This window comes from Maylandia zebra, linkage group LG1 (assembly GCF_041146795.1).
Source record: "Maylandia zebra isolate NMK-2024a linkage group LG1, Mzebra_GT3a, whole genome shotgun sequence".
Lineage (NCBI taxonomy): Eukaryota > Metazoa > Chordata > Actinopteri > Cichliformes > Cichlidae > Maylandia > Maylandia zebra.
In genome coordinates, this window is record NC_135167.1 from 29,844,016 (window position 1) to 29,916,104 (window position 72,089).

The following is a 72,089-nucleotide window of genomic DNA, read 5'->3' on the forward strand; positions in this document are numbered from 1 at the left end:
GGAAACTAGATGTGTGTATCTCCTTTTCACCTTAACACCTCAAATCTCCAAATGTATGCTATGATAAAAACCCACATTCAAAAGTCCTCTACTGAAAACTCAAGTTAAATCATTTCAAAAGCGTTTGTCAGGCCAAACAGAGCTGAATGAGTTTGTGAGAGACGGAGAATCCCTGCCCTGCTGTTTGTGTACCTCCTTCTTCTTCGACAGTCCCCTCCTACTTCCCCGAGATATAGGCAGCACTTTAACTCCGAGTCAATCAGAGTGGGATCTTTAACCGTGCGTGCCTCAGCCCACCACTTACACCCTCACAGCAGTCATCACTCGTACACCATCACATTGAGGCACGCTTGCACCGCAGACCATATGGAGTACTACAGCTTTCTCCTGCTTTGGATCTACAGCCAGCAGCTGGGTGAGTGAAAGTAGTTTATTGTTGTAACTATATATGTGTGCTTCTATCAGACTAATGTGTGGATCTAACCGCTTTTCCTCATGTAGCTTTAAAATAATAGAAATACGATGCTTATTTAATCGTACTGTGTCTCAATTGAGCAGCAGGAAACATTTCTAAAATAAAGAGGTTTTCTCTTTTTACTACATTAGATGACTTATTTTGTTAGTATTATGATATTGTATTTGCAAATCTGTGTGCTTTGTACTAAAGCAGCGAGATTTGAGTATCTTCAGTGGATGAAAGGCTATTTGTGCACATGAGTATCAAGAAACTGCAAGGCAAAGGTCATTTGCTTTACTGAAAGATACGCTGTCTCTTAAAGGTCCACAAAGAAGCTCTGTGTCACACTGGAAGCAGGCATGTTCTTAAAACTCGTGCCATCTTTTCAGTGTCAACTTTACAGAGACTGGAGAACTAGTGGTGCTCAGCCAGAAATGTGGTCAATTACCAGTGTAATCACTTTAGCAGCACCACATCCAGACAGGGTGAAAGAAACAGGATGACATGCATCAAATGCATGTACTTTTCAAAGCCAGACCTTTATTATGATTATCGTCTAAAGTAATATACAGTCCCAATGTTTAGTAAAGCTAATTAAATCAACCGCATCCTTTAAATGGCCTGTAGAAGCTTCAGTAACCGATGCAGGGCTGGAGATTTCTGTATGGTTACGTTTTGAGCTCAGTATAGTCACAATGCAGCCACATTTCCATAAAATTCTGGGCAACTTGTCACTGTGGCTGTACATTATGTTTTGCCTGTTTTTTCCTCAACAGAAAGGCATTATTCACTTCTTTTCAAACTATTTGGAAGAGGAAACAAACTGGTCTTTAATTTACAAGTTTGGTAAATAATGTGAAACTGAAGATTGGAGAAAAGGAAATGTCTATTGTAAATATTTGTATCAGTTTTGGAATTCACTGGAGCAAACCTCTGGATTGATGCCACAGTAATAGAGACACTGACCTTGTAGCTGGAGTCTGCGGCAGAAGATGTGATGTAGCGGGAGATGTTTTGGAAAGCAAGCAAGAGGCTGTGGATTACTGTGTGTGGCCTGACATGACTTTTGAAAGAAGATAACTTTAAATACGTCTATTTGGTTTGGATTTGATGAATATGAAACTTCTATATATGTATAAAGGGTGTAAACATGTCCCTTAGATTCACTCTGCCAGCAGAATATACAGTATGAACTGTTTATTTTTCTTTCTGTGTATTTGTGTGAAAAAATGACCTCATTTCAGTGTGTCCACATCCAAGAAACTGTAACAGGGTTTAATGGTTTGAAGACACATCTTGCCTATAATTAATGGCTAAATAATTTGTTTCAATTGCCCTCCACAGATTTTCATTTTACTTAAGTTCCTCCTTTGTTATCAGTGGACAAGACCTATAATTCCTGCAGGCTGATACCTACTTATCAATGAAAAGCCATTTCAATCCATTATATCTGTATTTAAAAGCTGCTCATGTTTTAGTTACAGTTAGTTAATGCTATACTGACCGATAGCAATTTATGCTCCACCTTCAGCTACAGAGATTTAGTCTGAATCCCTGTTGAGCCTTTTACCAACTCAGAAGGTTAACAGCCTAGCAGTGCCCAGTTGGCTCCTGTGTGCTTGGAGCATCTGGTTTTACACACCCCATGCCTCCCACAGTATTTGCTTTGGCATAGATAACAGTGAAATAAGGCGCCAAAATCTTTGAAAGTACATTGTCAACTGTGAAGTACCATGAAGTGTATCTTTCCAGAGAAACCATTGGATCACTGGAAATCCAGAATGGATCAATGGAAAGTCATTGCATCCTGTTTCTTCTGATATTTACTTTTATACAAAGACCCATGCCAAAGATATCGCTCCTGGTCATGTAACACCAGTCGGATGCTGTTTCCACATACACACACACATCAGAATTGATTGTCAGGATAGATTTTTTTAAAAATCAGCGAAGAAGAGGAGACGTCACAGTGCTGTATCATGCGTGTGTGTGTGTGTGATATGAGGATGTGTCCAAGCCAGCAGTTTGCACAAGTCATCCAAACTGCTGCTCTATATCAGCGGGTCTGCGGTGGAGCTCCAGCGGCTTGGTGTTGGGCCAAAAGCAGCAGCAGACTAATGTGAGTCACACCGGCAGCCACCGGCCTGAGGTTTATTTATCTGGGCAAAGAAACCGGTACACAGGAAACCCAGGAAGACTCTGACCTTACGTTAAAAGCTGCTAATATTACTGAGAATATTAAATTGCTTTGCTACTTTAGTGTCTTTAAATGGAAACTGGATGATCTCAGTTCTCATGCTTTTTACCCTGACACTTCTCTCTCTGTTCTGTGCTGCCCTGGGTTCCTTTGCTAGTTTTTCTTGTGACTATGTCAGTAACTTGGGTGTACTGCTGGATAGCTCGCTCAAACTCGATAAGCAAGTGTCTGCTGTAGTGAGATCTAGCTTCCACCAACTGCGCCTTATCTCTAAGGCTAGGCATTATATTCCGCATGAGGACCTGGAGAAGCTTATTCACGCTTTTGTGACCTCCAGGTTGGATTATTGTAACTCCTTGTACTATGGTCTTCCCTCTTCTCTTCTTCTTAGACTGCAAACAGTCCAAAATGCAGCAGCCCGCCTTTTAACTGGTACCAGGAAATTTTGCCATATTACCCCTGTCGTAGCTAGCCTGCATTGGCTGCCCATAAAGTACCGTATTCAATTTAAAATATTACTTCTTACTTTCAAAACTATTAATAAATTAGCGCCAAGTTATCTTAGTGAACTTCTCAAACCACATACTCCTGCTAGAACACTCAGATCTGCCACTCAACTACTTCTGACCCAACCCAGATCTCGACTGAAGTCCCGGGGTGACCGTGCGTTTGCTCTGGCTGCCCCGGTACTGTGGAACACCCTTCCTCTCGACCTCCGCGCATCTGATTCCATTGCACTGTTCAAATCACGATTAAAAACCCACTTATTCAATCTTGCCTTTCCCTCTAGTTAATATTTCTTTTATGATTTTATATCATGCACTTTTATGCTCATTTAAATTCTTGTTTGCTCTGTACCTGTTGCTTTCCTATGTATTAGTGACAGTTATCTGCTTGCATATTTAGTACTTGCTTTGGTCCTATTCCTATTATCCTCCTCCTATACTCTATTTTACTTGTTAAGCACCTTGGCATACCCTTGGTTTTTAAGTGTGCTTTATAAATAAAGTTTATTATTATTATTATTATTATTACAAGGACTGTGAGATTATTAGCTGTAATATTCCTTGCTTCATCTTCAGCCGAGATAAGGAGAATAATTGCTTGCATTGCTTATTCACCAGATATCAGATATCAGAACAGAAAATATTCTGTTCTATTTTATAATTAGCCCCCCCCCCCCCCCCCCCCCACCCCCAAACAAAAAGCAAAAATAACTATAAAATGATGCAGCACCTTCTGATTTATTTCCACACGGCTCCATCCCAGTGACTTATTTTCAACCTTGTTTGCTGAATATGTTTGTAGCTATATAGAAACTTTAAGGGGACGTTATGGGATAGGGTGAAAGAAGAGCTGGTCGTGTGCACCATTCGTGCCACAGGAAATGAGCAATGTGGCACATGTGTCAATATTTACTTGAAGAGTTTGCGTGGCAGAGACGGCCTTTCACTTTAAGAGAACTTTTCATGAAGCAGAACAAACAGTCTACGGTGATGCCAATCACATTATGAGATACTTGAGGTCACTTGACTGAAAAAAATATATGAATGACTTATTCATTGTGTAGCTGGGAATCCAAGCGTAGCTGTGGTAGAAGTGTGGTCTCAGTTTATTTATTTTTTTATGTTTATTTTTTTTAAACTGCCTGCAGTCCCCAAACTGTCAGTTTTGGCCACAGTTTACAGATGCTTGATAGGGAACCGGGAAAGCAAATATTTAGTTTCATGTGTGTTTAGACAACCTATTAACATGTCCAAATATTCACTATCTAAGAAATGCAGACAAATTCACATTTCTGTAGAGGGGCCATTTGTCTTCGGACTCAACATCCAGCCTCTCCTCTACATGTCAAAGCACCAGCAGAACTAAAATCTGTTCTGCTGTGTTAAGCAATGTTAAAGTGGTAATTCTGCAGTATTTATGATTTAAGAAAAATGCAATATTTTTATAATATAGAACATCTTTATAAATTACAAGCAATTCAGTTGTTATTTAACCATTCTGACAATACTTGTGATGCTATTCTTTATCCTTTTTAAATTTGGAGCAGTGGCAGAATATTGACCACTTAAATTGATGTCTTCAAAGTGGTTTCTAACGTAAAGTTTTCCCTAATTTGCTTTAATAAAAGAGTTCACTCATTAAAATGGTCCGTAAGCCAATAAAACAGCTTTATGAATCAGCAAACAGACTCCTGCCACACTTGCCACAGCTGCGCTGAGGCTCTGGGTGACCACAAAATTTTGTATTTTGCTTCCAAACCAACACCTTGATACTTTAAAAAAAAAGAAAAAAAAGAATTTGAACATGTGAATACCCAACAGGTCCATCTAACATCCCAAGAAGATCTCAGAGTTTACTTTTTGAAAGTGATGAACAGTGAACACTTGTTGAGAGGTGTATCAAAGAAATGTACACGATGTTAGACCATGTGATCAGCTGCTGGACATCCACATAAACAGATACATTGATGCAAGTGAAGAGAAAAGATTCCATGGACCTATTTTCTCAACCATTTATCCACTTCAGGATTGGCTGGGGTGCTGGAGCCTATCCCAGCTGGCACAGGGTGAAAGTACACCCAGGACAGGTCACCAGATCACTACAGGGCTAACACAAACAAGGCAGGCAACCATTCAAGCTCACATTTACACCTTTGGGCAATTTAGAATCACCAGTTAATGTAATTAGAGTGCAAACATTTGACAGTCAAATGTTGAAAGGTTTTCATTATGGCAACATCAGATTAAAAATAGTGTTAAGTTACAGCAGCAGCAAGTTTTCTCTCCCTCTCTTTCTCTGTGAGTCAGCTGTCTTGAATTTTGAACTGTAGTTTCTTATTGAGTAACTTTAATTGAACATGTGTCCAGCTTTGTTGCACATTCCTTCACTTGAATTTATCAAAGATTTCCCAGACAAAGAAAAAAACGTCTCACTTGACTCAATGTGACCCCAGAGTCTCATTCATGGGGAATGAACTGTGAGTGGTGGTTTTTTGCTTGAGTGTGAGAGACTTAATAAACCCTACAGTGTGAGGACAAGAGCCACAAAGTAAGAAGTACAGAGGTCTGCGGTGGTTAAAAGATGAGACTTCTGAGCTCTCAGCTCAGTGTTGCAGCTCCAGCTGTGAGAAAACACTTTAATTTTAAGGAAACCTCTGTGTCTCATTAAGCCCCAAGCGTGATTCAATTTCCCTCCTATGTCCTTCTCTTTAGGCGATGGTTTTTCCCTAAAACGTGACTCGGTGTAGTTTTGGATTGAGGATATCAGTAACATGTAGTGCAAAGGTAAATGTGAGTCCTGAACTTACAGTAGCTGAAATATTAATCGAGCGAAAAAAAACTGAGCAGGGTCTCTTCAGTATAAAGTATAGCAGTTAGCGGAAAAGAGCTCGGCAGCAAATTATGCAGAAGACGGATGAAGCGAGGGAGATGAATTGAGAGGAAAGCAGAGCTGCATTACAGTTACGTTTTTTCCCTTCTTTGTTGCCAAAAGTAACGTTTCGTCACCTCCACAAAGATCCTCCTCTTTCATGGAAATTTGAAGGCCAAATCTTACTGTCAGCATTAATAAAATATAATGGGTTAAGTTAGTGACATGCAAAATCTGCTTTTGCAGAAGACGTTTTTATAAGATGCCTAAAATGTGAGAAAAACTCGAGTGCACATGTATTCTTCCTGCCCTCAGATTGCATCCGAGTATATTTCACCGGCTATTAATTATAATATCAATTTCAATTGCTTCTCTTCATTTTGTCTTCTTCTACTTCACCTTAGACTGACATACTGGTATTAAGTAAACAATGTTTGTCAAGTATGCCCCATGGAAGTAAAAAAATGTGCTATGTTGGTGGCCATGTTGACACACGTTTAACCAAAACTCCTCCGGGTCTGCAGATGTCTAATGGAAAAGTGTCAGTCAAACATGAGAGACAGCTCAGTTTATCTGAATAATATTTGTTTCGTTAGGAGGGAAGTCTGTGTTTAGGCTGGAGCAGGAGACTTGGGATTATTTTGAGGATGAGTAAGGAGGACTTTGCCGCACTTTGTTGTATTCAGGCCAGATGCTGAGGTTCAGCACAAACATTTACCATACAATCTAGATGTTCTATTTGGATTCAACTAATTCCATTGGAGATGGTATTTAAAGTCCTGCTTATATCGCTGCTGACAAGACTTGTATTTTCTTTTCCAAAGGGTTCCACGACTGCTTTAACATCGACACAAAGAAATACAGGATCATTAAAGGCCCTAAACAAGCACAGTTTGGATACACTGTTCAGCAACATGTGGCTGCTGGAGGAGAAAAATGGTAAGGACTCATGTTATTTACGCACGGCGTCTTTGCAAAATATTACAGCTTTTTCATGTTAAATTCTCTTTACTGATGTTTTGTAGCTTGGCAAATATTATATCTTTCAAATCAAGCTGTTGGTGAGTGATAGCGAGTCAAGTTTAGTCCATGTGACAGGAGGCCTGGCTTTATTTGTGTGTGATATACATCTTCATCAAGTGGAAATCTCATATATTGACATTATGATGGTTTCTGCTGGTGCAATGGCTACTTTTATTGCATTGCAGAATTTTTACTGCCTTTATTTTATTTAAAATATCAGTATCTCCTACTGTAATGCATATTTTTAGCCTGGTATAAAACTGTCAAACTTCACCTTAGTGATCAGTTGCTAAGATTAAGAGTTCAAGGAAATAATGACTGTAAAATACTTGCTGACAAGATGTGGAGCTGAGAGACAGCTGACTTGGCAAAGATGTTGGGATGTCTCTATTTTTTCCCTGTGTAAGCTAGTGATCTACTGCACCTCTCTTGTGGTGGTTTCCTCCCAGTAATTTGTGCTTGCAAATCAAGCTGTAGCTCTGAACCGAATACCTCACATTCATCATATTACCTCATAGCACAAACTCCTGATGCGCACTAGGCCAACTGGCACCACGTGGTGGCCAGAATTAGTTTCTGGCATTTCCAAAATATCTTTTAGCCAGCACTGTGCTGGCACCGTGCCATGTTCAGGTTTTGCTTCTGTGTATGTGTGTGTGCAACAACCATTAGTTCTGTTTATGTAGATATATAATTATATGTCCTTTTTAAAAAGAAAACTTGACTTCAGTTGCTTCCAGAGTCCTTCACCAGAAAATAACGAGTGTGACGAATTTTATGAAATGCTTTCCATGACCTTGTGGGGATAGGTTAATTGGATAATCCTAATTGCCACTAGGTGTGAATGTGCGAGTGAATGTGAGTGTGAACGGTTGTCTGTCCCTGTGTGTTAGCCCTGCGACAGACTGGCGACCTGTCCAGGGTGTACCCCGCCTTTCGCCCTATGACAGCTGGGATAGGCTCCAGCGCCCCCCGCGACCCTGAAAAGGATAAGCGGAAGCGAATGGATGGATGGATGGATGGGCTTTCCATGACCTCCCTTTCAGTTTTCTGACAGTAACCTCCTGCAGTTGTTTAAATGATGACAGCAGAAACTGCAACATTGTAATAGTGAGACCGCATTTTTTATGTTGACCTATAGAGCTTTACATGTTTAACATTATACGTTATAATTCTTATAATTAATTCCCTTATTATGCTTTTGTGACCACACCAAATGGACGTATTCTCTCCCACAGAATACACTGATGTTTTGGAGTTCATGCTTTTCTTACATGACGTATCTTCACTGCAGCCTTTCTCTAAAGTGTTTCTGAAAATGTGCTCTCTAAATATACCCCATTATTGAATATACCCCAATTATTAAAGCATATAAACCCATTCTAAGTGCAGACATTTAGTTCATTTTCAGGTTTTGAGGTTCGTGTTTAGACTTTCAAATCCTGTTATTTATTTGAAAGATGATTATTTATAGTGTCATGGTCTTTTTTCCCTCCTGCTGGTTCTGTCTAGTCAAAAAATCTTTGCCCCACATATACTTTACATTGGAGCAGCATCACACACATGAAATGACTGCTTTGCGATCTTGACGCTGTTTTTCCTTTTTTCTGTGTGTGTGTGTGTGGGATGCTCAGCATTCACCTACTCGTTCAGTCATTCATTCATTTTGCCTTGTTGTAGTACAGCAGTCGGCCACAAGGCTTAAATGGCAAAACAGCAGACTAGTAGGTCATGTCCTGCTCTTCCAAAGTGTGGGCACCAGTAAGTTACTGGGTTAATCAAAACCTAATCTCACTACTGTTGCAGTACAACGCATTAGGAAATTGTTTCCAGTTAGCTCAATCAAAGAGCAGAACTGAATTTAAATACCTGTGTTTTTACTTAATGGTGATACAATGGTGTACTTTTTTTTTTGTACTTTTTTCATCCTCTACTGCACGTCTTCTATGGCAGTCCGGCATGTGAAGCCTTTAGTCTTGTGCATGCATGGTTCATATAAAGCTGTTTTACAATATTCCAGGTGGAAACAAAACTACCATCTTCTGCTTCTTGATAAAATCACGACTCAGCAACTCAGCAAAGCTAGAAGCTAACAGAGAGCTTTGGACTGTATGTGTCCAATCAATGGATCTGCTCATCATTATTATTATTATTAGCAGTAGTCGCAGTAGTAGTAGTAGACACTAAATACCACTCCTAATTTGGTGAAGTGTGCAGATTTCTATAGATGCCTTCTCAGGGATTTAGTGAAGTTACTGTAACAATACTGTGTCTGTGTATTGGCTACTGTCTGTCTAAAAAACGCTGTGACCTGCAACTTACTAAAGATATTACGGTGAAAAGCCAACTTGTTTAGCAACCATGCCAGTCGATCACGTCTACCAGAAATGAAAAGATCTGATGAGATTGACACATGTGGAATAAAGGTCAACAGACCTGTCTGTAAATGTCTGAGAACGAGGTGCAAACAGTGTGTAAACCACATACAGCAAAATAGAGTTGAGGGGATTGGTATTTTGTCACTGTTAGGTGTTTGTGCATCTAATATAACACATATGATGAATAGAAATTGGTGAAAAGTGTGCAGGTTTCGGTAGATGTCTTTTCAGTGATTTGGTTACTGTAACAATACTGTTTCTGTGTATTGGCTACTCAGTCTACTGTCTGGCTGAAAATGCTGTGGCCTGCAGCAGTAAGTGTTCCAGTGTTTTACTCAGTTATGACTCGTCTGTCTGTTCACCAGACATCTTACGCATCCTGTTGAATTTCGGTTTTAAAAGACTGTTTAGTTAGAGCAGCAAGAGTTGGTGTGTGATCAAACAGCTGTGCACTTATGCAAGACTGTCTGTGTATATTTGTATGTGCATGTGGGAGTGTGTGCACAGTACATAGTCTGACAGCTCTCAGCTGGATGCAGGAATGTCGCATGAGCTGTGGCCAATGTAAAAATACCACTTTAATGAGAGCTACAGATCATTAAAACAAGTTTAGATTACGTTATCATTTTATCCACACTGACTTGCATACATGAGTTCCTAGTTCCTCTATGCAGTTGCTGCACATCTGTAGGGTGATTTCTGGAGTTTACCTCCACTGAATAAATTTGACTAAATCCTTGTCATATCTACTACAGTATATTGTCACTGATGCCGTTTTCCTTATCTCTGGGTTCCATGTATGTATAATGTTCAGAATGAACTGCTGATTGCATGGACCTGAAATCATGTGAAACTGCTTTTATTTAGTATATTTACACATGTGGTTTAACATTTAACATTTAAATAAGTCAATTAAATAAACTACACACATTCTGTAAATTGCAATGGATTGTTCCAGATCATTTATGCTTTTTAGGCTTCCAGTTTCCCTTCAACTGATTTCATGTCAACTAGGCTTCCAGGAGAACTAGACTTTTTACACTTACTGACAGGGCCCGTGAGCTTGTGCGCCAATCTATAGCACAGTTAACTTTTCCAGACTTGACTGAATTCTCATTCCCTCAGCTGTGAATGTTTGGATAGGAACAGGATCACAGCTGGAAAGTGACTCTGTGGGGAAAAAAAGCCTTTTATGACCAAAACCTGAAGTTAGGCAAGAATGCAGCTGTATTTAAAAGGCTGTACTTGAGAACCAAAATAGAATAGTAGACAAAGATATCTGCTGGTTCTTTGCATTTAGGTAGGTTATTATCACAGCTGATAGCAAAGCTGGTATTTTCTTCAGCTTGTGAGTCTTTGTGTGCATGTCATTCAGTTCCCTTCTGTTTGTGCAAAATCACAACAACCCTCATCTCAGGGTGCTTTATATTGTAAGGTAATGACCCAACAATAATACAGAGAAAGGCTCAACAATCACAAATCACTGTAAACAGGCAGGCAGCTGGTGACAGTGGGAATGAAAAACTCCCGTTTAACAGGAACAAACCTCCAGCAGAACCAGGCTCACAGCTGGGCGGCCATCTGGTGTGACTGATTAGGGCTGAGGGAGACAGGCCAAAAGACATGCATTACTTACATTACTTTGGTCAAGGCTTTGTTAGCAAAATCTTAATTTGGTAGCTACCATTCAGTGTCATTTAATGTTGTGAAAGGGTAAATTTGTACTGTCTTTTCTAAATCCTTTGGATCCAATGACTCAACTAAGCAGTGAGTAAAAAGGAAAACCAAAGAAAGTTGAAAAGGATAAAGAAGTGAAACAGCAAACAACAACAAAGCAATGAAAAGAAGTTCAAAAGTGACACAGGATTCAAACAGCACTCTCCTGGTCAACAGTCTTGTGAATTATGTCGCTTTAACCACATCCTATGTGTTATTCTTTCAGACATGAGTGTTTGCCCTTAGTGTCCACTAATATTACCTTGTTCCCAAATGGCTTTGGCAAAACTGCAGTTGGAATGACAGCTAGTTGGGAACTGTTACAAAGGCACTTTTAAGAACTTTGGCAGGCCTCTCTGTCTGTCTGTAGACAGATTTTGCCAACAGATTTTGTCATAACCATAGAAAATAAAGCCACGAAACGTGTCGTCTATGGTCAAGATCAAAATGAAGGCTGGTTTCAAAAATAATCTCCAGTATTTAAGAGGCTTTAACCATTGGAGTTATTAAAATGTGCAAAAGTTGCAAAAAGTCCTCTTGAGTTTTAAGGTTGTTTTATTTGCCAAGTGTTTACTGTAAAGGACATTATTTTGCCCAACAACATTTATTGAGGTCTGTGCATTACTGCTGATGGAGCTACGGAGGAAAGGGCATGCACCATTTCTCCACATGTCTGCTCAACGGGGTGATTTAAACACCCTGCCACAGCAGGCACTCATTGGGTTACTGAAATGAGGCCACATTACCTCCAGTTGGCAAAGAGCTTAAGTCTTTGAATCTGATGGGATGCACTAACCTGCATACTTGTACCATACACTGCAGAGGCCCCCCACTGTCTGTTCTGCTGTTTATTTTACTGTAGTTATATCAGGTCTGCTCTTTTGAGACCTGACATCTACTCCTCAGCTCAGTTAGAAACATAACTACAGAGTGTCTGTGAGGGCTTTCACCTCTGCTTTAAGTAGTGCTTCTTTTATTTCACTTGTTGTGCAGAACTGCACCAAAAAAAAGGTTATAAAAGAGAATTCAGTGTACCTACTTTTGATTCAGGCACTAAAAGAACACTATGTTATTACAACTGTTAAAGGTCCATGCTATGATATTCTTTGGCTTTTTACCTGTTGGCAACTGATGGATTTAGCCACATGAAAAGTACAAATAAAGAAAATAAAAATAGTGGCAGTAGATGGGTCATTTTAGCTGTTGCTAGGTGATTGCTAGGCATGTAATCCTAAACGAGATGGTATTGTCATGAAGTCAAAAAAATATTTCAGGTGCATAAAGGTTAAAAACAGGTGATTTAAGCCAATTGGTACGTAGTCGCCAGGCAATCTTATTGCGTCATAATATGCAATGCATAATGCAGCAATAATAATTATATATATATATGATAATTCAAAAATCAATTAGATGTTGTTGTTGTGATGCTTTCTTAAGGTGTTGTAGATTCAAAAATGTTAATAAGAGGTCATTTTAACATGATATTTTGTTGCTAGGCTGCATGATGATGTCATGATATGTGATAGATAAAGACCTTCAGGGTGAAGATGAAGATGAAGCTATGTGCCAAATTTAGTTGATCGGTTTCTTATAGTTTAAGTGGAATTAAACTTCAGCATGACCCAGAATGAGTGACTGAGCCTATAGACTCAGCAGGAAAGTGTTTATAAAAGGTCGAGTCCTAAAGCTGTTTTCCTGTAGACATCTGTAGGACTGGAAGTCTTTTTGAAGTCACAACTTTTGCAATCTGGTGGCCTTCAGATAGAATCCAGTTTAAGGCACTTCCACATTAGCTTAATTTTTCTGAACCAGAAGAAACACAGATATTTTTTACTGTCTATAGTTGTTATATATGTGTTATCAAACTTAATTTCTGTATATAGTATTGCAGAATGTATCTGTTATGTGACTAGGAACAAAAACACCCAAAATAAAGAACAGAAATAGCATATTGCTCCCTATTTATAGTCCATTAACACCAAGGTGTTTAGTTGAAAATTAAGCTATTGGAGAAGTTGGATATTTTTATCATGGCGTTACAGAGTGAAAGGCTCAGAAAAAAAAATTGCATTTGATCGTGAGGGCAAAATTTAAATGTTCAGTTTTCACAAATGTCAACCACATGTTTCCAGAGGAAAAGTTACCACCAAATCCATTACGATTCATCATCTGGGAACCATAGTGTCTGCAGACAAATTTGTAGTTTTCAGATATTTAGATTCAGTTATATGTTTTGAGTTTTTTTGCCTTTACATTGTCAGGGAATGATAAATGCCTGTAAAACAAACATGTATAACTGTGGTCACCATTTGATCATCTGAATCCCCAAACCACAATAGTGCCAAGTAAATATAACAATAGCTTATTGAACAACTGAAAATTTGGACCTGCTGGTTATGCTAAGACAAGTCCTCACAAAAGTCAGCAAAGTTTGGTGGAGTCCATAAATATCTGAGCCAAATGTCATCCAGTCTAATCCATTCAGTAACTGTTGAGATAATCCATTCTGGTGGAAAAAGGTGGATGTGGATGTTCACTCCCTCTCCGTACTTGAGGACAGTAAGTAAAAAAAAAAACTATTAAGAGCTTGTTAATGTCTCATAATCCTCTGATTACTGCTACCGTCAACTCAATGCTCCCAGGCAGAGCAGATATGGGAAATAAATGTCTTGGAAAAATAATTATGTGACCATAACAATCCCCTCAATTAATGAGGCAGCACTAACAAAAGGAAACATATCCTGTTAATACCAATGGACAGAATGTGATGAGCAAGCGTGACACTGGAGTAGCACACTCATGTTTGGGGCATGGATGTGGTTTCACAGCAAATACATCTCCGCCTTCCAAATATGAAAAAAATGACCACATTAATGACAGGCTGGGCTTGGGGATGGCACTTCCTCAAACCCCCAAATCCTGTATTCATTGGTAACCATGGTAGAAAAGCTCCATGTGTTCATTTTGGGTCAAATACTTTCTTTCATCGTCATTAGCATTCTTGCTGTGATGATGAACCAAAGCTAGCGTTTGACCATAATGAGCTCCTGAACATGATTATTTGAACAGCTTCTGGTGAAATTCAGGAGGTCCTAAGGCAGGCATCCAAGTCAAAGGCAACAATGGTCCCTTTTCATCAAGGTAGATGTATCCTGACCTGAACTTAAGCTGCTGTGTCTCCACTGGCCAAGGGATAGCAATATCCGAAGTAATAATCGTGATATTAATAGCTATGAAAATATGAGCACTGCTGGAGCCCCTGTGGTAAAATGACTTCCAGAGTCTGTGAGACTTTTAAAGTTGGCTTCAGGAGCAATAACACTGAAGCTTGATCCCATATGATGTCCTCTTTGATGTGCAGTGATGGACTGTTACAACAACATTTCCTCTTGTCTGCAGTTGCTGCTGTAAAATGTCAAATCACAGCTGGTGCTAAGTTTTTAGTGATTGTGCCCTGATTGTACAATGTGGCTACAGTGAATCTACAGCTGCCCAAGAAGAACTTTCCCAACTAAAGCTCACAATCAAACATTCCCACCACAAAGTCCGGTTCAGCTTGGGAACTTTGTTGTCAATACAGTCCATTAAGTTAATACAGAAGAATTGTGTTAATTGGGAGCTAGCTTCCCAGGTGAACAAATACGAATAAAAAGGAAAAACACAAAAAATGTAACCATTACTTTTCATTTCTCCAAAGGACAAACATTGGGTACTTTTTATATATTTTATAACAGATTATGTAGGAATACTTGCAGGATTTCACTTTTTTTTCTTTTTCCTCCACATTGCAAAGCTATAACATCATGACAATGTGATTGTTCAGTTGCAATGTTGATCTTAGATCAACTTTATTATGATGATGTAGGAACAACACCAACATGGGGATATCAGACACATGCCACCCATCCATCCATTTCCTTCCTTTTATCCAGTTCAGGATGGCAGGTGTTGCTGGAGCCTAACCTAGCTGCTATGGGATAAAAGGCTATGGCTATTTTAAAATCACCTATTAATATAACCCATGCATTTCTATGGACTGTGGGGGGAAGCTGGAGAGAAACCTCGCAGACACAGGAAGTATAAAACAAACTCCACAGAGACGAGCCAGGCAGTAGATTCGAACCCAGGACCTTCTTGCTGTGATTGCTGATTGAGATGGTAAATGTGCAGTCAAAGTGTTACAATGTTGTTATTAATGAAGTGCCTAGTAGTGCAAGCCTTTGATTCCCACTGAAATCATGGACATCATGTAATGTCAAGTACTGGAACAAGGTAGAAAGTCTGACAATCATGAGCCTAACCTCAAAGTACTTAAGCTAAAGATCCGTCCTCGTTTAATTGTGAGATTTTGGCCTAAAGGTCCATGCAGGAGGTTGATCCTGCTCTGTTTTTGCTATAAAGTGGTGTACGGTATCTTTCCTTTGGGGCACCAAAGCTGTTTTTTGCCAGCTGCTTTGCCTGTTATTTTCACTTGGACTGAAATGTTGTTTAATTTTGTCGCAGACTTAGAGAATTTTCCGAAGCCTTTCCAGGAATGTGAGTATTTTAGGATACAACCTGCCTTTTAATGCCCGAATTAGTTGAGCTCAGGAAATCTGAGTAACAGTAAAACTGTAGGTATTTGCCACTAATGCTGAGGGTTTTTTTTAATTCAGTACTTTAGGTTTGATTTATTTGTGGAGTTTAAATAAAACTGTCTCGTGTAAACTCCAGTGTTATCATGGCAGTGTATGTATTGTGAAATTTTGCTTCTGACTGGTGCTGTTCAGGTTTTTTGCAGGTTTAATGCTGTACATAGTGACTCTGCTCTGCATGTGAAAATTAAAGATTGAGCTAATGGCAGTCTGAGGTTAAATTATGTAGAAATGATGTGCCATTAAATCTAACACAATCATGACAGTTAGAGATACTGAAAACCTAAAACACCCCAATGCTTGACTCTAAGAGATCATTAATAAAAAATGTTGTCGAGCTGACACGTTTTTTTGTTGTTTGTTTTCATTTGAATCACCCCCCTCCTCAAAACAAGGGAGGGGGGTGATTTTCTTTTACATCATTATCTCAGATACCAGATATTTTACATTCGGCAGAGGGTGTTTTATAATAACAGAGGATTGAATACAGTGGTCCCTCATTTATCGACAGGTGAAATCCGTGAAGTAGTTAACTTATTATAGATGTTTTCAGGCTGTAAAACCCCTCACTACACACTTTATACACTTTGCTCAGACCGACTCTCAAAGTTCAAACCTTCGTAGAAAAATAAGTCCAGAAATATAGAATGAAACCAAAGATGATGGTGCAAAACGTTTTGTTGACATTGTTGTTTGTTGGGGAGAAAACTTACAAAAATACAGTACAGCACGTCACAGTCACACTGCTAGCGATCAAAGATTTATGTAAATTTGACAAGCTGAACGCATTCTGTACTGTACAGGAGACACGAGATTGGCTGTAGACCATTGTCAATCAATCAGGACGCAGAACACAATGCGCTGTACAAAAAAAAGGATGCAAAATTGCACCCAAAAAAAATCCTCAAAACAGCGAGGCCGCGAAAGGTGAACCGCGTTAAAGCGAGGGACCACTGTATTTATGTCACAGTGGAGTTAATATTGTAACAGGTACACAGAAAGCATCCTTGTCATTCCTTTTTTAATCTTTTTCACTCGCAATGACCAAGGCCTTCTTGTATTTTTCTTTTTCTTCAGGAATATTTCTTTAGTTGTCTCTTGCATTTCAGTCTTGTATCTGACAATTTCTTGTGTTTTGTTTGTTAGACCACTTCACACTGCCCTATGAATCATTCGAACCTAAAAAAGGCACCTAACTCAAGGGATGAGCCAGTGTTGCATCTACACATAACAGACAACTTAGCAGATAAACCCATTTTGTTGCTAGCAGACTATTGCAAAAGCACATCTTCTCTTGCCATTTTATTAAAGATACAAAAAATGCCAAAGATACCAGAAAGGTGAACTATTAGCTAAAAGACATGGTGTGCAGTGTGTGGGAAATGAGATGTGGCTCAAAACTTTTGCACAGTAGTATATATTATCGTAGCTATAAACAGCAAGCCTTGATGGATAAAACTTACCAAATGTTAAGTTAAATTGAAAACAAAGCCAGTCAAACAAACTTTGGTTCAGAAATAATGTAAAAACTAACAATGAAAAAGAAATGGTCCAAAATGGAAATCTCGTGCCAGTTTCCTGGCTGGAAATCAGCGGGAATATGCCTCCACGACACCTCCACCCTCCGTTTGTGGATTGTTTTGCTCTTTCTTATAGCTCTGCTATATGAGGGGGGGGGGGGGCTTCAGCAAATGGGTCACATATAAAGGTAGGAACAAGAAACTGATATTGTTGTTTACCTTGGAGGACTTGTTGGAAACTCCTTTGATTTATAGTCCTCCTTGAGATCTTTACGCCCTCCATCAGCCCTGAAGAAAAATCACCAGATAACTTATATTCTCCATCAAATGAAGTCGTCTAAAACTTTTTAGTGACTTTTATTAGACCTCACTGACCCCACACAGGAAACCTACTGTGAAGTCAAGTACAGGAGTGACTCCTCACAAACATTCGTCATGTGAAAAGAATCTTTGGCACTCAGCACTGTTCTTTGAGGACATCTAAATTCTGTTTAGTAATGTGACAGCTCTCAAATAAGTCAGTTATTCCTCTCGGACGTCCCAGTGAAACCATTACTGTAGCAGTGATTAGACCTTAGCGTTAACACATTAACATTAAGACGTTCAGACTTCAGCAAGTCTCCAAATCCAAAGACACTTAGCAGGAGTATTAAATATTTGCGCGGTCACCTTTATTGTCCAAACTTCTGTCTTTTTTGTATTACCCAAGCTGTCATGAGTTTCTCAGGAGAAACAAGTAGCCCTGTTAGTTCAGCCTGAGGTTTACTTTAAAAAAATGTATTCAGCTCTGTGGATACAGCCTTTTCTGGCTTCCTTCTTGGAAAACATTATTTAAGTTTCTCTATTCATTCACTCTCACATTCACACACTGGTGGAGGCAAACTACAGTTGTAGCCACAGCTGCCCTGGGGCAGACTGACAGAAGCGAGGCTGCCATATTGCGCCATCGGCCCCTCTGGCCTTCACCAGTAGGCGGTAGGTGAAGTGTCTTGCCCAAGGACACAACGACCGAGACTGTCCGAGCCGGGGCTCGAACCGGCAACCTTCTGGTTACAAGTGAACTGCCAACTCTTTGAGCCACGACCGCCCAAGTAGCTGATATTGTGCTAGCTGCATAATCAGAGGCATAGCTTGCAAGGCAGCTTACTCTTTGGAGCATTTGCTCAGCAAGGGTTCCCCGAAAAGTGACAAACTCTAGACTCCAGCAGCTTTCAGTCACAATAAGAGAAACTAGCCCACCCAAGGGTCTAACCTTAGTCCACTCTCTCCAGTTGCTGCTACTCTAGCCTTCACTATGTGAGAGAGAGTCTTGAATAATCTAACTTTTAAGTAAAGTGCACTTTCTTTTTAATTTTTGTCAGTTGTTTATATCATACTGTAGTGGTGATGAATTGGAGGGGTCCCCTAGTGCCCCAACAAACTAAATTAACGTCACTGAGTGTAATGCAGTTGTTTCTGCCCTGGCTGCAGTTTGCACTTTACCACCATGGTCTTTTCCTGCAATAAGAATAATGTTCACGTCTCCACTCTTCAAAAGTTGTCTTACATGTTATAAAGCATAAGCAAGGGTTTTGTTTCCTTTGCTGTTGCGTCGGTAGTTTTGATTGTCACACAGTGAGCCGTTGCAGCACGTAGAAAAAGCGATGCTAAAAACTACGATAACGTCTGAATATGAATGGCTTCTAGCCTTGCTGTTGAATTTGATGCTATGTCCTGCAGCAACTTGAGTGTTTTGATCAGATTCTTAAATGCAAATAAGATCATTTCCTCCTATCGTTACTGAACCTGCACCTCTGATGTCTCTGTTGTAAAGATATTGCTTATAAGCAGTGACTGGTTGTACTGGCCAGCTTCTAGGTGTGACTGCGTGGAACTGTTAATGATTATGAGACGGGGCAGTGCTGGATTAGATTACACGTAGTGACTTCCATGGAAAAAAGAATGATTAAGCATTTTAGGTCAGCCCATGTGTTTTTTTTGTTCCTCTTTGATGTTAACAGTCACCATCATATTCCCTCAGAAAGTTGCTTACTGGGCAAAAATAAGAAAGTTTGATGTTGTTGCTGTTAAACATTTAAGTGACTAACTTTTGGATTCTGTTTTTTGTTTTTCAGGTTATTAGTGGGTGCCCCGTATGAAATGAACGGTGCTTACCAGACGGGGGATGTTTATAAATGCTCACTGAGCAAACGAACCAACGGCAACGGTTGCGCCAAGCTCAATTTAGGTGCAGTATTAAAAACACCTCTTCATTTTTACAAGAGCATCACGAAAAGAGTCCAAACATTGACAGGGACCATCATAAATGCAAAATGAATGCATGCTTTGTAAAGCTGTTTACCGCGGTTCCTGCTTGCTTTTCACCTCATGTGTCAGTAAACATCATGATGACATGTGTCAGACAGAAATGTGGGTACCATACCATGCATTCCACATTTTATTATTTTTTTAAACAGTTTATGTGCATTTCCACTTGTGTGATTTGCCGCAAATGTTACCACATGCCTCTTCATACGGGTTGCACATGTTGTGCTTGTTAGGTACTCACAAGAAGTTTCATGAAGTAAACATTTAGATCTGAGGATGTAGATGTTGCTGACACAAACCAAAGTTCCAGATTGTGGATAGCGTATTTCTTTATGTGTGTTTGAAACAGTCCATCATAGATCTCAGTGAAATTTATTTTCCCTCAAGGAAGGATATCTCTGACAAACGTATCAGAGCGAAAGGACAAGATGAGACTGGGAATGACGCTTACATCTAACCCTAAAGACAACAGCTTTGTGGTGAGAGCCCCTTTAAAAATTAGTTATGTTTTATGAAATATAACAAACAGTAATGGCCTGCTGCTGCAGAACTTTTTGAGCGTGTAAGAACACATAAGATTGCAGTTGTCCAAATAAGGGGGAAAAGAAAAACTTCCCACAAGATTGTCTTTTGATTACATGGTTTTAATGCTGCTGTTCTTGGCATGAACCTTGCTTTTTGTATTATGCTGAGGTCAATAATCTTGCTTGTATCAATGCTTTCTTTCAGGCCTGTGGACCATTATGGTCGTATGAGTGTGGAAGCTCGTACTACAGCACTGGCATATGCTCCAGAGTCAATGCAAGCTTCAAGTTCTCCAGAACAATCGCCCCTGCCTTTCAGAGTACGTTTTTAAATGATGAGATTCATTGATCGATCGTTTGCTCTTGTTGCTCCTGTGCTTTGGAACAATCTCCCGATTGGCATCCGGGCATCTGATTCTATTCATTCTTTTAAATCACAGCTTAAAACATATCTTTTTAAACTTGCCTTCTCCACCTTTTAATTGCTGGTTTGTTTGTTTGTTTGTTTGGTTGCTGTGACCTATTGACCTCTTGTATTAATTCCCTCCTATCTTTCTATTGGTGTTTTTTATTATGGTGGTACAGCTTTTATCTTGCTATTACCCATGTGCTGTAGTCATTCTTATTGGTAGCTTTTATCTATGAACATAACTCCTTATTTTTATTTATCCGTTATCAATGTTTGAACCTTTTATTGTTTTATGTAAAGCACTTTGGTATGCCCAAAGCTTTTAAATGTGCTCTATAAATAAAGATTGTTGTTGTTGTTGATGGTTTTAAGTCTCTGCAAAGGATTAGATCCTTATCTGGGAGCTTGTACCTTATCCTTCCAGGGTGCGAAACCTACATGGACATAGTGATTGTTCTCGATGGCTCAAACTCCATCTATCCCTGGTATGAAGTGCAGGCTTTTCTCATCAACATTCTTCAGAAGTTCTACATTGGGCCCGGTCAAATACAGGTTTGTACAAAAACAAACCAAAAAAAATACTAAGAGAACGTATGTTAAACAGATCTACATTTTGCTCTTCGTTCATAGTCTTTAATGTATTTTATGTTGTTCCGTGTTTTTGTGTCCTCAGAATTATGTTTCATTAATATGAAGACGATGTTTTTGTTGCTATAGATCACTGTCATTGCATTTCTTTGTGTAGGTTGGAGTTGTGCAGTATGGTGAGAAGGTTGTCCATGAATTCAAACTCAGTGACTACAAATCAGTAGAGGAAGTAGTGAAAAGGGCACGCAGTATCGACCAGCGGGGTGGTGAGGAGACCAACACAGCTCTTGGCATCAACACAGCACGGTACAGTAACTCCGTTAGTCCAAACGAACACTTCAGTAATCCTCCGTTCTGTACTGCATTTTACTAAACATAGTAAACATGTTTACAGCTCCCAAGCTTTCAAACACGGAGGACGACGTGGAGCCAAGAAGGTGATGATTGTGATAACTGACGGAGAGTCACATGACAGTGCTGATCTCCAGCAAGCCATTGAGGACAGTGAGAAGGACGGGATCACCCGTTATGCCATCGCTGTGAGTCTGCTAGATCAGTTATTGAACTGGATTACATGGCTTACAGTTGAGGTTGAACTTGGTTTTCTGAAGGGCAGTAAATTCCCTGTGGAGCAATGAAACACCATAAACATTAATGAGGTGACTTCATGGGGTTCAATTATAGCAGCTCTCTCAAAAGTTACAAATGGAGCCAAAACACTCAGAGTCCTCCAAGAGCTCCAAACACACACGAAGGCGTGAATGATCTCTTCAAAGCCGCAGTGGTTTTTAGTTTTTGCCATTACTCCTGTGGAGATAGGGCACACATATTTCCATTCAGTGTCTAAACCCTTTGAGTCATTTGGCTGAAAGTCAACTGGAGTTGGTTATCAGAAACCTGCTCAATGAGTGCGAATATCAGCTCGGTTCAGGGCAATTAAAGGATGGGAGATTTGTTATGCTGGTCCTGGCTTCATGCATTTAGTGACAGACTGTTTAATCTGACCCTTTTAGGTTCTTGGCTACTACAACCGCAGAGGAATCAACCCTGAGGCCTTCCTCAATGAAATCAAGTACATTGCCAGCGATCCAGATGACAAACACTTCTTTAATGTGACAGACGAGTCAGCGCTGAAGGATATTGTGGACGCACTCGGAGAGCGAATCTTCAGTTTGGAAGGTTTTACAAGACTTTTACTTTACCAAAATTTCATGGTTAAAGTGAGGCTTTTAGGGATGCACTCACAACACTGTGGGTACGATTAAGTTTACGTGGCAAAATTCAGAAATAATAATGAAAGAACAATAATAATAAACAATAAATGATTAATATAAACTAATAAATAACAAACAATAATCTTGTCTATAGCAGAGTTTAATAAATGTATTGGTCTCTGGGCAGAAATGTCCTTTTGTTAAAAAGAAACTACACAAATAGCAATATGCACAAAAACGTTGTTCCTCTGTTGTGTAACTTTAAATTAAATACATATTGTTTTGTTTTGTTTTTTTTGTTTTGTTTTGTTTTGTTTTGTTTTTTTTCACAAATACAGGTTTAATCACAACAACGGGGGATAATAAGGTCACAAGATGACATTTCAAACTGATGCATGACACAAGTCATCCTAACGACTGTATAACGAGCTCGATGTTGTTTAAAAGCCTGATAAATAAACGGTTTATTTATTTGTATGTCGACTGTGGCAAAGAGGTTGCTCTCATCTGAGGCAGAACTAAGCAGCCAGCCAACAGCTGTTTGTTATAGGTCAGATATTCACAAATAACTAGGCATGCGTATGGAAAATCTGTGTGCAAGTGAACAACATAGCATTGAGGCAAACCAATTACAGCACGTTTTCAGCTGAAGTTTGGATGGAAAAAGTGAAGGTGAAAACTGCATATGTCTCTGTGTCAACTAAAGAGGCTAATAAATACAAGCATGTAAAAAAAAAAGAGAAGAAGCTTGGACTGAAAGTGTGAGAATATTTCCACTCCATCAAAGTCTGTACTGCAGATAGTTACCCCTTGAAAATAGCTGTCCAAACATGTATAATGTAATTAAAAGTATTTATAAAAACAACTTTGCGGTTATTTGTTGTCATTTAATCATCACAGAGTTATGTTGGCTCATACGCCACAGAACCAGACAACCCTGCCCTTTTTTTTTTTTTTTTTTTTTTTTTTTTTGTTAAAAAGCGCTTTTTGATAACATCATCTTTCCCCTTTTAACGGGCATCATCTTGTAAACATCTCATATTAAAGTCTTAAATTAAACTGAAAGCAATAATTTGTTACACTCCTAGTGGTCATGCTACAAAAGTATCCAGTTCCTTCACCTTTCCGAAAACGTCTGTGCCGCTGCAGTGGTTCAAAACTCTAAAAACTGACTTGTTTACACAGGAACCAGTAAGAATGGGACGGCGTTTGGCCTCCAGATGTCTCAGGCTGGATTTTCCGCTCACAGCCTTGAGGTAAGTCTAACTTCTGCTACCTCCTAGTCTCGCACCATCTGTCACTGCGTAGGACAACACACATCGTCTCAAATTCAGGTCCATCATAACTCCTTCCCAAAACCTGTCATTTATTACTTTCCAGTCCCTCCTGAGGTGCTGAGGTGATGTGTGGCCCAGGAGGTTTAGGTCACCCTGATTTAGAAGCCACTGACAAGAGAAACAGGCCCTTTTTCCACTTCAGCTATGCAGTGAAGACAGCCCTCGCTCCCTAAGGAAGCATATTATTGAAACGCTGAGACAAAAGTGAGACAGTTGTGGTGTAGACTGGCTCAGGTTTTTTCGCTTTTACTCACTATAGACATTGATTGTATCTTAGAGCAGATAGACGCAGGTGTGCTGGATTTACACACAGCTGGAGGAGGACGATAAGTCAGTCTCCTCCAGCTGCTGTTCATACAGTACCAATTCATCGATTTTCATTCCTTGCTTTCTGGCTCATTAGAGACATTGGCTGATGCAACTGCTTTGATTTTTTTTCCAGTTCGCCTTAACAGCAGGATTATCAAGGGAGAAATAAATATGTCACACACATATATATGTTGAAAAATAAATATATGCAGCCTTTGCAGCTGGGTGGCAGGGGTAGCTGGAAATTTCGTCCACAAGGCTGGATTCCAAAGATGCTTGACATCGCCATTCAGAGTGCTGAGAGCAGGATAACATTGGAAAGAATGTCCGTGCTTTAAAGGAGAAAAACTGCTTTAAGGTCCCCGATGGTTTTGCTGAACTAGTGCCAGCTAGGAAGGGTTCTTACTGTATGTCACATATTTTTTAGCCGTCCCATGCAACTTCTTATAGAGCAGTTTCTCAGTGTGCCTTTTTTCTGTTCTGAGCAGCGCTCGGGCTCAGTGGTTAGCACTGTTGCCTAACAGCAAGAGGCTCCTGAGTTCAAATCCACACAGGGTGCTTCTGTGTGGTTTGAATACTCTCCCTATGCTAGCAAAGGATTCCTAAAGGAGCTCCGGTTTCGCCCCTCTAAAAAAGACGGGTCTAGGTTTGTGCTGACGGATACTTAAACTGATGAGTTTTACTTGCTGGTTAAATAAAAGTTAATATTAAAACAGAAAAAATCATATCTGCACAAAAACTGTTTCTGGTGTTTAATACTTTTCAGAATATCCATTACTTGTTTTTTAGCTGGGATAAAATGTACATCCCCAGTACAAAGCTGTGTGTTTGTGCAGCTCTGACTATCTTGAGTACAAGAGTACAGGGTTGCAATCTCAAAATAAAAGCAAGGCATACTTTATGTCCAAAAATGAATCTGCAGTAGAAATAGGTCACTGGATTATGAGGTTGAATTGTTTTGGACTTTCATTTATATGCCATGGAGACCGTTTTGACCAAAACACATAACCACACTGGCATAACGTTGCTGTTACAGAGTGACGTAGTGCAAGCGCGGTAAGCACACAATTCCGTTTTTTAGGAAGGAATAGAAAACCTTCCAACTCATGCTCAAATACTGGAAAGTGTGCTGTCGGCATATTCTGTACAGCGAGAGAAAAAAAAATGGGCCGACTGAACCAAGGAACCCTATAATTTCAGTGTCGCTGATACAAAGTATGGTGAACTACGGAATACAGAAAATCGCCCCTCAGTCCCTCCTCATGGCTACAGCTGATTTCTACTTACAGCTTTGTTTCCTTCATTGAATGTTAACTTACAAATACCATATTTAGCAGAGATCTGATTGGTTTCTATGCGTGCTTTCATTTATTTTATATTAGTACTTAGCTCTGAAGTTCAGGGATAACAGGAAATATGAGGTTAGGATAAACTTGTGTTCCCTGAAAGGCTTGTTATAGTTGCTCAGCGGGCAAAAGAATCCACAGGGGCAATACCAGAGAGCCCAAAAACTGAAAAAGAATTAACAGGGGCTCTGGAAAAACTTGTGTACATTTAATATAAGAAAGAAAATCCATTTTTATTTTGAACGTTTAATAAAAATGTTTACCGACAAAGAGGGTCGAGCTGATAAAGATTAGTGTCCAAATTGTCTGAAGCTGTTGCTTAAATAGAGACATTCTGTTAGGTTTCACATCACAAGGGGAGAAAAATGCAGACTCACAGCAGGAAGAGTAAAAGCAGAGTTCACAAATCCCAACAAACAGCAATCAAAAATGAAGCAGGCTAAATGAGGAGTACCTGACTGTTGACATGCAGGTGATATGATAAAGAATAAAGGGAGGACAGGACATCAAATACACTGAAAATTGACCGGGTATGGCAAACAGGTGAGGAATGAGACACAAGTGAAACCATTCAGTGAAGTCGGGGGAGGACAGACAGGAACAACAACAGAAACATGACCTTCAAAGTAAAAGGATAAAAAATTATCCATGGGACAGACACAGACCTTAACAATAAGTCAGAGAAAAAAGACACACAGAGCAAGACACAAACAGAAACACTAGAGGAACTACTGCTTAATGATTTTAAGAATTTACACAAGCCAAAACCAAGAATCATTACTAGAAGATAGAAAATATGGGAACCAAAAGTTCAGTGTCTGATAGCGCACCAGGAATAAAAACAAGAATCACAAACTCGACTCGGAAACAATGAAACGAACCTAAGAGCGTAAGAATAACCATGAAAAAGTCAAACCGCTTAATAGCAGTAAAGTCCAAAAACAAACACCACAAATCCCACAGACCATAATACCTTCAGTATGGTAACTCATTTGGTAAATGTGCAAGAGCTTGTGAGGTTGAAAGTTTTCCACTGTTATCCTGATATCTGCATGAATGTTATCCCATGACCTGCTGGAGGGAGCCAGAGGTACTGTATATCCTAATTAGAGTTTCCTGGTATTGTTTTAAGTAGTACAAAAAGTTCATAACTCCCCTCAGAGTTATCACCAGATTAAATTTCACCATAAGTGAGTCGAACGGTCATTAATCTAGCTAAGGTGAGCCAAACACTCAGACTCTGCCACATAATGCTGATTGGAAACCTTTATGTTCCATGACTGTGTCCTCACAATCATCGTCACACAGAAATTACTGTGCTGCATCTATATGCAACATGTGCAGCACAAGAAGGATTTTCTCTGTTGCTCTGCTGTGTGAATGAAGTACATGCATGCACATCCATTTATTAACTACTTAACGTCACATACAGGATGGGACTCTGGTGGGTGCTGTTGGGGCTTATGATTGGAACGGAGCTGTATTGAAGGAAACACGACAGGGGAAGGTGGTCCCTCCTAAGTTGTCCTACGCTCAGGAGTTTCCCGAAGAGCTCAAAAACCACGGTGCCTACTTGGGTAAGTACTGCAACAGCCTAAGGGAGTTTTAAAAAGTGGAAAAATCTGGACACGTTTTACAGAAATGATTGAAAAGATAAAAGAAATCCAGGAAAGAAAAATGTTATTTTTAGATCAAAGAACCTTTGAGCAATTTTCTCTTATCGGTGTTTAGTTTCTGCTCCAACCTTTTTTTTGTTTTTGCTGGTGCTGAGATGTATGACTGCTGTGGAATAGTACCAGTTGTTTTAGCTGCAAACCATCTCTATTAAGTGTACCCATTTCTCCAGTGCTTTTCACCATATCCAGCTCCATCTCCACTCCATGACCACAGGCCTCTGCTTTTGCCATCAGTGGTTTTGTCTCTGAGCTTATCCAGCAGGCCGCCAATAGAAGGCATTCTAGTCTGAATCGTAATATGAGGTGGAAGGAGAATTCTGGACAGACAGGGAGAAAGTTAAAGCTGGGGGAAAGAGAGGTATGAAGATGGGAGATGAAGGTGGAAAAGTATACAGCGAGCAATTGGAATTTTTAGTGGGGAAAGACAAAATGAAATAGAAGATGAAATCGGAGAAACCTGAGAAACCAGAACACCAGCTTTTACTGAATCCAGCTTACTGAGATTTAAGTCCTCAAATTGCATCACTATCGTCATTTTCCCTGACTCATGCAAATCACTGCTGTAAGATTGAACATAAAGTTTTCCACTGTTCCTTATACTTTAAATTTACATAAAGATCACTTAAAAAAAGACTTTTAAAGAGCCATACAGAACGGATAGTTACAAAAAGATACGTATAAGCTGCATACTCTGGTAGCTTTTAGTCTGTGAGTGGTGTTTGCATTTTTATACGTCATGTTTTTTTCTTTTACATAAACAGGGTACACTGTGACGTCTGTGGTGTCAGCCAGAAATGGTCGTCTGCTCGTAGCGGGTGCTCCGCGATTTAACCACACCGGCAAAGTGATCATATTCACACTCAAGAACTCAGGCAACCTCACCATCCTCCACTCCCTCAAAGGCCAGCAGGTACAGAAGCATCCACAGCCAAAAACCGACTGATTCATACTTAAGCAGCTGTATGCCAGTTGATGCAATGATGCAATCCTAATATTGGTCTTGGAAGTATAACAGTCATTGAGGCTATAGCAACCACAGTTTGCCTTACATATGCAGACTAACTGGTTAAGGTTTTAGAACAGGATGTCATCCTTTGATGCCACCCATTCCTAAATGATACCCACTCAAACATCAAACTCATAGATAAAACACAAAAGTGGGTGTATATTAATAAACTCTAGCAGTGGTGTATGTGTATAGCACTGTATAAAAATCAGGATCACATCTGGCAGTGCAGGACTCTATCTCAGATCAAAGGGATGGACTGTTTTGTCTCTGTTAAAGACATTTTGTTACCCAGTATATCCTGCAAATTTAGCTTTCAAAACCATTGGATTTTCAATAATCTATAAAATCTGATCAAATGAATGGGAAAACGATCATGACATGCAGTACCCTTTCAGAAAAGGCTGTATATAATCTCCATTACTGTTTCATTGTTTTTTATGATTTTGTGCTTCACTTGGTGTCATTGTTGTTATATCATTTTTAACTTTACGACTTCGACTGGATTACAGATCATGTGCTATGAATTTAATCCGTCTGAGTCACAGTACGTTTTAAGACGGTCATCATTTCAAGGGGATGTGGCTCCGTGTGTTAATGACCACTACACTCAGAACTGGCAGCGGTTCACAGACTGCAAGCCTGAAGTGATCTTGCAGCAGCTTACATTGTACCTTGTCAGCAGCAGCTCATCCAAAATAGCAGATGTTTCTTTTTAGAAAATGTTCTTGAGCTGAGAAGTCTTGAACAAAAAATAAAAATTTACAAGGCAGATGTTTCTAATGATGTTTTATCTACTTCGGTGACTGATCTACGCTCCCTCTGGAAAGCTCCCACAGTCTGAGCTTCTACAAAAGTGTCAGGACTTTTGACCACTAGCAAGCTGCCATTTGCTGACAATATTGAAGTTCAAAAGCCACTCGAGCTCATGAGCAACTCTTCAAACCCAAACATCATGTGGTGCAAAAACCACAACTTAAGAGTATTTTATTTTGTATATTGTGTCATTGGTGATTGGATTTAATTAACAAACTAAATGCAGGCAATGTCATCATCTGGTTGAATGCTTTTAAACTGATAAATCATACAGATCTTCACACTGCACGCACTAATGTTTCTTTCAGATTGGCTCCTATTATGGCAGTGAGATTGCACCTGTGGATATCGACGGAGACGGCATAACTGATAACCTTCTGGTGTCAGCACCGATGTTCTTCAGCGCAGGCTTGGAGAAAGGAAAGGTCTACATCTACAGAGTCACAGAGCTGGTAGGTATATAAATGCACGCGAGCGTTAGCCAACGACTGCACAGAACTGGGTCGACACATGTTCAATCCCCAGATTTCCCAGTTACACTCTGCTGGTTTCCAGCACCACTGTCAACATTTGACACATGATCTTGTCCAGATTAAATGCGCAGATCAAATGACAGCCTGCCATGCCAGTGTGCCGACTTTATTTGATGTGCAGCATGAACTCAGGAGGAAAGTATTCTCTCTCCTCTGAACCCATTTCCAGCAAACCATTTGGAGGCGAGAACTTTTCTTTAATAGAAGGAAATTTCCCGGTGTTCCAGGTCTGTCATGCTCATTGGAATAATGAATGTCTTCAGCTGTCTCAAATCCATTGAACAGGCATAGAAGGGGTATTTAAATATCCAGTGCACCCCCAAACCACATCACAGGTGGCAGCTTAAAATCTAAACAAACAGAAATCACATGTTAAAAAAAAGTCTCTCTTCACCAGGATAGAAATGCCACATGTTCTGGATAATTAATAATGTGGTTGATTCAGGTGTCGCTCCAGGATGCTGCCCAGTCATATCGTCCTGGAAAATTTCTTAAGTTGGAATTCCTTGGTTTAAAAAAAAAAAAAAAAAAAAAAAAAAAAAATGCAGCTGGGCTCATATAGTTGATATTTATAGTCAAAAATGTGATTCTGCACTAATGCATTTTTAATTGTCCAGAGACCAATCCTCAGCAACCAGGAATGTATTATTTTAGAAAGGTTAGTGCTGGCCACTTAGTAGACACCAAAATTATTTTTTTTTAAAGGATGACCAGCATATTCTTTTATTCTAACTTTGCTTCATATAGAAGCTCCAATGTAGTGGCTCACACATGAAAGATACACGGTTAGCAACTGAGAGGAGACACAAATCAGTGGTAAGAAGGAAATGTTTCATTAAGAATGACATCTGGTGTGAAAATCTGCCAAATAAAGTATGTAAATTATTTGCTTGTGAGTACAGGAGAAGCTGAAAGAAGCTTTAATTACTTGATAATTAATATTTTGATTGAGAGCACCACAGTTGTTTTGGAGGAAGGTTCAGAGGAGGTTGGAGATTGTTACCATCATGGCTCATCCGGTCAGGATGAGAATGAACAGTCATCAATCACTTACAGGTTTCTCGTTTTATTTGAATAACGCGTATAAAGGAAAGACACACATGGACTGCGATCTCTGAAAGGAAATAAAGTGTGATTTAAGTAACTCAAAATAATGCATGAACTCAGGAGACTCAAACAGAAACTCACCTCAGCTGCTGCCCCATGTGGGAGTGAAAGAGTGAGCTGTAGGTGAGTGCAGTCCTTATATAACAGGTGACAGGTGAGTGCAATTAAGGGCAAGCAGCACACCCAATCAAAGGTGAGGAAAAGAGACAAGGTGCATCTGGTGAAGTGAGTGTGCTGAAAGGTGAGCCTTTACAACAACAGTGGTCAGGTTTCTTTTGTTTTTAATGGTACGCCTCTTGTAAATGAAGTGTGCAGAATTAAAGCGCTCAATCTTCTTCAGCTCTGTGGAGTCTCTTTTCACTTTGAGGTCACTCTGTGCTCTTTTAGTGTCACAGTTTGCGGGGCAAGCCGTGTGGTGTTTGTGGAGGAAGGACCCAAAATGCAGGCAAAGGCTGTGATGCGAGTGAGCGTTTATTGACAATGGTGGCAAAGTGGCAAAAACAGGAAATAATGAACGAGGAGCTACCCAAAAACCTAAACTGGGAGAACTAATGAACAAACCCAAAACCATAATAACACGGGATGATGAGCAGAGAGATGCCAAACACCAAGAAATGCCGACGGACCGACAACGAGCACAGGCAAACACACAATACACTCGCGGATCTTAACTGACATAAGCAGACGAGAGACACAGACCTTCAAAGTAAAACCGGAAACACTGACAGAATACATCATCAGAATAAGCTAGAACCAAGATGATGATGATAATAATAATAATAATAATAATAATAATAATAAAATAATAATAATAATAATAATAATAATAATAATAAAAAACCACTGAGTCCACAGAGTCAGGACCATGACATTTAGTATAATTTCTAACCACTATCCTATCTGGTAATTTGGAGGCTACAGTAGGCTTAATACAAAAGTGATGTATCGGTTGGATGGTAAATGGCCTGTATTTATATAGCGCTTTACTAGTCCCTAAGGACCCCAAAGCGCTTTACATATCCAGTCATCCACCCATTCACACACTGGTGATGGCGAGCTACATTGTAGCCACAGCCACCCTGGGGCGCACTGACAGAGGCGAGGCTGCCGGACACTGGCGCCACCGGGCCCTCTGACCACCACCAGTAGGCAACGGGTGAAGTGTCTTGCCCAAGGACACAACGACCAAGACTGTCCAAGCCGGGGCTCGAACCGGCAACCTTCCGATTACAAGGCGAACTCCCAACTCTTGAGCCACGATCGCCCCTGTGTATTGTAGTAGCTGTTCTGATGTTAGACATATATCCTCCATACAATAATAATAAATAAAGACAAGACTGAAACTAATAGAAGCTAAACTTAAACTAAACGGACTCTGGAAACAAACTGAAATTTATTTCAAATCACAAAATGAAAACAAAATAAAAACACAAACGAATGCGAAATTTCAAAATTTCTCCTTTGTTATATATTTATTTTTATTTTGTGTGTAATTTTTGGCAATGATTTTGTCTCATGCAGTTCTCTCCCTGTATTTTAAAACACTATCCCGAGTATCATCTAAACGAATAGACTAGTATGACTTCACTTATAAGAAATGTTTGCCTGATGCAGATGGGATGATGAAAATGATGTAAAGTTCCCCATATTACAGAAATAAATAGTAAAGAAAACTCTGTCCAAATCTAACCAAAGTTACCTAAAATCTGGCAGCCGATGAAAAATGGTTGCTTTTTTTTTTAAACTTGCTCCTAAGCCAGTACAGACTGGTTATGACCCTTCACGGCCTTCTGGTTGAGCCATGTGTTTCACATTTAAACACTGCTGACTGTATTTTTCCCTGTTTCTCTATCAATCTCCTTCTGTGTCACACATGCTCACATCAGGTAGCCGAGAAGTTAAAACTACCATCCTAAATCAACTCCTTTCACGTTTATTCAACTGAAAAACAAGTGATATCATGTTTCGTCTGCCAGCCCTGAATTATGTTATGATCAGGGATGCCAAGTGGAGCAATGATATGCATGACTACTGATCGACTCCATTATTTGGCTCCATTCTGTCAGATTGCCTCTTTGAAAAATGTTCCAGTCGGGTGGTTGCTTTCATAGATGTGACTATCGTCCATCTGACTCAACACTTACTAAGAATAGAGCGTCAGAATAAATATACTAAAGTTATATGACAGTCTTTAGTTCTTTTACTGCCCGAAGGTGAAATTCCTCCATGTTTTCTCTCTTTTGCCAGATGTTTAAGATATTTCAGTTCAAACAGGAAGAATTAAAGGCTTATGCAGAAAACACTGAAGCGTTGCCAAGCCTTATCTTCTGTTTGATTAGAAGAAAATATTGTTTCTTTTTCTGTTTAGAGCACGACATGATTGGTTAACTAAAGATGTTTTGGTGTAATTGAAACAACAAACGCAGCTGGACCGAGGGCAGAGAACAAAAAAACGTCCTTGCTCTTATTATGAGATGCCTAAATAAATGAACTGCGGATGATTTAACGAGCAGATCTGTCCTTTTAATGGAGAAATGTGCTGAGCCTGAAGGCATTTATTATTCTGTTAAATGGAACATATGGTACACTGGGACTTTTTGCATGCTATTTGTAAAAATGGCTTTTTGACACAGTAAGCTCTTCATTTACAAAAAGACTGGAACTCTTTGCATACGTAGATATAATTTATATCTACGTATGCTATTTATGAATATAAATAACAATATTTTGCTCCAATGATTTCAGAAATTTAGTTTTAATAACAGTCAAAGGCATTTAGGAACCGTGAGAGCTAAATTGCACCAAATGTTTTCTGTTGCCGACAGGTCTGGACAGCAGGAAGGCTAGTTTAGCGCAGAGAAACATGGCATTGTCCAGCATTGCTGGTGCCTTCGCCCATATACAAGTATCCAATGTAATCAAAATGTAATCAAATGGAAACGTCTCTTTTTAAATCTTGTTTTATTAGTTTTAACCTTTTAACTTTATGCATCAAGCAAAAATTTTATTATATGCAACATTCTCTGACTGGAAGAAATTTGTTTAACATTTAAACTTATTTTCTGCACATTCCAGCACATAAAATAAAATATTTTTTGTGTGTTTGTGTTTACACTCACTCTTTCAAATAGATGCAAGTAAAACACAGCAGAAAATAAATAACATCAAAGACTAGCGGTCCTGTTGCTCTATTTTCACCTGTAAAGCAGGAGTGGAGGTTTACCCTGGTGCAGGTGTGCCGCAGCGGTCAGTGGAAGAATCCGCGAGTTTCTCTGTGAATTTCCCATTACGTCATAGCGCACTCGGTACTTGCTTGGAAGTTTAGGGGGGTTTTTTTCGCTGTAAAAAGAAGTTTTCTTCCCACGCACGATGGATGCTAATGTTTTTGTCACTTTTTATGGAATCAAACTCAAAGTAGGGTCAGTACTTCCACGTTTTAAAGGCTGCACGCTCATACTCTCTCCCGCACTCATATGATCCACTGTTGATCTGCGCACAGCTGTTGTCACGAACGTCGCACTCGCTTACGTCACTGTCATGAGACATTCTCGCAAAAAAAATCATGGTTTTAGTAACGCAGTAACGCAGCGTTCCTACGGGAAAGTAACGGTAATCTAATTACAGTTTTTGCAATAGTAATCCCTTACTTTACTCGTAAGTAACGCGTTACTGCCCATCTCTGGTCATGATTATGTTTTGGTTGAATTATCGAAATTATCAGCCATTCTGTCAACCCCGTTAACCCTTTAAACCATCATTGCTTTAAACCTATGCTTCCCAACCTTTTGGAGCCACAGCACATATTTCGCATTTGAAAAATCACACGACACACCACCAAACAAAACTGTCACAAAAAGCATATTGATACATTTTTCCCCGAGCACCAGGTATAGCGGAATATGCTCGGTTTGTCCCCAGTATACCTTTTTTGCTTTCTTCTGACCACTACTCATGCTATTGTCTTCATCTAGGTCGGAATTTTCTCCAGGACCCAGGTCATACTAACTAATTTTTCTTTTCAAATATTTATCTCTTGCTATTACCCGCTGCATGTTCTCACTCAGAGGATGACTGTTATGTGACGTATTCTTGGTCTTCTTCTGTTTTACTGGCAGTTGGCAACCCGTTTAATTAGAGCAGGTAGTTTTACTGCCTTCTAGTGGTAGAGAATGTAATTGTTCTGCCCATTACTCACGCAGGTCGCTTAGAGTACTAATTGACTGGGACCAGACAAGCATCAATGGCACACGTGATCGTTTCTCACGGCACACCTATATCCCGTGGGACAGTGGTTGGGAAACACTGCTTTAAACTATAGTGCTGTTAGTTGTGCTACAGTGTGAGTAAGTTGGAATGACACATACAAACCTCAGCCAAATTATTTCTCATACAAAGGTCAGCTTTAAAGATTATTATTCAAGTGCAGCAGTTGTCTGCTGTCTCTGGCCCACTCAGAGTTTGTGATAAACTGAGCAAAGATGAGGTCATGAAGACAGTCAAAACAAACCAATGCAACAAGCCAATATGACTTTGAAAGAATTCCTTTAATGAATGTGAGTAAACGTAACAAAAGCGAGGCTCGAAAATATCCAAATAACTCTAAAATAATCCAGACTTCTCATGATCAGTCATTTACTCCAGTTGCTAATACATGGGCTGGTGTCTAGGGGGAGAATCCAGCTTTGGAAAGGAATGAAAAGCATTCTGATCTCTTGCTGTGGTTAACAGTGTTTTATTTCACTAACTCTGTTTATTGTAGTTGATTTTTGGGGGGGATGAGCAGCCAGATCCCCCACTATGGGAATCCCCACTAATGCTAATGTCTATTTATCAACACCAGTAACAAAGTGGATAGTCACGAATGTTTGTGTGAATAAAAACAAACTGTTAAAATTCTCCCCCATGGGACAGTAGCCTCTAGATATTTATGTGTGGGAACCAAGACAGAAACAAGACCACTGTATTAGGAGTAAAAATTACAACTGTCATTTTTTTCCTCCCCCTCAGAATCGTTTCTTCCTTGAAGGATCGTTGGAAATTCACAACGGTGTCCAAAACGCTCGCTTTGGCTCTTCCCTCGCTCCTGTCCCTGATCTGAATGGTGATGGGTTCAATGACTTGGTGGTGGGAGCTCCATTGGAAGATGAGCATAAAGGAGCCATTTATATTTTCTTTAGCCAACAAAACAGAATACTACGCAAATATAAACAGGTAGGTGGTGTGGTGCATTACACTGTAGCACATACATGTAAACCTTCCCAAAGCTGGGCAGCCGTGGATTTATGTATATTTCACTGTGGCGAAAACCTGTGAAAGTCTTGATTCTTCCTACTCATAACAGCTTAGATGAATGCACTGACTGTGCAAATATGCAACAAGTTGTAAAACTGTAAAACTTGGATTAAATGATAGATTAAAAGCAAGTTTAAGAGGTGGGTTAAAAGCTGAAAGACATGGTGGCACAGTATGTTTGCATGTTCTCCCTGTGTCTGTGTGAGTTCTCCACACGGTACAAAAATGTGGGGTTGGTAGTCTGTCTCTGTGTTAGCCCAGTGACAGACTGGCAGGTTCTACCTGGCGTATGACAGCTGGGCTAGGCTCAAACTCCCCCCAGCAACCCTGAATTAAGTGAATGAGGATGGATGGATAGACAGATGGGTTAAAATCTACTTTATCTTAGTAGGTGAAACTTACAGCATGTACTGTAAGCTAATTATTATGAGTGACCCTTCTGTAATTTCTGTATTTATTAAATACTCCTATACTCCTATGCTATTAAAGGACCAGTTTGTAAAATTTATTGGTGTATAGCAGTATGGTTCCCAACTGAAATCAAGTGATATCAACTTTCCATTAGAAAACAGGTAAAAGCCTGTTTTTAGAGTCAGTGTTTGGTTTGTCTGTTTAGAGATACTGTAGAAAAAATGGCAGTAACATAGAAGACTCCATGGAAGAGGACTGTTTGTTTTGTAGGTAACAAAGACAATATTTGCAGGAAATATTCACTCTAATAAAAACCCAACCCCTCAAACACTGGAGCTTTGCAAAAAGTTTGTTTTCATTTGCAAAATCGTATATATGAGTGCACTGAATTTTAAGCAGATTATTGTAAGCATTGATTGTTGTCACTGTGAACCGTCTGTGTTTGTTTTAGAGAATAGCAGCTGCAGATTTGGCTCCTGGCCTGCAGTACTTTGGCCGTAGCATCCATGGCGTAATGGACATGAACGATGATGGTTTAGTGGACCTGGCTGTAGGTTCCCTCGGTGCTGCTGTTCTACTTTGGTCAGTATTTTAAAAATAATTAAATAAATAAAATAGACATTGTAGTTATTCCTATAAATTTATTTTGGCAATTAATTGAAAGATTTTCATGATCCTTGGTTTTGCATTTTAACTGCAATTTTTAAAAGTCTGTCATCTGTCACGCCCTCTATGCCCTCACAGGTCCCAGAGCGTTGTTCGTATTTATACCACTGTGAGGTTTGAGCCCAGTAAGATCAACATCTTTGTGAAAGACTGCCAGAGAGGTGGCAAAGACGTGACCTGCATGTCAGCCATTGTATGTTTCAACATCACAGCCAGGACAGCCATTTCTCCCACACAGGAAATTGGTAAGCCAGCAAAAATAATCCACTGCAAAGTTCTCTAGTTCTTCCACATGACAAGATTGGCACTTGGCAAGGTGAATAAAACTACTTATTACCCAGCCGAGAATACTGACAGGTTACAAAAAAGATTTATGAAAGACAAAAACACAAACTTGTTTCACAGTAGAGCGCTCAGTTTTAGATTTTGAGACAAAAAAGACGTATACGTTAGTGGCTCTGGATATTATCACGTCATTATCAAATCATTTTTTCTGATGTATTTGAACAGTATTCATGTATATTTTGGACCCATAGTTACTTAATAGTTCAGCAATGTGGATATTTGTTCAAGACAAGATGAAATATAACTGGTTTCAAGTGAAAAAAGGCAATTCATGTATGCATATATTTATATATCTTTCATGTCCTTGCTTCAATGCACTTTTCAGCATATGGCTGCCCATAAAAACTCTGACGACTCCTTTTACTTTTAATGGTGCCAAAGTAAAATGTTTCTTTTCTAGCATAAGAGGTTCTGATCTCACTGTTGTTTCTCTGCCAAAGCTAATGTTGCTGCCTTCAAAAAAACCACCGTGTCTGAGCCACTGTGGCGCTATCAAATGTTCCTTTTCGTGCGCGAGCACTGTTAGGAATGCATCTGGAAGTTTATCTCTGCTCGGCTGCATTCGGCTTCCTCAAAATAGAGAGATTTGTTTGATGGTGGTGAAAGGTCCCAGATAACTCAAGTCTGCAAAAATGTGCTGTGCCACCAAAAGCAACCCACATGCATTTAAGTGCAGCGTTTTTTTCAGCTCGCAGTTTGTTTTAATAGCTATCATGACGGGGTCCAGTTTCACAGTGAAGCAGGGCTCAGTGGCGGAGGAAGGAGAGGTGTAGTGGAGCATGTTCTGAGTTAACCTCTTGACCCCGTGGCATCTTTATCATATCTATCATATGTGCCAAAACAGAGGAGAGGAGGAACAGAGGGAGGTAACTTACCCTTCATGGTTGCATACAGTGGAACACGTTTATTTAATTTTCCTTTCATTGTCGTGTCTGGGTAGTAATGGATGGCAGATGTGCTGCTGTTTGTGAAATCTCTGTGGTCTGTTGCATAAAATGGTTCTTTTTTTCAGCCATTCATTTTTATGCAAATATCCATTTAGAGTGTCTTATAGCGAGCTCTTTAAACAGACAGGCTGACTTACTGCGTACTGCGTTGCTATGTATCTCAACACTTTTTCAGAGTGGAAAAGTACAAGTTAAAGACTGAGGATGAAAAATTGCTTTGGAACTTGCAGTTCTCCTCATCTAAAGAGGAAAAACTTTTACTGGTAATTGCGATGTGGTGAAAGGGACAGAAAAAGTTCCAAATGTCATATCCGTTATCTGCACGGATCTTTTTTGCGTAACATATTAAGATCTCTGCAGCTCTGTCAGCTTCTCTAGCTGACCTCAAACATAACACATGCATGAGTTTAGCCTTGGTAGATTTTTCCTCATGCCATGAAAGCCTCTGAAACAATGCGGTTTGGAAATGAGTCAGTACTGAGGCCAAAGGGTTTGGATTCTTATGTGTTGGTCACACATGTAGCGTATGTTAGGAGCCAAGCTGATATTGCATTGCAGTGCTACAATGATGTCATTTACCATCTCCTTTTGCTGCCATTTATCAATTACTCTGTACTAACATAACTTACTAACATAAGTAAGAACAGAAGCGTGTCGGTCTTAAAAACACAAACAGGATTTTTCACGGTTTCATATTGAAATGTAATATCTTAATTCTTCCTACAACCCACTAGGGATCAAGTACAATGTCTCTATCGCGGAGAAACGTTACAATCCTCGGGCGATGTTGGATAACCCGAATAAGATGCAGCCTCAAAACTTGACCCTCCTTCCGGGAGAAGAGACCTGCGAACACATCTACTTTTACGTCATGGTGAGATTCAGTTTTAATGTTATTTTGGTTGCTTTTCTTCTTACAAATCATTTCATAATCAAAACAGTTCTGGCAGAATTGCTCAGAAAATATCACTATGGCTATTAGTCACTGGCTAAAATCTAAAACATACATCTATAGACTTGTTTAAAGCAAAACAGATATTTGAGTGTCACAGACAAAGTGTCATAATACAGAAAATCTGCTGGTTAATTTCTGAAAATAACATTTTTACATTAGGAAACGACAGACTACGCCAGACCCATAGTGTTCACTGTACAAGTGGCACTACAAGATCCAGAAAACGCACCAGTTCTAGATGACAGCTGGCCTACTGTGGTGAAGACTGAGGTAAGAGACAATCTGGCAATGTCCTATATTTCAACATGCTGCTCAGCTACACAGCTACATAGCTATTAGCTTTGCATAATGCATAGTTCAAAGAGGTTTGGACAGCAGGTGGATGAGGCTTTTCAGAGCTGTATGCCTGTAAAGAAAAATATCTCCCACCAAGTAGTTTGAGCAGTAGATGTTTAACACATATACTGACCTCAATATTTAGATAATTTGGCCATGATTAATATGAGCCTCCTGAGAAAGAGAATACAACAGAAAACAAGGAAAATCAATCATCATCTGGGTGAAATATGAAGCAGCAGTAGTTCCTTTGATGTAAAAAGATCTTGTCTCTTTGGTAAGCTGCCCTTTTGGAACGGCTGTGACGAAGACGATCGCTGCATCCCTGACCTGGCGCTGCAGAGCATGAATGACCTGATGACTCCAAAGTAGGTATACGCATATTCATCACCATGCCTACAGTCGCACAGTGGGACACATTTTATTTGCACACTCGCAACGAGTAAATAAATAATGCGATATCTTCCTTCCTCGCTGCTTCCCAGACAGTTCTGTGCACAGTCCGTACAGTCTCGTGGTGCTTTCTGTCGCCGTCAAAGTGAAGGGGAGATGGAGGGATCTCTCAGGGTGCTAGAGGCAACCAGGCGGAGGATGGTGGTGGATGTTCGGCTGGAGAACAAAGGAGAGAACGCATACAACGCTCGCCTCAACATCACCTACACACCCAATCTGCACTTTTCTAGCCTCATTGTCAAGGTGTGTTATCATGACCTTAAACTCTTCATGTGGTTTATCAGGACAGATGTTCTCAAATAGCCTAAAAGGTCTATGTTACTCCAAAGAGTCCGAGGTTTAACCATCAGGTAAGGCGAAATAAATTCTACATTTATGACTAGCAGTGACATTTTTCATTCAGGACAACTCGGACATCAAAATAGAGTGCTACAGTCAGGACAAACTGAGGAACGAGAAGCTCTGCAATGTCAGCGCACCCTTCATGAGGGCCAAAACACAGGTGAGTTAACCATGTTTCTTCACGTAATTCATATGTGTCGTTGTGATTTTTTAATAAGATAAGATAAGGCTTATTGTCATTGGCAGCAAAAGGATAAATTGGATTCATTTCCATGGGAGAGTTAACTAAAAAACATCTCCGGTTGAAAAGCTGTAACTTTATTACACTATAATGTTTTAGGTGTTTTTGAAGAGGTGTCTGGAAAAGCATAAAGCTGATGCAGCCCAGTGAAATTCATCCGTATGCCAGTTTTTGTACCGATTCCCAAATAAGATTAGTTGGTGCCACTGGAGAAAATTGATGCGAAACACCAGTATAAAGTAATTCATCATTCAAGAAGAAACTAAAGTCTTGCTCCTCGTCTGGGTTCTGATTTCAGGATTTAGAAATCTGAGAGAACTCAAACCCCTATGTCAAAACAGAAATCAGCATTAATTTTCTTTCAGTATCTCTGCCTGTGCTCATCGGGTTGTATTTGCTTAGAAGAGAAGGGGTGGAGATGCCAGATGTTGGCTCTGTATGTTCTGCCTGTTTTGCTCTTCTCCAGAGTTTTCAGCCAACTGCTGTTTTAGTATGTTTCATCCAGGCTTTTAACTCTGCCAAAACATGTTTACGAGAACAATATCATCCTCAGAAAGCACATTTATATGTAATAATAAACATAGTTCCCCAGACCTGTCCCGTATTAAACCTGAATGCGTCATTGTTCATGTATAATGCGAGCACGAAGTGCATTGGGGACCACGAACACGTGCTGCAACTTTATTGGGCACACCTGTTCCACTGCTCGTTAATGCAAATATGTGAGCAACCTGTAAAGTGGCAGCAGCTCAGTTAACAAATATCAAATACACCAACTTAACATGCTAATGTTTCAGCCCTGTACCCTTCATCATATCATATTGCATATATTCATCAGTGCTCTGATGAATGCCACAAGCCTGAAACATTAACACAACTGTTGGCATGGACTTTGAATGTGACATGTCTGATGTTGTTAGGGGGGCTGGTCCTGAGTACTTCAGAAACTGCTGATCTAATGGGATTTTCCCACACAGCCATCTCTAGGGTTTACAGAGAAAAAGAGAAAATATGTGTCAGCCAGCAGCAGTTCTCAGGGTGAAAATCCATGTTGATGACAGAGGTCAGAGGACAAAGGCTTGTATAAACACTACAGAAACTCAAACAACCACTTGTTATAATCGATGTATGGAGAAGAGCATCTCTGCATGCACAACACCTTGAACAGACGAACAGCAGAAGACCACACGCTGCGCGCCACCCCTGTCAGCTAAGAACACCAAGTGGATGCCACAACTCACACAGGCTCAACAAAACTGGGCAGTAGGAGATTGGGAAAATATTGCCTGGTCTTTTTTCTGCTGCAACATTCAGATGGTTGACTCAGAATTTGGTCTAAACAACTTGAAAACATGAATCTATCCTTTGTATCAGCAAGTTCACTGCACTTAAGTGGCCTCCACAGCACCTTTGGGATGTGCTGGAACGGGAGATTCTCATCTTAAATGTGCTTGTTTACCTACATGATTATCCACCCACCGAATCCAACTGAAAAGCAAAGCAGCAGGGATAGTACCTGGATCAAAGTACCTGGACTACTTTGACATCATGTTGTATTTTTATATGTAAAGAATGAAATTCCACAATGTAAGAAAGAGGGCGCATTGTCATTTGGAGGAAATCATACCAGTGTTATGGAAAGAAAGTGCAATATGGAGATTCTAGGACACCATTCATAGCTTATCCGTTGTCGTCACTCATGATGACAGTGACTTCTCGTGTCTCGTGTTGGAACAGCTACTCGTGTCTTAAAGGTTAAAGTAGCTGTCCCAAATATAGACAAACAAATCAGCCAGTCTGGACCCCTCTTCTTCTTTTCACTATAAAAACATCACATTTAATTGTTATTGCATTAGGAAGATGCATCTTAGCAACGGGGTAAACACAACAGATAAGACTTGCTCTTCTCTCAGCATTATTCAGGTGAGACTGAACGAAAGACACCGAGATGCATTTCTCCTTCCTCATCTGTTAGTGATTCTCACATTCATTTCTGCTGTACCAAGCTTTTCCACAGGCTTATAAAGTCAACAATATTTATGAGGCTGTGCACTTTCCGGGGTATTTTACAGCAAGGCATTACTTTTTATTTTTAGGAGGGTGATGTTTGTGTTGACTTTGATAGGGATGACACCGGTCGTACATCAGTAAGTGCAATTAAAAGCTGTTATCCCTTTTTTAAATGTGTTTTTCATTGACATCTGAACAATAATCTTTCAGCTTTCTATACTGAAACAAAGTCTGCTGACTAATAATGCAGGAATGAAGGACTGAAGGTGACTGAAAGAGTTCATGAAATGTCCTAACCATGTGATTATCGCAAACAATGGTGATCTCCTGGGCAACAAGTAAACCCAAATTTCTATGTAATGCTCCCAAGCAACTGAACCGAGCAGACCTGGTCACCCTTTAGAGCTCACTGAATGATTCATACCCACTCATTGACCCTAAACAGCATCCAGAGCCACAAAACTGATGTGTTCTGGTCGAGAGCCTTTTAAGAATGTGGCACAGAGTTAAACAAGGCTGATTGTACACCAGTGCCACTGCCAAGCCAGCCTAAACCACCGTAGAGCTGAAGGAAAGTGGGAACTTCAGTGCAAGCTTTTTAAATTAGCCAGTTATCACGCTTGTTTGGATCTTACCAGGTGATTCTGACCCGTGTAAAACAAGTTTGTTCAGTAAACTTTACAACCAACAGCGACAAGACGTCTAAAAATCGATTCCTTTTGCACGTGATCGTGGAAGCAAATGTGTTTTTAGGTTTTGTGGGTGTATGCAGAGAGAAGGGTTCTAGTTACTAGCGGTTTGACGACTGACAACGAATGTGGCCTAAGGAGGCGGACAGGCTGAAGAAACACAGAGGAGGAAGAGGAGAAACATGCACTGTTTGAATTTCTGTGTTCAGCTATGCAGATGCACGAACATTCTCCAACCATGGACAATCACGCCCTCAAAACCCAGAACAACTGTGTGTGTGCATGTGTGTGTGCACGTGTGCGCGTGTCTGGATTCCTATGTTTGTGTTTCATCCAGCCATCCTTCTCAAGAAACAGTGGGCTGAAGTCAAGGTTAACCATTCTTCACCAGGATATGCGATAGGACTAACAAAGGAGGACCGGGATCATTTTCCACATCTGGGACAAGATGATACGCAACGAGATCATTATATTTGTGCTAAATCTGTGGTTGCTTTGAGAATGAGTCTATCTATATGGAAGAGGGAAGGAGGAAACCTCGTTATGCATTCCAGTCTGGTCAGACTGGATCCTTCATGATTTCATTACACCATGGAGGACTGTAAACAATGCTCAGCTAAACTCTGCTCTCCTAGATCGGCATTCTTCTGCCAATCAAGCCTCCTTTGCAGACTTGGGTTCCAATTTTGATACATACCCATTCCTCTTTCTGGCTGTCTCCTTTTTACTGCTCTGCTTTTATTTTGCCCTGAATCTGGCTTCCACTGGAAGTTTTGAGTGAGTGAATGTGTGTGTATGTAGTGGACATAGTCGTCAACTGAGGGGAAATTCCCAGGCTCTCTTTAAGCAGCAACAACTGTGCAAGCAGCTGCCTGGGGTCAAAGCCCAGGAATTATAGTAGGTTATTGCGGACTTGACTTCTTTTGTGTCCTTTATTCTAGGAATGCTATATAGCATAGCATCTGGAGTACTTTAGAGTTTTGTTAAAGCAAGATGAAATATAATTTAGGAAAAGCAATAAATGGGTAGTGTGTGCTTCTAATCTTTACTTCCTCTTCTTTGTAGGTAACATTTCGCCTGGAGTTCGAATTCAGTCGCACTACCTTCCTTGACCATCTCCGGGTTATCCTGGAGGCCAGCAGGTATGGACATCACTTTATATCTATTGGCATCCCAATTACTTTTTGCTTTGCATGTAGACAAATGTTCTGTGTTTTAATGATCAACAAAGATATTTAAAAAATAATACAAGGATAAGCGTCTCGCTGTAAGATCATCACTTCTATTTGTGGAATATTTTTGTCTTTTCAACAGTGACGGTGAAGAAAATAGCAAAGCCGATAATTTCAATGATATCTATTACTCGCTGAAGTACGAGGCAGACCTTCTCTTCACCAGGTTAGTCAGCTTTCGGGGGGTGGGTGTTGTTGTTGTTGTTTTGTTTTTTACCAAACAATACAAGCGAGGAATTTAGAAGTGCAGTGGGCTACAACAAACTGTGTTGGCATAATCTGGAAGATACTGAATGTAACTGTGGGGGAAATTAGTCGCTAGTTGTGCAGCCGGAATGGGAACTTTATGTTAATTGTTTGCTTGTTTATTTATTTACTTTTTTCTTTATTCGCTTTGACAGGGATTCTAATCCGACTCGATATGAAATCAAACCAGAGCTGTCACTGGAGGAGCCAGGCATCATCGGTCCTCCTTTCAACTTCACCTTCCAAGTGAGACCAGTTCTATCACCACCATGAGCTTAATTCAAAGTACAGCTTGGAAATAGTTTACACGATTCCCCCTGTTGTGCCTTAGATCCAGAATCTTGGATACTTTCCGGTAAAGGATTTGCAGCTAAACATCGAGATCCCAGAAATGACAAAAAACGGCAACCAGCTCCTTCAGATATCCGACTTCCATATTAACCAGGTGTGTGCAGAGCTTCAAACTGTCTATCAGTTAATACAAAAACAGAACATAAGGGACATGTGGCAGATTTTTTTATATTATAGCACTCCATGGTGTGATAACAGACGCTTACAGTGGCTAATATTAACACGCTGCATAAAAGATGCCTTGCAGACAATTAGCAGCGTAATTGTTAGAGTGGCTAGGACTAAATCATTTGTTACTCTAAGCTTTGACATAATGTAATCAGTGAGATTTTGGCACTTTGGAGCTGACGAGCTGCCACTTGGGTTTCAGTCAGTTTCCTTTCCACCTATGCTGCTTTTTTACTTTTTTGCATTTACCCTGTATCGTCAGTTGGTACTTGCGATTGTTCTGCTAAAACTCACATAAATATCAGCGGTAAATAACAACAGAAGAGCAGTGGTGGTATTGCTACTGTTTAGGGGAAAGATTGTTTGGTTTGACCTGAGCAGACCTGTTCTACTATTGAAGTTCATCATTTCTGGAAAGTTTTTCTGGAATAATACAGATTCACAGGTCTTCTTAAAATTTTGGACAAGGTCAGCATGCTGAAACTCTTAACATGTTCGAGTCTGGAGGTTCAGCCTCTGATGTTTTTAATTGGGAATGAGAGGGGCAGCTCAGGTTGAGCCATTTGGGGATAAAGTAATAGAGGCAAGGCTGAGAGGGTTGGGACATATACAGATGAGGGAGGGTGGATATGTTGGACAAAGGATGATGAAGATGGAGCTGCCAGGCAGGAAGAAAAGAGGAAGACCAGAGAGAAGATTAAATGATGTAGCGAAGGAGGACATGCAGATTGTTGGTGTGACAGAGGAGGATGTGGGGACAGGGTGAGATGAAGCTGTGGACTCCCCTAAAGGGAGCAGCCAAAAGAAGAAGGACAGAGTCAGCTCGACAGACTAACCTCAGCTACACAGCGTCCAAACCTAATCACATATTATCAGTGCATTACATTTACTTTACATTAATTGCTGAACAATAATCATTCTTTTTAGTAACATGATCTAATAAGCTCCAGCTTATCAGCATATTATTTCACTGCTTTTCTGGAAACATAACATTTTACTGCACTAAGAGGAATTTCTTACCCCCATGTCGCACCTCAGAGAGATGGTACGCACTGTTTACCACCTCAGCATGTGGCACAGAGCAGGGCATCACCTGAAGACCTGTCACGCTTCTCCAGCTTGGTAAAGTCAATAAAACCTATCAAATTCTTTCCCAGATAAAAGTTTAATTCTCAACTTATTTTCTTAATTTTTTTTTTTTCGATCTGCTTCTTCCCACAGAACCGATCCAACACACTAACTCTTCCAATTCAATGCACAGTCAATGTGGCTTACTACAGAGACGCTGCCTTTAGAATCACTGGAGCACTTAGAATAGATACTTTACACGCGGTGAGCTTAAACCTCATCAATGGCTGCATGAATTATTATTTATCACTTTTTACAAAACTTTGGCTCTGCAGTGCTTGTAGCTGTGTCATCTGTTCGTTAAATGCGCCTGCTTGTTTTGATTTCCTCTCCAGCTGAAGTTTAAAATCCTGGAATTGGTGACCAGTGCATCAGTGGAGCTCCCCTCCTCCAGCCCCATGTTTTTACATGAAGAGAGGCCTGTCAGACATGTGAGTCGGCAACAACCAGTGCTCTAAATTGCTTCTGTCCTCGTCTGGATTTTATTCTTACCATGTGCCCGGTTCTCGAGATCAGCTGTTAAAATTTATTTCAGTGGACTTTAAGTATTCAAATAGTGTCTCATATGTGATGTTACCATTCATGGAAAACTAAGAAGAAGAAAAAAACAAATTTTCCATCAAGCACCTCTTTTTATTAAAAAATGAAAAGAAAACAAAGTTTCTGCTTCAGCTGCGCTCATGAGCACAGAACTGAAACAGGGAATAATCACACTGTAAATGTTAGTATTGGAGCACTCATGGCTGTGTGGTGCTTAGGGACCGAAAGGACCAGCGGCACAACATGTATGAGTCAGGACTCAAACACTAATCTGTGCTGCCATCTATTGGTCATTAAAACTGTCAGACTCTATTATCTTGTTTTTTTTTTAAAGAGACTGTATTTGTGGAAGTAAAAGGTGAATGGATGTACTTGATCGGTCTGTGAAAACGCTTTTTTATCAAAATTCATGAATTGTCGTTATGCTATTCTGCAAAAATCATATTTATTTAAAGCTATATATTTAAGCCAAAAATACCATTTATCACTGCCTGTGTGTACAATTCAGCCTGCGTGCTTAAGAGAAAACAAATTTTATGTGTTGTCATGTCCAACAGATAATACTAGAGATCAGGAAGGAGGGAGATTACAGAATTCCTACTTGGATTATCGTTGGAAGCACGCTGGGAGGACTCTTATTGTTAGCCCTGCTCAGCCTCGCTCTATGGAAAGTAAGTTACGTCGTGCAGTTTTTTAGTTAGCTGACTAACAGCCATTGAGTTATTAGAGGTATTTATCTAAATACCCACTTTTAGTCACTGACGAGTGACAATTTGGGGGGAGCTGTAGCATGTGATTCCCAGAATTTTCATGAGGATAATGGTTTTCCCATCCTGGAAAAAAAAACCACACCCTCTGGGGTTAAAATGTTTCCTTAAAGCACAAAGCCCCACAAACAGTTGATACTGTTCATCTGGATGTAACGTTTTAAGTGGGAGAAATATTTTGTCACTTATCCATGTGACTTCTTCAGTTTCCCCAACCTTATAAACAGTACATGTGCACAATAACTGAAACTAGCACCACTGGTGAACAATGAGCTGTCAGTTTCTTCATTAATATGCAAATTGCCATGACTGTTTACAAGGTTGGTCGAAACCTGCAGTCAGCTCATTTTTCTACTACCTCATCTGTAAATGTGAGCTATGGTCAGATGGTTATTGTAGTGTAGGTTTAGACTGCCATCATGTGGCTGAGAATAAGATATTGTCTTTAAATAAGAGTCTGACAGAAATGCCATAGTTATGTACCAAAACTGTGTAAAATGCCAGATTCTTCCATTTCTTGACTCTTGTCTGCATGTTTTCTATTTATTTCATATTCCTGTAGAAATAATGAAGCGGCTGTTTTATATCCATTACCTGGATCCTTTACTGTCAAGTAAAGGTCAAGCCAGCAATAAAGGCAGCCTCATATTTATGCTCAACACAGGATGCATTGACAGAAATGAAGAATCTGTCTGAATATGTGGAGCTGCGCTTTTTGTTTTGCGTGTATGTGTGTGTGAGCGTGTATTCATATCTTTGTGGGGACCAAAAATCCTGATCCCCTCAAGTTTGAAGGCATATTTTGAGACTCAAAATGACGGTAAGGGTTAGGGATCCATTTTTCTTGGTTAGGGTAAGAGGCTAGAGAAAACATAATGCCAGTTAGATGTCCCCACAACATATGAATACCCAACGTGTGTATGTGTGTGATTGGGGGAGGGGGTTTACTGGCTGAAATGCTTACATTTACAAGAAGCTGCTAGTCTCCCATCATATATTACAAAACTGTTTAAAAGCACGTCCTTATTTTAATTTTGTGGTATTTCTACACACAAGAAAATCATCAATCTAGCACCAGCGTCAGTGCTTATATTAATATAATTAAATAGTCATCTTTTACACAAGATCTCCTGATGTATTGTTTTATGGGGAAAAGGGTCAGTCAGTTTGAACCGAAGCATCTGCCTCATGTTTCTGTATCATATTAAAGTGTAAAAATGGATTGTGTGTTATTTATTTAGGTTTTTCAGGGGGAAGAAAAATGCCACTGATGATGCAGAAATTTAAAAAAATCACAAAATCACATGTATTAAATATGATCCACTAGATGTTAAAAAGCTAAATGATATTTAGTGATAGTCACCATGAGCAGATATCTAAAGGATCTGATGAACTGTCATGATATTTGGGCAGGCTAGCTGGGGATTCCAGTACACACACACACAGACATTGACTGGATTTATCAGCATTGTGGTTTTAATCTTCCCCAGTATATTCCTGACCTCAAACATACCCCGAGGGATACAGACTGGACCTTGTTTCATGTGCCTCTATATTTGGTTAGCTCCAGCATCTTAGCTGCTGATAAATTTTCTGCCTCTAATTTATTTACATCCACTTATAACAATGTTGAGCTCTCACTGAATCATTTTAACCATAACTGTCTTTCTATTTTAGATAAGTCTGTCCTGTTTGACTGAGATTAGCTCCTGAAACTCTTCTCCTTGGATAAATGACGGCATTAAAGCGTTCTTGTTGAAAAAAATGAGCACTTGTGGAGATCAAGTCATCTACGCATTCATCTCCTTCATTTAAAGGATCTTTCAGTGTCTTTTAACACTTCGGGGAGAGATGCGAGGGCTGCTGATTTTTCAAACCTGGTTTCAAAGAGCAGAGGTAATCCTGTGATGGTATTCAACACTGTATTAGTGAAATTGGTATTCCTGCACCACCTGCTGTGCCTGTTTTAACAAATGAATCTCAAAATTCACATTTATTGCTAAGATTTTAGAAAAGGCTGTGCCTAAGCAGCTTACAGCTGTCTTGGACAAATACAGCAGCCTTGATCATTTCCATTCTGGCTTTTCCAGAGCTCATTCCACACAAACAGCTCTTCTGGGAGTCTCCAGAGACATCTTGATGTGAAGTGACACAGGATAATCTTCTGGACTTGACTTGATCTTTGGCTTTAATACTGTTGATCATCGCGTTGAGATTGACAGGCTGAGTTCATCTTCCACTTCTCTTGCTTACTGTGTAGCACACTGGTGGGCCTGTACTGTTTCTGTTGTATCTGCTCCTTCTTCAGCACGTTTTCAGCACTTTTAAGGACATTTCTTATCATTGCCGTGCAGACGATTTTCAGTCATATATCTTTTAAGCCCCGAGATGTTTCTAACCTGCACATCTTGCATCTAGAATCTATTAAAACTTGGATGGCTGACATTTTTCTCCAATTTAACGAAGAGAAAACAGAAGTTTGTGCCCCTGACAGATTTGTGCCTACGGTAATGGAAACCCCAGGTACCTTTGCTACATTTTCTACTTTGAAAGTGTAACTTGTGACTCAGCCTTCACTTTGGATGCTCGCATTTAATCACCGTTTCGCTCTTGCTGTTGTCACTTAAGAAATATTTCCAAGTTGAGTTCCATCGTGTCACACTTTGAATTGGAAATTGTTATTGGGACCTTCACGTCTGGATTATCGCATTCACCTTGTTCACTTGTCTTAACAAAACCTCCTTTGGAACGTCTGCAGGTTGTTCAGAATGCTGCTGCGAGGCTTCTGACTAAAGTCTACCAAGTGCTCATGTGTCACACGGTTGGTAATTCGGTTGCACTGGATCCCCATTAATGTCACTTTAAGATTCTGATGTTGACCTTTAGAGCTCTGCATGGGCAAGCACCATACACCACCACCCAATGTGATGTTTGTGTATTGTATGTACGGTCGGCAAGGTCTGTCATCTCGGTTGTGGGCAAAAGACCTGCAACTGACAAATAAAGGCTATCTCATCTCATCTCATCTCATCATCTCAATAGTGAAGTTTTGTGTCCATATATTCTGCGTTCCTGAGGTCACATGATCACAACCTGCTGGTTTTATGCAAGACTGAGAACTAAAGGAAACAGAGTTTTTGTGGTCCACAGACTCCAGAGCTCTCTACATTCTTGTTGTGAATCACTTTATGATATTTTTCTTGAAAGCTGGTCAATAAATAAAATTTTACTTACTTTTATCCTTAGGGGGTGATGACTAATAACCTCGTCTACTGACTTTACATCTACAGTTTGGTGCCACATGGGTAACATGCTATTTTGAGATTAGGAACATAGTCAGCATTTTACATGGTGACTACGTCAGTATGTCAGCATTAAAATTGTGGCCTCACAGATCTGCAAGCACAGCCGCACACTCTGAAACTTCTTAGCTTTTTCTTAAGTTTGCATAAATTTTACATTTGCAGTCACAAGGAAGTGATGCAATCTGTGTGCTGCACAGTGCCCACAATATTTGTAGCACATTTGTGTTTGCAGCATTACTTCTTATCTAACTTATCTCTGCTCTCCCACCCAGCTTGGATTTTTCCAAAGGCAAAAGAGAAAAGAAGAGGATGAGCAGGAGGTCAACGGCAAAGTGGCAGAAGAGCGATAACGCAGGCTGAGGGCCCCCAGCAGACACCCTTTCCACAGGGGACCCGACACTCAGGGACCAATCCGCCTCACCCCACCTGCTCCCACCGCTGCAGTGGCACCGCGTACACAGCACCACACGATCATTATTGCTGAAGAAAGGCTTTTTCAGTGCACTGGATCTTTCCTGCGCCACAACCCCTGACCCCCAACAATCAGCACTGTCACACTCACTTAGCATTCCTGCACTGTTGCGACATTAGGGCCTTCTTTGTCTATGTCTTCCACTGGCCTGGATGTCATCTCTTCAGAGATCTTGGAGCTCTAATTGCGTCGGTTTCTGGCCGGAGCTCTGGTGGTTTTTCTGTCCGTTTTCTACAGAAGAATAGAGCCACTTTCAGTCGATCTGTTTCAAGATTTTCAGGCCACTATTTGCATTTGAGGCAAATGTTAGCCAGTCATTCTTTTGTCTTTTCCTGATGTGTAGGCTATTTATTTAACTCCTATGGTAAAGTACATGAAAAAAAAAACCTCAAGGGTGTTTTCCCACCCAAAAGCTACAACAAAATGTAAAGCTCTTATACTGTATATTAAAAATTCCAAGTTTAAGAAATTTTTATCTGCCATGTATTCAGTCAATTTGCATAATAATTTATGACGACAGAAAACTGAACTAAAGTCACCAGAGAACGAAGAAGATTCGTGATGTTTAACTTTTAGAGACTTTTCTTAATCTTTGGAGAAGAATCCTCTAAATGCATCATCTCTTTAAGAGTTCGTTCATTTTAAGATTAACATCCTGGGAATCATGCAGGGTGATTTTTAAAACATTTGATGCACTTTTTACTTTGTATAAAATTAACTTGAATTTTGTAAATAGTCAGTTAGCTTTTTTTATATCCTTTCAGTACTATAATGGTTTTCTGACAGTTTTCAGCGTGGTTCATGGCATTATTTTTTTTTCAGTTCAGTACGTCGGCTTTGTTTCACTGAACCTGTTACAATACGAGACAGCTGCGTGCCTTTTAACATGCACTGCATCAGAGCAAAGGGTGTGCTTATAATATTAATGGGATTTTTTTATTTTATTTTTTTTTACATTTGAAGCAATTCTTAACAGAAATGTAAGTAAATGATAATCAGAAGCCGTAAACATGAGTCCAGTGATTGCACAATGTCTGGAGTTTTTTTCTCTTTGAAGTGTGAAGACCTGTAATATGCCTACAAATAAAACGATATAGGTCTATGAGTGTCTTTTTCACAAGTATCTGAGCGCTTTCAGCTGCATAGAAACAGGCCTCAACAAGCATGAGTCACCATTTTTGAGATTCCAATTCTTCACATACAGAAAGGAAGAACAGAAGCTGGGATTAGATTAGATTAGATAGAACTTTATTAATCCCTCGGGTGGGTTCCTCTGGGAAATTCGATTTCCAAAAAAGCACAGCACCGACAGAAGTTACAGAGTTACAGAATATTATATATATATATATATATATATATATATATATATATATATATTCACACACACACACATATATATAAATACAGAGACAATATAAATAAAATATACCAAGGGGATAAATAGAATAAATAGGAATAAAAAAAAAAAAATACAAGTGAATTGCACATTTCAAGTATTGAGGTCTATTGCACTGTTGACTATTTACAAAAGTATTGCACAAAAGGTATTGCACAGTGAGGTGAAGAGGCACTACAGCTTAGTTTAGTTGTTCCCCCCTCCTTTGTCCTCCTGTTTCCCCTCCCTCTCCCCTCCAGAGAGGAGTTAAACAGTCTGATGGCGTGTGGGACAAAGGAGTTTTTAAGTCTGTTAGTTCTTGTCTTTGGGATTGACGAATAACAGAGAGAAAAAAGTAAATAGACATCCATCTGTTCATTTTCTTCTGTTCATCCGATTCAGTGCTGCGGGAGCACTGGAGTCTATCACAGTTGTCAAAGGGCAAAAGCCAGGAAGTAGATGGCAGGGCATCAATAGACATTAAATCTTTTTTCTGAGCATCACAGTGGAAGGAATATGATCCTGACACAAGGAAAGCAAGGAAAGCCTTTACCAGCTCAAATCAAATCACTTTTATTGTCACATCACATGTGCAGGTACACTGGTACAGTACATGCCAGTGAAATTCTTGTGTGCGAGCTTCACAAGCAACAGAGTTGTGCAAAAATACAATAACATAAGAACAAGCAAATTATAAGAATGGGTAAATAAGTTATATGAATAAATATATGTACAATATAAGACTGTATGTGCATTACTGAATGTGCATACTAAGTGTGTGTGTGTGTGTGTGTGTGTGTGTGTGTGTGTGTGTGTGTGTGTGTGTGTGTGTGTGTGTGTGTGTGTGTGTGTGTGTGTGTGTGTGTGTACATATTTTTACTTCTGTTACCTAAAGTAGCAATGGACAATATTTTAACCCATCACTATGAATAAGATGTAACGGTTATAGATTAATAAGAAAGACAAGTTCATTAAGTTCATCAGTACTGTGCAAAAGTCTTTAGTCGCCCCTTGCTTCTTTATATTTTACCTTCAATGAGTCAGACTTTCATTCTTTTTTTTAAGCGCTCTTAAGCAATAGTTTTTTGAAAGGCTTTCAGAGTTTTTATTTGTGATGCTGAATGGTGAATCATTCAAGCATTAAAAATGCAGCCAACACACCCAGTGTTGTGTCTACACATAGCAGACAACTCTCTGTTATGTGAACCCATTTTAAAATTGTATCTTTATGCACTTTGTTACTAGCAGCCTGTCACAAAAACATCATTTGTTCCTGTTTCTTTAGCTGAATCAGCAGAAACATGCCAAAGATAACCCATCATTTTTATTTTTGCATCAACAAGGTGATTTCCAAAGAACTATTAGCTCAAAACCTGGAATATCTCAGCATGTTGTGCAGCGTGTCCCTATATATTGAGGAAACTGGACAAGTGGAGGTGAAAAGAAGAAGTGACAGGCCTAAACAATATCTACCACAGGTGAAGAGTATCTGACAGTAAGAATTAAAAAAAAATGCAGCAAAGACCCGACACAGGGCCTGAGAGAGACATTTGACTCTCAATTGATCCATCTACTCTTCACTGAGGCCTCGTGGTCTCAGCGGACAGTAGACGGCTGTCAAAAAGCCATCATTAAGAAAGGAACAGGGGAAAAAAAGTCTCGCCTCTCCAGAGCCCGGACCTCAACAATACTTAAGCGGTGTGGGATCATCTTGACAGAGAACAGAACAAAAGGCAGCCAACATCTAAAGAAGAGCTTTGAATATCCTTCATGAAGCCTGGAGATTCCTGAAGACTACTTAAAGAAACGTTCTGAGGCGAGTTGCTCTTGTAGCTTGAACACCCTTCAACTGTCGTGATAACAACATACCAGGTTTATCCCCAAACTGGAAATGCTTTTGTCGCAGTTTCCAAAGTAAATTACTGACTAGGCCACTCATTATATCATTATATTCATATTTTAATTTCACTATCTCTTTATAATCCACAGGAGATTTAGAAACTTGATATGTTCTTTCCAGGCCAAGAACACTATTGATTTCCGATAGACGTTTCTCTCTTTCTTTTTTAAGAGCTGAAGTATGAGAGATTATTTCGCCCCTCAAAACAGTCTTCAGTGCTTCCCATAAAGTTGAATCGGATACCTCACCATTATCATTTAGTTCTATGTAATTCTTCAATTTACAGGTTATATTCTTAACAAAAATGTCATCCTTAAGAAGGTTAGCGTTAAGTCGCCAAGCGAAAACCTGTTTTGGAAGTGAAAGATTTAGTGATATTGTTAAGGGGCTATGGTCCGATGTTATAATACTTGGAGTTGGTGACTTGAGAAATGAGACTTTTTTTTTTTGGGGGGGGGGGGGGGGGGGGGGGGGGGGGGGGTTGTTTCTGTGTTATATTTTGGAAATTTAAAATAAAATGATCAAAAAAAGAACTGTACAATCTCTGTTTTGGTGTTTGCACATTTTAATAGACGACTGCACCAGCTCCCATTCTCCCAAAATATAAAGAAATCTGGGGTGAATCATGACTTTTGAGCAGTACAGTACTCGTGATGAATTCAGGAATAAAGAGCAATTTGAGAGAATAGAATTAGAGGACTGTTATGACTAAAACTGGGGGATTACTCCTCAAGAAATTGCACTTATGCAGTGCATACCCAAACCCGAAGGAAATAACTTATGACCAGAGATGGGCAGTAACGCGTTACTTGTAACGCTTTACTGTAATCTGATTACTTTTTTCAGGTAACGAGTAAAGTAAGGGATTACTATTGCAAAAACGGTAATTAGATTACCGTTACTTTCCCGTAGGAACGCTGCGTTACTGCGTTACTAAAACCGTGATTTTTTTTGCCAGAATGTCTCATGACAGTGATGTAAGCAAGTGCTACGTTCATGACAACAGCTGTGCGCAGATCAACAATGGATAATATATGGAATGCAGGAGAGAGTATGAGCGTGCAGCGTTTAAAGCGTGGAAGTACTGACCTTATTTTGAGTTTAATTCCATAAAAAGTGACAAAAACATTAGCGTCCGTTGTGCGTGGGAAGAAAACTTCTCTTTACAGCGAAAAAAAACCCTAAACTTCCAAGTGCGCTGAGAAACTCGTGGATTCTTCAACTGACCGCCTTGGCACACCTGCACCAGGGCAAGCCTCCGCCTACGCTACTCCTGCTTTACAGGTGAAAATAGAGCAACAGGACCGCTAGTCTTTGATGTTATTTATTTTCTGCTGTGTTTTACTTGCATCTATTTGAAAGACTGAGTGTAAACACAAAAAAAATATTTTATGTGCTGGAATGTGCAGAAAATAGGTTTAAATATTAAACAAATTTCTTCCAGTCAGAGAATGTTGCATATAATAAAATTTTTGCTTGATGCATAAAGTTAAAAGATTAAAACTAATAAAACAAGTTTTAAAAACGGACTTTTCCATTTGATTACATTTTGTATGATGGATTATGTAGACAAAGTAGAATTGGGCTGAAAGATCTATCGCTTTATCACCTCTTCAGGTTGTAAATTGTGTTTTTAAAAAGTAACTAAGTAATTAATTACTTTTGAAAATAAGTAATCAGTAAAGTAACGGGATTACTTTTTTGGGGAAGTAATCGGTAATTAGTTACTGATTACTTTTTTCAAGTAACTTGACCAACACTGCTTATGACACAAAATTCAGTTTTAACACTGGACAGGGACAACTCGAGTATTCAAGAAAAAGGGATCATTATAACATCCACAAGTGAAAACAACGAATCATGCTCTTAAATTGGAGGACCACACTATTAACTAAAGACAGTAGCATAACCTCAATTTTACCAGACGCACACAAACTCCAGCAGCCCATGTTTACTGTATTCCTGCTTGATTCAGTCCAGTTCCTTTAAATGTTCATCACTAATGCATAATATCAAGTAGGACAGGTCCTAAAGCCCATGTGAATATATTTCGCTGTTTCTCTGACTAACAGTGAGAAAACACAATTGAAGTTTGGTTAGGTAAATATTCACATCAGAGACCCCTGACCAGCCTGGCTGAATTCTTTTGCTCGAAGTTGATTAATCATCACAAACTCAGAAGACCTGGTTATGCTTCTGTGCGTCAGGGGAAATACTGAAAGTCACATATACTGGGGGTTAAAGGGAGCCCAACAACTATATTTTTCATTCAAAGATAACCTGCTGCTAGCTTCATATTTACTCTTCTCATCTTTGCCAGAAAATGAAGAAGACAGAAATATCTCCCAAAAATAATGACCTATTTCTTTTATCAGCCTAAAGCAGTACTCTGACTAACTCTGTGTTCTACATTCATTAAAGTGTGTGACTTATCGGATTCCATATTTCCTTATATGCAATCAGTCCTCCTGGGATCTTGAGGATTCCACGCAGTATCTTTGCTTTTCCCGGGATTGCGCTCTTCTGGCATGCTTTGTAACCATGTTCTGATGGCTGCTTTCAGCAGGATAACACATTAAGCCATGATGAGAAATTCACATCATGGGTTTGCAAATGTGCAGTAACTGTGTGATGCTACCATGTCAATATGAACCAAAATCTCTGAGGAATGTTAAAGCTGTGCCACGGAGAATTAAAGCAGTTCTGAAGGCAAAAGGGGATCGAAGCCAGTACTAGCAGTCAGTAAATTACACAAAATATCAATTTAAAAAAAAAACAGCAGGCCAACCAATAACTGAAATGAATAGAATAAAGTAAGAAATTTGCATTTTATTAAACAGCACTGACTACATAGCCACCTGCTGGTCAGAGCAATTTAAATTCTACAGGTTTCTGCCAGGCTTAGGTGCTGTCAATAAATCAAAATAAATTTGAATCTATAAACAAAGAAGAATCATTTCAAATGCTTCATATCGACTTAAAAACATAACTAACTAAATTAACTTTAGAGTGTTTACATCATATTAGGTATTTTGTGATAACAGATTGGATTCAACCAGCGGACACATGGGCACAATCTGACATCAAGAGTGTTGCCGTGAAAGCATATTGACCCCCGAAGAGGAAAAGCCGCAATATTTGATAAAGAAAAAAAAAGACAGAGGTAGCTAAAAGAAAACAGCCACACAAACACAGCCCAAGGCAAGCAGCAGAATATATTACCATACAATATAAGTGCGGTTACATTAACATATATTACCACATCCCATTGCAAATGTGGATTAGTAGACATGAAATATTAAAGTCTGAGCATTTTCACAAAAATTAAGCAACTTGTTTTTTGTGAAAAGGGGGAAATAGGTGCTCGTTTTTATTCAGTCAAGTGCAAAATGTATTAATTGGGGTTTCTTCCTTTTTGCCTGTGACCACAACAAAGCAAAAATAAACCTTTATTGCAGGAATCATCAAAGGAAAACTGCAAAATGCATGCTTAGTTTGAACAGTTTGCTCAAATCCCAAATGCAAATGAGCACGCGTCAGTTTGCTGAAATGTTTCCTCCCAATAATTCATTGTTATATCAGCGCTTCAATAAATATTGCTGTCCTGGTAAAGAAGATGGCACTTAGAATCTAACCCCCCCCCCCGGTTTGTGATTTTGGACTGTATGAATTCATTTTGCATTTTGTGAGCTGAATCGTCTGACGAAGATCTGCGTCACTACGGCTGCCAAAGCGACTGCTGGAACCTCTGCAGCCATTGTCAGCTTCTCCTCCTGGGCTACCTGTGAGAGCCCAGGGTTTTTTGTTTTTTGACATGTGCCAGGATAGGAATTCAACATTTACAACAGAAAGGACTGAATGTGATGAAAAGCGTCTTGGAGGTGCTGACACTATATAATGCATTTAACATGACTTCTTTATTTTATTGTAGCCGTTTCCTGATTGAATCGAATTGAAGGCAAAGGATCAATTCATTTATTATTGGGACGATAAAAGAAAAGAATCCACCTTTAGAAAAACGTAAGCACAGGACAGCAAACTGGTTACACACTTTTTGCTGACTGAAAGAAAAATTCAGTGTTAAAACACAGTTTTAGTTGATGTCAGTTTAAGTGAGAAAACAAATAATAGACTCTCCTCTGCGCATACACTTTTAGAACATGGTTTATTTTATTTTCACAGACTGCAGGCTCACTATACAGTACACGTCAGTCCTTTAAGAGGTGCCTCAGGACTGATGAACATGGCACTTTTTAAATTAAATCATGGTAGCAAACACGAGCAAAACCACTGAAAATTAAAAATACAATCAAAATCCCCCAGACCCCCATCCTAATGTCCCCAGCTGGATTTCCACTCGAGGACGTTCTCTCTGCTGTCCCGTGTCTCCCTCTCGTCACGGTTATTTCTTGTTTGTCTTTAACAATCACGACAAGGAGAAATGGGAGCTGGACAGCAAAACTGGGAGAAATTCAAAGTTTAGTTGTCACAGTGAAACAAACAACACTCTGCGCCTTTCTGCGTCGCGGTGCAAAAAAAAAAGCGCACACGGTGTGAATCTGCGATGCAACCCATCCAAACACTTAGACTGGGACCGATGCGAAAGCGTTTTACGCACGCGTAATGAAGACATCTACAGGTGGACCATGTTAGGTATTTTAGTACCATGGTAGCATTTACTGGATATTGTTTTATAGTGACATTATGCAGGAAAACTCTGTCATTCAATAAGGCCCTTTTGTTTTAGTTATTTTTCTCTTTGACCCAAGAATTGATGTGTGAGAATCACAGGCTGGTACAAGGTTGAAATACCACAGAGATCACTCCCTCAGCTACATTAGTTTCTTAATCTTTTAGACGCCTGTTGAAGGCCAAATGGTTTGTTTCAGATTTCACTAATGTAAGAACTCTTCGTTTTGTGCCTTGAAAATATGTCGCTGAGATAATCACAATTGTAGCTGAACTAATAAACTACACAAAGGATGCTTCTTCACCCAAGGGCAGGAAGACGCTGCCTTATCTTGGTCTGTACTGGTTTAAACTGATAATCTGCTGTCTCATGAATTTTACCCTCTATATAAACTGTTGTACTTGTGAATAAAGTTGAGTCACTTTGGGAAGACAATCTAAAGCAGTCTCTGTTTTCTTGTTCTCCCAAGCTGCTCCCGAGCTGCTCGTACTAACACGCTGAATGGCATGCTTGAATATTACTTGAGAATATATTTGACTGTGTTACAGACTAAGGGACATTCTCTGCTGATAGGTGAAGGTACATTCTCTGCTGATAGACGTCCACGCCTCGGAGGAAGCCGATCCACGGAGTAGGCCCTGGAAACAGTTTCCTTCAGACCACAAAGCGTCGTCTTGTTTATCACGAGGCTACAGTTAACGAGTATACGGGAGGACTTTAGAGGCTGATAAACCCTTACGGTCTATGATGGACAGCGTGTACTCCGCATTGTCTATAATCTGGAGAGGCGTAGCTCCCTGGGTTTCTGCCTGTGTCATGGAGCGCGTGGCGCAACCTTTCGTGGATGACGGAGTGGAGGCTTTCCAAAACAATCCTCTCAGCATCTTCCTGATCTCCGGCCTCATCAGGCAGTAAAGCACCGGGTTTAAGCAGCTGTTTGCGTGCGCCAAGCACACGGTGACCGGGAACACGTAGGTGTGTACCATGTAATACGACGTGTCCCAGTTTGCTGCGTTAAATTTGACCAACACGCCCCAGAAGGTGATGGCATGATTTGGCATCCAGCAGCAGAAGAAAGACAAAACTACTATAGCGACAGATTTGGTGACTCTGGATCTCCGTTTAGGGTTGCTGCTGTCCATGCTCCTCTGTCTGACGAAGCGCAGCAGCATCAGGTAGTTAACGGAGACAATGAGCATGGGGATAATGAAAGCGATCAAGATTTTCTGGATGTGATAGAGGGCGAGCCAGTCGTGTCCTTCGGGAAACTTGAGGAGACAGAGTTTTTCGCCAGCCACCACAGTCACAGTGGAGAAGACAGCTGTTGGAGCTGTGGCAACTGTCGCCGCCACCCACAGCACCGCGCACACCCACTTCACACACCGTGACCTTCTGTGCGCTTTTTTCTTTAGAGCCGAGGCGACGGCCAGGTAGCGGGTCACGCTCATGGCGGTGAGGAAAAACACGCTGGCGTACATGTTCATCACGGTGACCGAAAGGACGATCTTGCACATGGCGTCTCCGAACGGCCAGCTGAAGTCCAGCGCGGTGTCCACAGCCCAGAAGGGCAGAGTGAGAACAAACTGGAAGTCCGTCACTGCCAAGTTGATAATGAAAACATTAATAGTGGACCTCTTTCGACCTTGTCGTAACCTCATTAGAAAAAAGACGAGGAGGTTGCCCACTAAACCCACTGCGCAAACTACAGAGTACACAACCGATATGAGTATCCTCAGAATGGGGGTGCCATCCGCGCTCACGTCGATGTCTTCGAGCACTGAACTTCGGTTGAGCGCTCCGCTGTGGTTAAACATTTCCTCCATCATTAAATTTATAAAGCTTGACTCACAACATTTTCTTCTACGAGGCACGCCATGAAAAAAGCCTTAGCCTTTCATCTTATATTAGATGCAAATTCGTAGTCATAACACCCTTCTGAATAACAGCTGGCCAGAAACCTGCTTTTATACAGGTGTGTCGCTCCTCTGCTGAGCCACGATTGGTCGAGTGAGACGTGACAGAAAGGATTACGGTCCCGGCAGCTTTTAAGGAAGAACAGGTTAAATTTCTTGTTATAGTTTATCCGCCATGAAGGATTGTATTTGTCACAGGAATCGTGCGTAAATGCACAAAATAGGAAAAGAAAATAAATGATGAAAGTTACTTTTAATCCAGACAATTCAAACGAATACATCAATCAAGATGTAGACCTCTTCCTGCCTCTCTCACCCGGTACACCTGTTGATTTCTGTTCACGCACTTTGCAAACACAATAAACCAAGATGAGCGTGCCTTTAGGAATGTCAACGTACTTCTTAAATGCTTTCATTATAAGTAATATTAAATGAATACTATAGGTCAAAAATGATGGCCAGCATGTAGAACTTTCGTAAGCTCAAGCAATAGTGGGACATTTTTCTTCCACTAGAGGGCGCGCTTACTTTGGAGAGGGATAATAACGGTCGAACATAGAGTTTGGTTACGCCGTGTTCCACCTCCAAATAGGCATAATTCTTAATTGTTCCAGCTTAGCTTAAGGTGGTAAAACATTTGGGGATATAACTGATATAGATCTGGGTTTTCCAGATGTGTTTTAAAATCAGGAATCTCCCGAACTCGATGATGTCAGTCGCTGTTTTGTTTTTTAAGACTTTACTCGGGCTTTTCTCACAGTTCCCACTGGGAAACACTTGTTTTTTTATGCTTTGAACCTCCGGTCAAAACGATGCGTAGTCATTTGTCTTACTCCAAGTGAACGCAACAGTCTGGTCCTCATCTGACCCACTGAGAACCCGAATCACCCCAAGGAACTTCCAATTGGACTGCATCTCTGTATCCGATCTCTTGGAGTAGCATTCCCCTTTAAGCCCTCCAGCTCTCTCTTGAGCCCATTGTCTTAAGTCCACCCATCTGTGGGGGTGGCTCTGCGAAAGTTTTCACAGCAAAGTTTTAAGCTGTCACTGGCTGTCGGGAGGAGGCTGATGGAGGACAGGGGGACCAGCAACTTGTAAGCAAACATTTACACCGACATAAAACAAAACACACACAAAAAGATGCAGCAAAAGCCCCCCCGCGGAGGCAGACAATGCTCAGGCCTGAAGTGAAGAAGTTTGTTGTTGCTGTCACAGCGTAAGTGCACGGGCGCAACAAAGCGAGAAACGCACCCAGCACAGATGGATTTGAACTATTTGAATTGACAGTCGACGCGGTGTCAGAAAGGCGTTAAATGTTTCGAAAATATAAGTTACCGTCCTGACAAAATGACCCGTTTGCACTGCGGGCTTCACGCTTTCGGACAAAGAGCGTCTTCCATTCACTTCTTCTTCGCGGTCCTGGTGGTCCTGGAAAACTGCAAAACTTTGGGATTGGGATTATCACATGAACCAGGTTAGTGAGCCTGAAAACTAAAGTATTTTAAACATTTTCAGATTCAAACACATGGAATGCCACAACGCTCTCGTACACTGCCTGCTTTTGTTGTGCGCATTTGCTCTGTGAGTGAATCCAGCCACACTCCTCCCTGATGAGAAGCCAGCTGGAACTTTTGCTTACAACGTTTGGGGACAGCCATAGCAATTATGCTCAAACTTTTATAACCAAGTGCGGTAGAGAGAGCTGTTTCTGAATGAATCATCAGAGGCTGAAGCCCGGTCCGCCCTTGTTGTAGTGCCCTTCATCAAAACGCAGAATCCCAGTGCAGTGCTGCTGCTGTGTGACTGACACTGACCTCTGACTTCAGTAGTCAAGGGCAGGAAACAGAGTTTCACTTAGGGGAATAGACAGGATGCATTATTGTTATTCTCTTAATACACCCAGTTTCAACAGAAAGTGTATTGGCTGTTCCAGTGCATATCATCACATCAGAGGATTAAACCCCTCATGTCTGGTAGGAAGCACCCCCTGCCTTCACCTCATGCACTTTCATCCACTCAGACTTCCCGGGTTCTCCAGAGATTAGGCAAACAAACAGATCAAGAAGTGTGGGTGCACTCTGTCTCATCCTGTACAAATCAACTGTGTGCTAGCTACTGTTTGGCATTCTAGGCAAGGATGACTCACTGAGGGAGGGACCTGTCAGATAGTGATGTTTCAGGTGTTAGATGTTTGCACAGGAATATCGATGTCTGCCTGAAACTGTTTCCCAAAGTAGAAAAGCACTTTGATAAGCAAAGGGCTTCCGCTTGACAAAATGTTTAAAGACATTTTTTATTCTTACCTACTTGTAAGACTAAAGAATAAAAAGTAAATTAACTGAACCTGATCAGTGTTGTTCATTTGTCTTAGCAAATCTGAGAAGACTCTTAAGGATCCCTAGATTTATCACAATCACTCCAATGAAAAAAACCTTATTTCTGATGAATGTGATGGTTTCTGATCACCACGAATCCACAGTCCAATTCCTCAGGAGAGTAATTTGCTAGTTTGCTCATTCTAGATGAGAAAGACCTTTGTGAAGAGCTGCAGAAAATATTTGTTTCAATTGCTTAAAGAATATCTTCTTAAGGTCACAAGAAAATCTAAAAATCTTTTTGCTTCCCTAACAAAGGTAGGAATGGATATGCAGTCACTGCTTTCATGAAGAATGCCTTCCATGCCTTTGTTGTGCATTGTTAAGGCTACAAGAAGATATTTATATTTTCTTTTGACCTTAAGTAGAAGATAAGATATTTTTTAAGAAAGTTTTTTTTTCTCCAGCAATCTCTTGCCATCAGTAATACACATAAATGAAAACCAGTCAAGCCCATTGCTTTAGGCAGCCATGTCTTTACACTAATTCAAATCAATCCAAGACTATTTGGCATTTGTTGATGGTCAGAAGTTCATAAATAAAAGCAAAAGTGCGAATCAAAGAAGTGCATGGCTGGAATACTCAGGCATGTGGTAAAGTGAGAAGTCGATAAAATAATGGTACGGTATTAAAGTGCCAATAAAAAGGTGAAAACTCCTCATTCAGTCAGACATTTCAAATATTTGTCCAAATCATCTATAAGTGCTGTATGCTTGAAAATATTTGTGCAGATAATCCTGTGCAGTGCAGACAGGGTAAGAGCTCGAGTCAGCAAGGCTGTGTATAATCACTCCTTCATTTCCCTTGAATGAGATAAAGCCAATGATGATAGTGTGAGGGTTTGCACCCTTGTACTTTGAGTGCACAGAATAAGTGAAAGAATGTGAACCAGATAGTAGCTGTGATTTTATTTTATTTTTGACAGTGGTAATAATTATTATTTAATGTGTACAGTGTCCATCACATGGATAAAAACATCAATATTTCACAGTGTTGTTATCATTAAAATTCTTATCACTGGAAAAAAAGTTGTAATTGATTTACGACTTAGCTTTAGTGCAAATATACCATTAAAATCATTTAAATATTCAACTTTTTAAACTCTTCTCATGCATTTTAACACACGTCGCGTGAGAAAGAAGGTTTCAGGGGACTCTGTGCACTCTGTGAATAACTAAGTAGTGCTGCTTCTATAGGATTTAAGAGGGCAAGTATCAGCCAAGCTATGCTAATCAAATGAAGTTGATTAATTGATCATCAGCAAACATGAATACCTCTATAAAAGCAAAATTTTTAGCAGTTTGCTAAATTCTCTCCAGGAGTGGACATCCTGACAAAGTCACACAAAAATCAGACCTTGCAGGCGCCACATCTCAGATTGTACAGGCCTCCATTAGTGTGTTAAATGTTCACGTTTATGACAGTTCAGTGAGAAACAGACAAAACGAGTATGAGGTCTTTGAAAGGGTTGCAAGGAGACGAGAGACAGCACATCTTAGGTCTGCAAAGGTGCATCATCACATGGCACAAGACTTCTGGAACGATGTTGTTTGGACAAACGAGATAAAGTGGAGATTTGGACCTAACGCACAGCGGCACACTTGGCGAAAACTAAGCTCAGCATATCAGCATGAATACTTCATACCAACTGTGAAGCACGGTAGTGAAGGGGTGATGTTTTGGGCCTGTTGTGTAACCACAAGTCGTGGCCATCTTGCATTGATAGAGTTAACCATGAGCTCCTCTGAGTATTTTAGAGTGAGAGCAACAGCTAAAGCATGTCACAAATTACGTCGTGAAGCAGGATAACTATCCAAAGCACAGAAGCAAATCTAAAACAGAATAGCTGAAAAAGAAAAGAAAATTAAAGTGGTGAAGTCCAGACCTCAACACAATAAATGCCTGCAAACCTTAATAAACTGAAGCAATGTTTTAAAGAAGCTACTGAATCATGTGGTGTACTTAGTTTTTCACTGGACTGCATGGAGTCCTGTGAAAAACCCCTTTTTCATGTGACTGTATGTGGTGATAAGCATAGCAGCTGTGGGGGGTGTACTGTCAGTGGATACTAAACGTACAGTGATTACTGAGTATTGCAAACTAAAAGAAATAAACACTGTTTAGCAAGATTTAGCTAGGTACAATGAAATTGTATGGATAGAAATAAGATGGAAAAACTGCTCATCCTGCTTCTTGAGGCGCAGTCCTTATATTTTTTGTCACACTGTTCTCCGTGCATTGGACAAAGCTATTCCAGGTCAGAGCAAATGATGGTTTGTGAAACTCAGTCTTCCAGCAACAATGCAAACTATTAAACATGAGAGTGAAGCGTCAAAGAATATATTTTTAAGAAGTGCTGCATATATGTCAGTTATATTCAAAGATAAAGTGACAGATTAGCACATATGTGTGTGTTTAGAGTTTCCCCGGTTTTGTTTACAGCTTTGCAGCCACATGATTATTTAATTTCAATCCAGTTTCCTGCGATTTAATAACGAGTCTTCTTCCCATCACCGCTTTTACAGAAAGATTTCAGGATGACTTCCCTTTGTACGAGGTGGTTCACCCTACGAGACTGGATGCCAAGGGTCACTTCCTGTCCAATTTCCTGTCTCACCATGCTCGCCGTTTACAGCGCAGGGAAGCCTCAGTGGAACCAGCAGGACTAGATCGCATCTTCTACCAGTTTTGGCACGGCGGCCACAACTTGCACTTCAACCTCACTCTGAATCCTCACCTGCTGGCTCCAGGCTTCATGACTGAGAGGAGGTTTGGTGGCCTGAAGGGGGCACGGATCAAACCTGCTGGATCCTCCCACTGTCATTTCTTGGGCGAAGTGTGGGATGATGCCATTGTGAAAGGGAGCGCAGCTATAAGTACTTGTGATGGCCTGGTGAGTGGATAAGCGAACTATTTAAAATTGTTTGAAAAGCATAAGCAGGCGAGGTGACCAGGCAGCTGTCATCAGAGCTGGGTGCAACAAGAAGTTATTTTCAAAACTGTGAAATTTCATCTTCACTTAAGGGTCATTTAAACAGCAACATGCCCTGGTGTGATTTTCTTTTTTCTTTTTTTTCCAGAAAAGTTCAGTCCATATATATTTTGACAGTGACACAAGTTTTGTTTTGTTTTTAACCTGTTTATGAAGCACATTCCTATTATAGTTATATAATGGAAATGGACATAATGTGTAGACTCTCAGTTTTAATTTGAGGGCATTCGTATTCAAATTGGATGCAGGGTTTAAAGGTTTTAGCTCCTTAAGATGTGCCACTCTCTTTTAAAGGTGACCAAAAGTAATTGGACAATTGTCTCAAATGTTATTTTATGGGCAGGTGTGGGCAATTCCTTAGCTATGTTATTATCAGTTAAGTAGATAAAAGGCCTGGCACTGATTTGAGGTGTGGTGCTTAAATTTGGGAGATTTTGCTTTGAATGGACAACATGTGGTCAAAGAAGCTCTCCGTGCAGGTGAAACAAGCCATCCAAAATCTACAGTTTGGTACATACTGAGAAAGAAAGCACTGGTGAACTCAGCAATGCAAAAAGACCTGGACGTGCACGGCAGAAAACAGCGGTGGATGATTGCAGAATCATTTCCATGGTGAAGAGAAACCCCTTCACAACAGCCAGCCAAGTGAGGGAGTCTCTCCAGGAAGTAGGCATTATTAAAGTCTACCATAAAGAGAAGACTACATGAAAGTAAATACAGAGGGTTCAATGCTAGGTGCAAACCACTCATAAGCCTCAAGAATAGAAAGGCTAGATTGGACTTTGATTGATAGATAAATAAATAAATAAATAACACCTACAAAAGCCAGCACAGTTCTGGAAAAAATATTGTTTGGGCAGATGAAGCCAAGATCAACCTGTACCATAATGATGGCATCTGTTAAACATAGTAGAGGCAGTGTGATGGCTTAGGCGTGCATGGCTGCCTGTGGCACGCGGACACTTGTGTTTATTGATGATGTGACACAGGACAGAAGCAGTCGAATGAATTCTGAGGTGTCCACTCAAATCCAGCTAAATGCAGTTAAATTGTTTGGGCGGCGTTTCATAATACAGATGGACAGTGACCGAAAACATACAGCCAAAGCAAACCAGCTGTTTATTAAAGCAAGTGGAATATTCTTGAATGGCCAAGCCAGCCACCTGATCTTAAGCCAACTAAATTTGCATTTCACTTGTTGAAGACTAAACTTTGCACAGAAAGCCCCACAAATAAACAGCAGCTGAAAGCCGCTGCAGTGAAAGCCTGGCAGAGCATTAAAAAGGAGGACCTTCAGACTTGAAAGCTAATTGTGCTTAGAAGCCTAGAAGACACTTTGAAACCACAGCTCCACATTTATACACAACGAGTGGATATAAAGAGACTCAGCCATATATAAAATATATAGATGTATATATTGGTTGTAACATTTTTTAGAGATTTGCATTGCACACATAATAAGGATGCAGCATTTCCCTGATTTGCAGACGTTCTCGTGGAAGCGTATTCCATCAGACGGAAAATTGTGCCTGATGCACTTCCTTTTATAGCAGGGTTTAAACTTGAGTATTGCGAGTAATGGAGCCCGCCTTTATATTTTGTACTAAATGTATATTGAACTTCCATTTTTGTCCCAGAAGTGTCACTCTCATGAGTGCATTTTTTAAAATCACGGAGCAATCCTGCAGTCCTGCTCTCTGAGTTTGTTCAAAATTAGGCCAGTGATTTATGCTCTCCACTGTGTCTGTCTGTAACAGATGTGCGCTCATAAAAGAGAGATTATTTAGACCACAAGTGGATACGGTGGGCATGATTTGCATTCAGACCACTTAGATCCTTGACACTGCATTATCACAATGCTGCAGTCGTATTTCTCCAAATTAGATCTGGACCAGGGCTTTCAAAAGATACTTACTCACCACCTCTCTTTTCTCTGTCTGAAATTTCCAAATGGAGATATTATTCACATCGATCACAATAATAAATAATCACAACATAGATCACTATTTCACGTTTATTATAATATGCTCCAAGCTGTTCTTCATTTTGATTTGTAGTTTTAGAAAGAGAGCACTTTTTTCAGAGATTAGCTAGAAGCTGTTTAGCCCTGTGCCTAAGTGAGTGTGTAAACTGCAGTGCAACTTTTGAAACAAAAGTCAGATCTCAAAAGCGAAGCGTTACTCTCTTGTAATGCTGACAGACTTTTCTCAGTTTCTCAGACGAGCCTGTCTGACACCAGTTATCATGTTCAAAGTCACATAAAACAGCGGTCCCCAACCCCCGGGCCTCGGACCGGTACCGGTCCGTGAGTCGTTTGGTACCGGGCCGCGAAAGTTGAGGCTCAGGTGTGAAATGTATGGTTTTCAAGGTTTTTATCGGTTTTCAGCGTTATTTTCTCTCGGTTTTCCTGGGTCTTTTCACGTGTGTTATGAATAAATCTTCTTTTTTCGGTACCGGTACTAGATTTATTTTGTTGTATTTATCCGTGACACCTTAAAGGCCGGTCCGTGAAAATATTGTCGGGCATAAACCGGTCCGTGGCGCAAAAAAGGTTGGAGACCGCTGACTTAAAGGGCCTTTTTTTATGGTTCCGATGCCTAACAGGCTGTCCTGACCATGTCTGCATGCCTAAAGGCATTAACAAGTAGTCGAATAGGTGCACCTAATGAAGTAGTCAATGAGTATCTACCTATTTAGCAGAATTCCCACGCATATGTAAACTCACTCTGGTTTAAATATTAAAGTGTAATTGATAGAGATCCCAGGAGAAGCGGAAGCGAATGGATGGATGGATGATAGAGATGCCTTCTATGGTCACATGGATGAAGTTCATTATGTTCTCTTGCTGAACATGACACAACAAGAATTTGTGTGATAGTAAAAGCCACAAATGCTGTCTTATTGTTCAGATGATTGTGTGTGTGTGTGTGTGTGTGTGTGTGTGTGTGTGTGTGTGTGTGTGTGTGTGTGTGTGTGTGTGTAGCTGAAGTTGTTCAGCTCAGGGCTGAATTACAATAAAATTAGAAAAATTTTCCTCCCAGAAGACAGGTTCCTCTTAAAAAGCAATCATGTTTTCTTGCTTCTAATCTTCCTCCACATCTTTATTTACTGGCGGGACTGCATATTTTACAATGCAGTGCTTTGCAGCACTAGTATCAGTCAAAAACTCTTAGGTATGTGGTATAGTAACATTTAATTAATGTAGAAAAAAAACTAAATAAATTATTTTATTTAATAATTAGTGGTAGACTCTTTACTGACATTTGTTTTTTTAAGTCAGAAACACATCAGCAGACATATGGTATCCACATTGCTGGTGTTTTGCCAGCGCTCTGCCGGCTCCTTGCACGATTTGGGTTATTTGCCTGTCTGATTTACATCAAGTAAAACACACGATCAGCTGGATTACGATCATCCTTCCGCTGGTTCTTGAAAGACTTCTTGATTGCATTTTAGTCCAGAAATTGTACAGCTGACTTGAAATGCCCTTAAATGTCCCAGTGAAATTAACTTTCTTTGAGAAAAGCAAAAGAGTATGATGGTATATATTCAAACACTTTTATTTCCCGATGGTTCCCTGTAGATAAAGAAACTAATTAAATAATAAAAATGAAAGTTTTATTTCTTGGGTAACTCACATACATAACTGTGTCTTTTTCAACACTTCAGCATGTTGATCTAAACATAAAACAAAGTAAAAAAGTGTTTGCAGACAACCACAGACCATATATAAAAGACTGACACAGCCAAACTGACGTCACACATTAGTTTGTGAAATCCTGTTTGAAACCAGATGTCACATCTGGTGATTCTGAGTGAAAAAATTGGAGCGACACTCCACACTCGCACGATAGCGACTTGACATTTATAAGGTTGGCCTGCCCTAAAGTATGCCCTGTTTTGCATCCATGTAATGAGTGAAACTTTAGGCCGACAGCCGAAGCCATAATTTAATTAGGAAAGTGTTTACTGGGGTTTTCTCAGACTTTTATACAACTGGACTTCTTTTTCACAACATGAGGAGCTGCTCACTGCTGGCACTCACAAGAAAGAATGCAGGTTCAAAGTACTGATCCTTAGCACACAGTCTATGCAGGTAACTAATTATTGTGGTGCAAAGCAGCAAGTAAACTTCTGCCAGCACCTCAGCTTGGTTCACTTGCCAGAGCTCAGCCTGTCTGCTTTTGGTAAAACACAGACAGTGATGAGATTAAGAGTATTTTGAATATTGAAGGCACTTATTAGTTTGCTTTATAAGAACCAAGTATATTGATGAAAGTAAAACATGTTTCCAATGTGATCCTTTTTTCGTTTTTCAAAGCTGACTGATATTACAGATGAAGAAACTTTGATAGAAAATTCATTTACACATCTTTAACGTTGATAGAGTCGATTTTACGTGCGTCATCTTCTTTGACTGTCTGCAGATTATTCTTCACTTTCAAAGCTGAAGTGCTGCACAAAAGAGCATCTTGCAAAGGAGTCCCATAAGTCCTCATGTTTTAGATCACAGCCAGAAACCTGTAGTTTCAGGACGGTTTCTTCCTGTGGTTGTGACTCTTATCATGTTGACAGACTGCAACACTTCCCAAATGACTCAAAACTTCAGATCAACAAGCCTCCCTTTCTTACTGAAATATATTACATATTTATATGTTAACTATGTGTGTAAGTTTCCTCCCAAATACGAAATCACAAAAGATTATTCCAACCACAATATATTTCCCGGCATGACTATTGTTCTTGCCTCCGTGCATTTCCTTCAAACTGGAGAAAGAGCCTCCCACACTTAACATAGTACACAAGACAAATAACACCAACTGAGTCAGAGAGAAAGAAAAGGAGCTGGGCCGAAGTTGTAGATCAGCTTCCATACGCACCTCCACTGTGGTCAGGCTAAAACAGCTTAAATGGTATGCAGGTATTTGAAAAGGAAACTCGGTTACAATAGAAACATACTTTAATGACTGGATTTCATTTCACCCCTGATTTACTGCATTGGTCCAGTGAGCACTGAAATTGTTATCCAGTGAGCTGTGATTGCATTTACTAAGACAAGAGAGAGATTAAAACAAGAACATGTTAGATTAACTGATGTGTTTAATGGCTTATTTTACATTTCAAATGTTACATTTGAAGGTTCTGTGTTATTTACTCAACCTGTTACCTCAGTCAGTACACTTGACTCTAAATTGGAATGATGCAGGATTTTGGGAAATGTCAGCACCAACCAACAGCCAACCTTTAAAGCCAGCATATCTTTGATATTGTATTTTTTTGGAGATGAGATGAAAACTATTTTTGCTGCTCAGCTTTTAGTGTGTGGGCTTCGGATATAACGGCCAGCCCTCCTGCCTGAGCTTCACTTGGACACTGTGTAAGATGAAAAAGGGATTAACTGGAGCAGAGGGTGGATAAGAATGAAATATAAGACAGCGATGGTCAACGGGGGGCCTAGGGGAATTTGGTTTTGGCC

The 72,089-nt window shown here is 40.0% G+C and overlaps 3 protein-coding genes across 5 annotated transcripts in view; 2 read left to right on the forward strand and 1 right to left on the reverse strand.

The window, feature by feature from the left end:
- Nucleotides 1–277: 277 nt before the first annotated feature.
- Nucleotides 278–52,470, forward strand: itga11a (integrin, alpha 11a). Of its 2 annotated transcripts, XM_012920946.4 has the most exons (30): nt 278–415; nt 6,854–6,968; nt 19,415–19,527; nt 19,995–20,086; nt 20,337–20,451; nt 20,965–21,092; nt 21,286–21,434; nt 21,523–21,667; nt 22,142–22,307; nt 23,528–23,598; nt 26,767–26,911; nt 27,772–27,920; nt 29,141–29,284; nt 35,480–35,683; nt 36,627–36,757; nt 36,920–37,086; nt 38,868–39,007; nt 39,248–39,358; nt 39,707–39,792; nt 39,910–40,120; nt 40,281–40,379; nt 44,225–44,301; nt 44,474–44,557; nt 44,793–44,883; nt 44,969–45,082; nt 46,195–46,278; nt 46,378–46,488; nt 46,620–46,715; nt 47,382–47,495; nt 51,169–52,470. In XM_012920946.4, exons 1-30 carry the CDS (start codon nt 367–369, stop codon nt 51,244–51,246), a joined length of 3,579 nt encoding a protein of 1,192 aa, XP_012776400.1. In that variant the 5' UTR covers nt 278–366; the 3' UTR covers nt 51,247–52,470. The 2 variants fall into 2 exon arrangements, with proteins under 2 accessions (XP_012776400.1, XP_076740746.1); XM_076884631.1 differs by lacking the exons at nt 278–415; nt 6,854–6,968 and having other exon boundaries at nt 19,999–20,086.
- Nucleotides 52,471–58,791: 6,321 nt separating this feature from the next.
- LOC101470149 (relaxin-3 receptor 1-like) lies at nt 58,792–61,240 on the reverse strand. Its single transcript, XM_004557969.4, has one exon. The coding sequence runs from the start codon at nt 61,157–61,159 to the stop codon at nt 60,029–60,031; it is 1,131 nt and encodes a 376-aa protein (XP_004558026.1). The 5' UTR covers nt 61,160–61,240; the 3' UTR covers nt 58,792–60,028.
- A 988-nt stretch (nt 61,241–62,228) lies between these two features.
- The window catches only part of adamts7 (a disintegrin-like and metallopeptidase (reprolysin type) with thrombospondin type 1 motif, 7), a 109,031-nt gene continuing 99,170 nt past the window's right edge, over nt 62,229–72,089 (forward strand). The window contains exons 1-2 of one of the 2 annotated variants that reach the window (XM_076884639.1): nt 62,229–62,720; nt 66,147–66,514. In XM_076884639.1, the coding sequence (XP_076740754.1) occupies nt 62,594–62,720; nt 66,147–66,514 (495 nt within the window). In that variant the 5' untranslated portion in view covers nt 62,229–62,593. The remainder of the gene's footprint in view (nt 62,721–66,146; nt 66,515–72,089) is intronic. The other variant, XM_076884641.1, reaches the window with a different exon arrangement.

What these genes read in the sequence shown, in the direction of transcription:
- itga11a (XM_012920946.4), top strand. Translation starts at nt 367, where the DNA reads ATGGAGTACTACAGCTTTCTCCTGCTTTGGATCTACAGCCAGCAGCTG. An exon ending in TCATGAGGGCCAAAACACAG is followed by an intron (nt 40,380 to 44,224) that starts GTGAGTTAACCA and finishes TCTTCTTTGTAG; the next exon opens with GTAACATTTCGCCTGGAGTT. An exon ending in CTTTCAACTTCACCTTCCAA is followed by an intron (nt 44,884 to 44,968) that starts GTGAGACCAGTT and finishes GTTGTGCCTTAG; the next exon opens with ATCCAGAATCTTGGATACTT.
- LOC101470149 (XM_004557969.4), bottom strand. Translation starts at nt 61,159, where the DNA reads ATGATGGAGGAAATGTTTAACCACAGCGGAGCGCTCAACCGAAGTTCA.